The 72,089-nt window shown below is 34.0% G+C and overlaps 4 protein-coding genes and 2 long non-coding RNA genes across 14 annotated transcripts; 3 read left to right on the forward strand and 3 right to left on the reverse strand.

The window, feature by feature from the left end:
- Window positions 1–3,711: 3,711 nt before the first annotated feature.
- Window positions 3,712–7,900, forward strand: LOC114170246 ((-)-germacrene D synthase-like). Its single transcript, XM_028055734.1, has 7 exons — window positions 3,712–3,921; window positions 4,037–4,322; window positions 5,958–6,330; window positions 6,439–6,654; window positions 6,742–6,880; window positions 6,968–7,213; window positions 7,550–7,900. The coding sequence occupies exons 1-7, from the start codon at window positions 3,712–3,714 to the stop codon at window positions 7,841–7,843; spliced, it is 1,764 nt and encodes a 587-aa protein (XP_027911535.1). The 3' UTR covers window positions 7,844–7,900.
- A 2,394-nt stretch (window positions 7,901–10,294) lies between these two features.
- Window positions 10,295–25,023, forward strand: LOC114169220. 7 transcript variants are annotated; one of them, XR_003600854.1, is made up of 6 exons: window positions 10,295–11,097; window positions 11,714–12,471; window positions 13,847–14,030; window positions 14,561–14,643; window positions 14,720–14,838; window positions 24,742–24,828. It is a non-coding gene; the product is annotated as an uncharacterized LOC114169220 (long non-coding RNA). The 7 variants fall into 7 exon arrangements; XR_003600855.1 differs by having other exon boundaries at window positions 14,765–14,838; XR_003600853.1 differs by lacking the exon at window positions 14,720–14,838 and having other exon boundaries at window positions 24,742–25,023.
- LOC114169219 lies at window positions 23,617–27,164 on the reverse strand. Of its 3 annotated transcripts, XR_003600850.1 has the most exons (5): window positions 27,038–27,164; window positions 26,460–26,522; window positions 24,708–26,361; window positions 24,544–24,604; window positions 23,642–23,890 (listed from the first exon to the last, which is right to left on the reverse strand). It is a non-coding gene; the product is annotated as an uncharacterized LOC114169219 (long non-coding RNA). The 3 variants fall into 3 exon arrangements; XR_003600851.1 differs by lacking the exon at window positions 23,642–23,890 and adding an exon at window positions 23,617–23,635 and having other exon boundaries at window positions 24,708–26,522; XR_003600849.1 differs by having other exon boundaries at window positions 24,708–26,522.
- A 9,292-nt stretch (window positions 27,165–36,456) lies between these two features.
- Window positions 36,457–37,534, forward strand: LOC114168441. The gene is made up of 2 exons (XM_028053254.1): window positions 36,457–37,051; window positions 37,175–37,534. The coding sequence occupies exons 1-2, from the start codon at window positions 36,851–36,853 to the stop codon at window positions 37,409–37,411; spliced, it is 438 nt and encodes a 145-aa protein (XP_027909055.1). The 5' UTR covers window positions 36,457–36,850; the 3' UTR covers window positions 37,412–37,534.
- A 9,552-nt stretch (window positions 37,535–47,086) lies between these two features.
- On the reverse strand, window positions 47,087–52,841 carry LOC114170247 ((-)-germacrene D synthase-like). The gene is made up of 7 exons (XM_028055735.1): window positions 52,692–52,841; window positions 52,291–52,576; window positions 48,712–49,087; window positions 48,380–48,595; window positions 48,153–48,291; window positions 47,623–47,868; window positions 47,087–47,380 (listed from the first exon to the last, which is right to left on the reverse strand). The coding sequence occupies exons 1-7, from the start codon at window positions 52,839–52,841 to the stop codon at window positions 47,087–47,089; spliced, it is 1,707 nt and encodes a 568-aa protein (XP_027911536.1).
- Window positions 52,842–58,816: 5,975 nt separating this feature from the next.
- LOC114170668 (zinc protease PQQL-like) lies at window positions 58,817–62,819 on the reverse strand. Its single transcript, XM_028056192.1, has 5 exons — window positions 61,565–62,819; window positions 59,954–60,102; window positions 59,737–59,874; window positions 59,284–59,448; window positions 58,817–59,203 (listed from the first exon to the last, which is right to left on the reverse strand). Exons 2-5 carry the CDS (start codon window positions 59,966–59,968, stop codon window positions 59,069–59,071), a joined length of 453 nt encoding a protein of 150 aa, XP_027911993.1. The 5' UTR covers window positions 59,969–60,102; window positions 61,565–62,819; the 3' UTR covers window positions 58,817–59,068.
- Window positions 62,820–72,089: the final 9,270 nt, after the last annotated feature.

Consider the following 72,089-nt stretch of genomic DNA (forward strand, 5'->3'; position numbering starts at 1 on the left):
TACTCTCTATTTTGTGATCATACAGAAGCGTAGTTATTGAAGATTGATCTTGAATCATTCTTGGAGCTTTTTACTTGGTTTTTAAATTTTGGAGGAAGAGGTTTGGTAGGCTAGGTTGTGCCACTACTCAGGTTTGATCTTTCTCAAGTTTTTGGGTTATTCCTGGTGGTTTTCCAGGTCTGTAAGGGTAGTTTTATCCTTGTAGTGATTCTTGTGTGATTCAAAAGTCATAGGTTGTAGTTTTGCATATTTTGAAAGTGCAAAATCATGCTCAAGTTGCCTTGACAAACTATTTGTAGCTCAGATTTGAGTGAACCAATATAAAACTCTTGTGTTTTGAGCTTGTCTCTAACTCTTCTCACTTGTTTTGCACTTTAAAGCTTAAAGAAATTTGGATTGAACCATCTTTTTGCCATTCTTGAGTTTTCTGGCATGATTTAAAGCTTTGCTTATATTTATATTACTCATTTGAATCAATCTTTCATTATGTTTTTGGTTTAAAACACAAATTTGCATTTCTGTAGTTTTTCCAGTTTTTCAGTTAACTGCTTTTGTGATTTAGTCTGTTGATTTACATAGTACTGTATCTATTTAATCAAATCAATCGATTGTCTATTTTTAATCAATTAAAAGTGTGCAATATAGTAGCTTTGAGTATGTATCACAAAATGTATTCTTGATTGGGTTCTTAAATCACCAACAACACCATTCAGAAGAAGAATTTATCCACCACCATGAGCACACCCATATGAGCTATCAACACAAGCTTGAAACAACCATTTAGAAACACAAGAATAACCAAGGTTAGCTCCCTTACCTAGAACTCCAACACTAAGAAAAATTCTTGGCGACCCTTTTTTTCTCTAGCAATCTTCCTATGAAGCTTCTCTATGCTCAGAAAAGTTATTGAACCTATGCTTCCTCTACCTTAACCATTTTTAGCCGTCAATTAACCTAATTCTCTTCTCATTTTATTTTTTTAGTTCGGTTAATTATAAACAACTAAAATTAAACTAATTAAAAATTAGTTTCTACCCACTTATTCTCTTTTTAATTTCCATCTAATAATAAAAGTGAAATTATAATAAAATTAATTAATTAATTCAGCCGTTAATGTCTAATTAAACTCAAGTAAACACCTGTTTGTATCCAAATTCATTGAACCTACCTTGATTTGTTCGCCTATCTAAAAATGCTTCTAAAGCTAAAAGAAAATTTTATAGTTTTGCTCTAACCAAGGTTCAATCCCACTGTCTCCCAATTCTAAATACACGCTCCTCACCAAACAAGTTATCACATTTTTTCTTATCAAAACATATATAGACACAATAAACATCACAAACAGGCACAAGACACACATATAACATTAACTAAAATCTATAAAATAAAAAACACCAATTACATTAAGAACCTTCCAAACCCAGCAGAAAACTCTAACCAATTGAGCTACACGTTGCTTCCTTGTCCATATCTTCACTCATTAACTTCATATACTTACTTTCCCGCTCCAATTTCTATTCTTTAATTTGTAATTATTAATTTACTTTTTTTGGGTCTCACATTAAGCATACAAAATATATATTTCAAATAATAAAAACTAAAAGTCATATAAAAAATTTAAAACCAATAGCCACAATAGGTAACCAAAAGTTCCAAAACGCGTCACGGTGTCAATGGCACTACTACAACTCCAATGGCAGCACCAAAACACGTCACTTTATTAGAGTTACTTAGAGGCTAAAGTGAAAGAGAGAACGAAGAAAAACGAGAGAGAAGAGAGAAACAAACCTCAACATAATGAGGGAAGAAAAATACTATAAAAAACCTACAAAAAATTTTCATTACCTATGAATTTTTGGCATAGATAATGTACAAAATTATTTTATTTTTGAGTTTCAAAATTCACCTAAGAAAGAACATGAATATTCGGTGCATCTGAAAAAAAAAATATATATATATATATATATATAAACCTAATGGAATCTGTGACGAGGAAATAAAGATCAAATGTGCCTAGAAATTACATATCTAAGCATCATATATATTTCCTTTCATGAACAGTTTTCTGTCAACATTTTTAAAAAAAAAATCTATTTTGAACAGTTTTCTTTATATTTCTCTAATACACTAACACAAAAAAATCTTTTAACGTCCGATATTTTCGACCTTTGACGTCTGTCCAAACACCTACGTCGTATTGGATGACGTCAAAATAACGTCGGAAAATAGAGCTGACGTCACTTAACGTCGGGGCAATAGGGGTCCGATGTTATCCAACGTTAGGGTCAAAAGCAACAGACATCAATTTCGCGCTAAATGGAGCCAAAAAACATAGCAGTTTGACGTGTGGTGGGCTCTGACAGACGTTAAATAACGTCGGCCATGGTAAGCTCAGACATTAAATAACGTCTGTCAGAGCACCACCAGACATCAAACTGCTCTTTTTTTTTTTAATTTGGCTGTTTTTACAAAATTCTCACACTTGAAAATCCGAAAATTCCCAAAACAGTTTTTACGTAACGTCGGGGTACTGTGGGTCAGACGTTTAATTACGTCTGTGTTGGAATGGACAGACTTTAAAAAAGGTCAAATAATTTACAACAATGCCACTGGTCATTTTTAACGTGAGATTTTTCTGGACAGGCGTTATATAAGTGACGTTATAGGTCTTTTTTGTGTTAGTGACATCATATTTTAAAATCTATTTTAAAAACATATATTTTAATTTTTATAACTTTTATTTTAAACTGAATTTCGACATTTTTATATTTTAATCTATAACCTTCACATTAGGTACCACTATTTTCTTATCGATTTTGCAAGAAGGATAATGTCCTCTTATCACCTTTGTTTTTTTCTGGTCTGTCCACACATGCTAATGAGCATCACGTTTCTTATATGCTTTTTGTGTTGTGTATGCATAAGTTGGTGGTGGTGCTTGAAAGGACATCAATGAAGAATAACTTAATTTTATTCAAGTACCGTGAAGTTTTTCATGGCTGTTGTCAAACTTAAATGAATGGGTGTTGGGAGGACAATATCTTTATGAACTTTTTTCAACATTTTTTAAGAATATAAGATTTTATTTTTAACATCTAATTTTTTTTTAATTTCTGTAACATCTTGGTTTTATCTTTTGAATTTTATTTTAAACTGAATTTCGACATTTTGTTAAATCTATAACCTTCAGATTAGCCACCACTATTTTCTTATCGATTTTGCTAGAAGGATAATGATTTCTTATCACCTTTAGGTTTGCTGTCTATTGTAGCATCACGTTTCTTCTATGCTTATTGTGATTTTTATGCTTATTGTGTTGTATTAACGTAGACCCACATGTTAATTAAATTATAGTGGGTCTCACCATTTTCCGCTCAATATTTTATTCTTGTCATGTGAGGCAATGTTTTTTTCTTTACGTTTTGCTTAATTTATTTTTTTCACATAATGGTGGAAAATTTTATATTCTTTTTCAATTTCTAATTTTATGTAAGGGTGAAATTATTCTTTTCAATTTCTAATTTTATGTAAGAATGAAAGTAAAGATATGAATATATGATTGAACATTTTATATTTTTGAAAGCTTTGAAAACATTGATTTTTTATTTATTTATATAATGTCATAATTATGTGATGGACTCAAAAATACATATTCTAAATTTAAAACCTCATGTATATGTGATGTATAAGTGTGTGTCGCGTATCTGATACATGAGAGGGACAGAAACACAGTATTTAAGAAGCGTGTTTGAACTTCATTACGTACATTATATGCATACTCCCCAACAAACCATGTCTAACGGTAGCTTATCACTTCCAACTTCTGTCAGTGGTGAAAAACCTCCCTTCATTCGACCCACTGCAAATTTTCATCCCTCCGTTTGGGGCGATCGCTTTCTTTCCTTTGTTCCTTCTTCCGCTGTATTTACTTTTTCAATCTCTTTAGCTAAGATGTTACATTTTCATGGATTTAACATTTTTATCTGTGTAGATAAAACATTTCATATGATGGCCTTTTCATTACTACTTCATGCAGGAAAGTGATAGCAGTATTGAACAAGCTAAACTACTAAAAGAGGACGTGAGGAAGAGGCTTGTCTCACCGATTGATGATAACAATTTCTCTTTTACATTAAACTTCATTGATTCAGTTCAACGTTTGGGTGTGTCTTACCATTTTGAGCAAGAAATTGACAGTGCTCTATGTCGAATTTATGAGATTTCAACAGAGGACAATAATATCATAGCTCACAATGATAATCTTTACCACACGGCTCTACTCTTTCGGCTGCTTAGACAACATGGATACCGCATTTCTTCAAGTAGGTTTTCGTAAGCATTTAACCATTTTTCCTCAGTAAAATAAGGATGAAGTTAAACTATAGGAAAATAATTTGTTGACTACTAAATTTTGACAACTCTCTCTTATAACATGAGGTGACATCATTTAAGTGGTTTTCCATTCTTCCATTTTTTTATTTTTAATATTTTAAAATCATTTATAAAATGTCACCTCATATTATAAGAGAAAATTATTAAAATTTAGTAGTCAAAATATCATTGTCCTAAACTATATATGGTGGAATAAAATAATGAGTTTCTTCCCTGAAACAAGGATGAAGTTAAATATATATTGAAGTATACGTAACCATGACATGGCTCGCATGTTAATGGTGATAAAGTTTGCCTTGGTTTTATTTTAATTTTAGATAGAAGATGAGAATCATTAGATAAATATCTAAATATCTCAAATCAAACTCGCTACGATGGTATTATTTTAATTTTAGATAGAAGATGAGAATCATTAGATAATCATTAGATGAGCATTAACCAAATTTACTTTTCAAAGAATAATAATTTCTTGTTCAACTCACTACGATGGTATTACTAATAAATAGGTTCAGAAAAGATTACAAATTTTGAGCAAGTTGTGTCCGTCAAAATTCAACAATAAATTTCATAGAAGTCGGAAGTTCCAGAGACGACTTTTGATTTAAATTTTCAGAGTAAAAACCGTGTTCTACATGCAAATTGTTGTGTAAGAGGTTATCCATTTAAGTTGTGAGGAGAGGAAACAAATTTTTAACTTTTTGTTTTAAAATTAGAAGTCGTGTATACCACACATGACTTATTTGTAAAATCTATTCAACTGAAGTTGTGAGAAGGAAAATGATTTGCAATTTTTTTTTTTTGTTTAAATCAGAAGTTCTATATTCCATTTACGACTTTTGTGTAAGGTTTAACATGATATTCTCAGCTTCTGCTTTCGAATATCAGTTGTCTCGTTGATTGGCTTTGGATCATTAGATAGCGCTTAGAACATGCAACAACCACATCAAGTAGAACCTCATCCTCAAAACATTCCTTTTGAGGCTCAGTTCATCAGATTTTACTTATAAGTCGTGCAGTGTATACAAAACTTTTAGTTTAAAACAAGAAATTGAAATTTGTTTGTTTCACTCACAACTTCAGTGGATCACCTCTTACACAGAAGTTGTGCACAGGGTACACTACTTCGGACTTTGAAAATTTAAATCAAAAGTCATCTCTAGAGCTCACGTCTTCTATAAAATTCATTGTTGAAGTTGTGTTGATGAAACACGACTTATTAAAATATTATAATTTTTTATGAAGCTTCCATTCTGGTAAATGTGTACAAAATATTATAATTTTTTATGAAGCTTCCATTCTGGTAATGTGTACAAAAGTACACTATTTTTGTAAGAAGATCAAATATAATTTGACCTAAATAATGTTTATTCTCTTTTAAATTATACAACACCTATTATTTGATCGAAACAATTTTCACTTTTAAGATTAGGTTTATAGGGTAACTCAAACGAACTTATACAAAATGTTTGATTTTAATGTGTAAGTCAATTGTGTGGTGGTATCCCTTGAAATAGTTATACAATTAAATTAATGTCCACCTGTAAATTAATACATATTTTAAACAGGTATATTTTGCAGATTCATAGACCAAACCGGAAATTTTGAGGAAAGCTTAACCAATGATATTGAAGGAATGTTAAGTTTGTATGAAGCAGCCCAACTAAGATGTCATGGAGAAGACGTACTTGAAAAAGCACACAATTTCAGTCGGGAGAAGTTAACAAAGTCTACAACCACCCGATTAAGTTGTTCTCTTGCTGCACGTGTGCATCATAGCTTAAGACAATCACTTCGCCGAGGTTTGCCTAGGTTGGAGGCAACATATTTTATGTCTTTCTACGAAGATCCATCGCACGATGAAAAATTGTTAACATTTGCAAAATTAGATTTTAACAAGCTGCAGGAGCTACATTTGAAAGAAGTTAGCCGTCTAACCAAGTAATATCTTCCTCAAACGTATTACCATTCATGTATAAATCAATAAGCATCACTTAAAAAATTTTATTTTTGTCTTTGAAATCTGAATGTTGTTTTTTTGTGATTCAGATGGTGGGCTAAGGATTTAGATGTCTCAACAAATTTACCTTTTACAAGAGATAGGATCACAGAATGTTGTTTTTGGATTTTGGGGGTGTATTTTGAGCCACAGTATTGTAGATGGATAACAACAAAATTAATAACTCTAGCTTCTATCATTGATGACATGTACGATGCTTATGGAACCATAGAAGAACTTGAGTTATTCACCAATGCAGTTGAGAGGTTAGGCACATAAAAAATGACAAATAGTATATCATTAGCTTAATTCTACCAATATATCATTAAAGATAACTATCTCAATGTTAGCAGGTGGGATATTTGTTGCTTGGTTGATCTCCCAAAATACATGCAATTATGTTATAAAGCAATTTTGGATGTATTTGAAGAAATTGAGCTGGAGATGAGAAAGGAAGGAAAAGTATATTGCATCAAGTATGTTAAAAAAGAGGTAGAATTATAGTTTCATTTATTTTTTCTTATTCATCATTCAAGTAATACAAAGAAGTTAAATCAAATATTCTTTTCTAAGCATTAGATGAAAAGACTAGTCCAAGCTCACATGGCTGAGGCAAGATGGTGCCATTTCAACCACATTCCGACATTGGAAGAGTACATGCAAGTAAGAAGAACGTCCAGTGGTTACACTCTGTTGATTACCACATGTTTCCTAGGCATGAAAAATTTAACAGAGCAGGTCCTTATATGGGCAACGAATGAACCAGTCATTATTATAGCTTCTGCAGTTATATGTAGGATCACGGATGACATTGTTGGAGATGAGGTACACCCTAGACACTAATTAATTTCTACCAATTTAACTAGAACGAGAATGTGACAAAGTTTTATGTGGAACTAATATGTCGAGAAGAATTAATAATAATAGAACTCTGCTTGTCCTAGTACTTTCTATAGGTTGTGTGTGACCCACTGATAAGTACTTTGAGTTTACAAAGAAACATTTTATTTATTTTCTATTACAGTTAGCAATTGTAGAACTCTTAAAATTTTGGAAGAGAAAGACTTGATAATAATTTTTCTAAGACCATTATATATCAACTGTTAAATATTGATTTGTTTGGATTCTGTTTTTTTTTCATTGTTATTTTTGTTTACGAAGTTTGAACAGGATAGACAACATGTTGTTTCAAGCATTCAATGCTATATGAAGGAGCATAAAATCTCAAGGAAACATGCCATTGAAGAACTACTCAAGCTAGTTGAGAATGCTTGGAAGCACATAAACGATGCATGCTTAGCTCCTACTCAAGTACCAATGACATTTCTTATTCGTGCGGTGAACTTTGCACGTGTGATTGATGTGCTTTACAAAGATGAAGATAACTATACAAATGCAGGAGGTATAACGAAAGATCACATTGAAACTTTATTAGTTAAAAAGATGTCTGTATAAACTAGAAGCTTTGGTCTTTTATTATTTTTTTTCAGCAAAGAATGAATAAATTAAAGAAGAACACTTATGGGGTGCTCTAACCCTTTTACAAAAAGCTCAATAACATGTATAAAAACATGCAAAAGCTTGGCATCGAAACCTTTCAAGACATGACAGTCAAAAACTAAAGATCTATCAAAGATTAAAAAGACCTTAAAGAAGATGCACATGGGACTAAAGCAGTAGTCACAAACTTATTCTGCTGCTCCAAAATACACAACCAAAAATAGAGACAGAAAGACCCTACACATGAATAGGTATAGGCACGCGTATAGAATGATGTATTCAAATGTCACCAATACCATGAACCCAACCACGAGCCAAACATAACCTGAAGCAATAAGACATAATCAACATAGCCTGGACAGATTTCCACACCGAATTGAAGAGCTCAAAGTCCTCATCTAAATGGAGAAAAGTTGAGGAACACAGTCTTGAGAGAAAGGCAAGGTTGTGCTTATCCCAAGTATGTTTAGGTTCCACTTAAACAATATATGTCCCTGTTAAAAAAGTCATGCATCTTTCTCACTTGTCAAACTAAGAACACACAGTAGTTATCATATCATAAGGATTTTGAGCATGAGAGAGGTGAAAAAACCCAATCACTATATGAAAAATTTACTGAGGGAATTTTGTGTTTCATCCAACCCCAAGCTGTCACTTGTGCTAAACCAAATATTTCGTCAAGATCAACTTTCTTTTGTTTGAAGATTACCCCATTCCTATATTTCCAGATTTTCTCCACTATCGCTAACCACATGTCTCTCCATATAGAGTTTTGCCTAGTATTAAGATTAATTATAGAAAAGTGCTTAAAATTCTCCCTAGCTTTAAAATAGTGCACAGAGCTCACCCCAACCAGTTATCACATAGGTTCCACACCTTTGATCTTTTATTGATCATTGGTGAACTACATTTTTGTGTAAGGGTCAACTCCATTTTGCTTGCACGTCCCTTTTGGATTATCCGACAAGTTATTCAAAGAATAACGATTTGTTAAAAAAGAGAAATTCTCTCAATTAATAACAATTTCATTTTAGAAATATTAATCATTTTTACTTTGAAGTAAATATTAGAAAGTTAAATGTTATAATTGAGGATGATACTGAATTTCAATTTGCTTTGAAGTTATCTAAACACGACTTTGTAAACACACATTATATCCTTCCATAAAATTCTAACTATGTTGGTGGTATGTTTAAAAGTTTTACGATGATTAAAAGTTAGATTTAAGGATAACTTATCACTACAACAAAATCATTGATAAGTGACCAATTGTAGTGACTAAAAATTTTTAGTCATTATAGTGACTAATTTAGATACTAATTTATAAATTAAAAATCATTAGTCTCTAAATTAATTATTAAAATAATTTCTATTATGAATTGATTTATAATTGGTCACTAACATTAGCTATCAAGATTTTGGTCTATAACTTAGTCTCTAATTATGAAATTGGTTTCTAAATTGGTCTCTAAACATATTTTTTTATCATAAAATTGATCACTATTTGATAGTTTTCTTGTGGTATATATACACATTTATCCTTTACCTCTTAACATATTTATATATTTTTAATATTAAATTATAACAAAACATCGAGTTGCAAATTAGGTAGTATTTCATATCTAATTATTGATCTTAATGAAATTTTTAGGAAAATTGAGATCAGAATATAGTTGTATTGGTGGGAATGAAATGAATAATTGTTATTCGCTGATGCATGTTTAATAAACTAACACTACAAAATATATAGTATTAACTCATGGATATTTATCGACGAATCGTATTCCGTTAGTACCTGTGTGTTATCGATGGACTTATCGACAGGTCATTTCAATTACTTTATGATGAAAGAATTCGTAATACTGTTGATAAATGTACATGTGTAGTGTTCTAAAAATATCCTTCGATAGATAAAGCACATGTGGTAGTACAGATGAAATCTGTTGGTAATGACCAAGTAAAATTGATAAAAAATTTTCTTTTTCTCTCCACTAGGTCTTCGCTCCACCTATCCTCTCAGTCTAGATTTTCCTCTCCTCACAAAGTAGTCAAGTCATTCCCTCCTCACACACTACAAAAAAATTGTTTGTCATTTACGAAAAATTATCTATTAAAATTTTTTTATAAATAATTTTATTTTATCTATAAAAAATATTCAAAAATAAATTAAAAGTCCGTAAGTAACACAAAAATAAATTACATATAAAATTTTCGTGGGTAAAAATTTTACGTATGAAACTTTACCTATAAAATATACAGTAGAAAATAAATATTATAAAAATTATATAAAAAATATATAAAAATTATTTTAAAAGATATTATCTACTAATATTCGTATGTAAATTATATAATTTTTTTATTAAAGTATAATTGAGAAATAACACTTCGTAAATTTTTTGTGTTTAGCAGTGTCACTTAGGTTCAACAAATCCTCCTTCATCCCCAAGCTCAATGAAGTTCGTAGTTTTCTTCCCAACGGTAACAATGTGGTCGACAGTAAATAGTTCATCTGCGGTTCGTCCGAGCTTCGTCTTGTTCGTTCTTCATCTGAGCTCACACTCACCCAGCGACGACTGAGGTTTGTCCCCGATGTTGTCTGCCTCGATCCCTCTCTGTCGCGAGAAAAGCAAATCTCGAGACCTAACTCGTGCGAACGAGGTTCACGAAACAGAATCCTCTTCACAGACTATAAAAAAACGCATATGGAATTGAGTTTTTTTTTTTTTTTCAAAAAAGCGATTAATATAGGGTTTTACATTGATAGTTTTTGAATAGTTTAGGGTCAAGTAAGGAATTGGGCACACACCCTTCTTTTTGAGAATGACAATGCAGGAAGCGGACTGCAAGCAACAAAATACATATTGTCCCCTTATTTTCTTCACTTCAATTTCAGATTTTGCTTCCTTCACTGTAGTGTTGTTTCTCGAGCCCAAAGTTCCCAATTCCTTTCTTCGTTTCGTTTCCTTGAATATTCACGCCGCCGCTTCTTCCCAATCCAGCACTCACCCCAACTGAGGAGGGTTCCGGCTGGGTGTTTTTGTGAGTGAGCTTGCCGACTGCAAAACTCGTCATCGAATCCAAACTGCCAAATGACGAACTCGTGTCCAACAAGGACACAACCTCTAAAGAAAGGTTAAGGTGCGAGGAGGCAATGACGTCAACACCACCAAGCATCTCTGGTTTGGTGCTATTGCTGCTATGATGTCTAGGTATTCTCTTCACATAGTCCATTATTTGTGTTTATAGTTCTCATTTTCATCTTTAGGAGTACTTTTGATGGATAAATGTGGAAGACGACCACTTTTACTGTCAAAATGGTTAAACTTTTTGTTTTCTATTTTAATTTTTAATTTTATTTGTTTCTATGTTCTGATAATTCTCATCTAAATTTTTTGACTCTTACACAACCTTCTGTTACAAGAGCATGTGTAGGAAGCTTCCTCACAACCCTATCATTCTTCTTGAAAGTTATTTTCTTTTGATAAAAGATCTTTGCTTTAATCATTTTTTTTTGAATCATTTGTAAGAACAATTAGCTTGCTTGATACAAGATTTACAGGAATGAAAGTCAATAAGTTCATTTATAGCGCTTGTTGGTGTACTGGTAATGCTTTTCTAACTACACCAACACATGCATCTTTTATCCTTGTCTTTTCATTTTTTCCACTGGTCTTGTATTTGTCTTAGTAAGATCAAATTGAAGTTATGACTTTAATGTTGTTCTAGAAGTTTAAAATCCATGCTGCATATTCCTGCATCTTGCTGCTCCAACAATGGATCCACCAACCTTTATTATTTCTTATTTGTTGTCTGCACAAAATGAAGGGCCTTGTGAGGTTGACGCCTCATCATCCTTGTCGAGCTCGAGCTTCTGCTGGAGGAGGGACTAGAGAGCGGCGACAGCAGAAGGGATTAGGGTTTACACATAGTGGATTGAGCAGAGAGTATATTTAATTTTTTTTTTTATTTCTGATATGCAATAGGCCTTGGTTTGATACAAACCGAGACAGTAACAACTTAATATGCTTTGGGTTCATAACCGAGACATAAAGAACTAGCTTTTTACCTCGGCAGTATATGTCTCGGTTGTTCACCGAAGTCAAAAGGTGAAAATAACCACTTTCATTTTCCTTTCCTATACTAGTGATTAGAGATGGAATTTGTCTTTGTAAGTTATGTTTTTATTCTAGTTAGTTTGATTTGTGCCTTTTACTGGAGTCTTGAAGACATAATTAATGGAAAGTCATTGATGCTTGGTTAAGGATTATTGGTTGTTGTTTCAGTTTGGGTTTTTGTTGATGGTTCTTGGTTCTAATTTGCTAGACAGGATAATATTATGTCTTGGGTTGCCTCATATGTCAAATAAATTATTCTTTGTGCCTCTTACAGGAGTCTTGAAGACCTTGATTTCTATTCTCATTAAGTGACTTTCGGATTTTTATTTTACTTTCAGAGGTTTTAATTACTTTGGTTTACGTGGTTCGGATCCTTGTATTGATCTTTTTGCATGCTTTGCTGCAGGAGGAACTTCAATTTTTTGTACCTACCCGTTGGATCTTGCTCGTACCCAACTTGCCTACCAGGTAGTTATTTGATTCAAAGCAATATGTTCAACTTGATTTGGATAAGTTCCATTGGATAGTTACTTGCATGAGTTTAACAATAGAAAATGTCTAAGATCTGTCTTTTGGTATCTGGTTTTAGGTAATTTCGCTTAGTTTTCTCTCAATTATTTTACATGATAGATATGCAAGCTAAAAACTATTGGAATAAAAATGAAAAAGAATTTGGCAACAAGAGGAATTCAAAATATCATATGCATGATAAGTTACCATTGATTGTGAGTAGCAGCTGCAATTGCATGCATTAATTCAGCCACACCACATTTTGGGGTAATTTCTCATAGTGGGATTTTCATTTTTTATTTAAAATATATGTAATATTTTTTCAAAGAGAATTAGGCATTATTATGTGATGAATTCAATAACTTTATTGATATTAAAGTAGTGAATTAGACAAACGCATACACTTATATATTTACGTGTTGTTACAAATTATATTTATAACACTATTTGTTATCTATTGATTTATTTTTGTATATTTACGTTTTATATATTTACGTGTTGTTACAAATTACAAATTGTTATTTAAATATTGCATGTGATTGTATGCAGGTGTTCTCGAATAGACAACCTTGTCTATTACTTTTTACAATACTAGTGTTGAAAATATTTATTATAGTTTAAAAATAAAAAAAATAAATTATCAAAATATTTATTATAGTTTAAAAATAAAAAAATAAATTATCATATTGATAAGTTTATGCTAAGAGTAGAAACAAATAATTCCTAAATAGATATTCCCCATGTTGTAGTAGCAGCTAGCCGTGAAAGTGAAAGTAACATAAATGATTAAGGCAGCCGTGAAAGTGAAAGTAACATAAATGATTAAGGCAAATGTTGGAACGTGTGGGAATATGATATAACCCACATAGACACTTGTGCGATGAAACAAGATGACTAGTTATGGATGTTGCTTACATGGCTAGCTAGGTGTATTTTTATCCGCAAGGTTCTTGAATTTTGGAAAATAAACAAACCCCATCTCCTCTTTCTCTGCACAGTGAATTAAAAGTGGATCACCATTTGGTAGATTTTAAATGCATTAAAATTGGGTTAGATTAGATCAGGTTGAATTCATTTTTATACGTTTGTCATATTTACTCGTGTGGTTTGTTGGATGAAGCTAAATGTGAAAGGTTGTTATTTACAGAAGTTAAATATGGGTTAGGTTCGATTAGGTTGAATAAATTTTATCAAATTAATGATGATAGATTTCTTTATGTACAGAGTAATTACTTTGAAACCTTTATTGTGAATTTCAACCTTTTTTTTCTTTTTACATTTAATCTAGAATTTTAATGAGTTGCTGCTAAGTTGGTTGCATCCCTTATTTCAGGTGGTCACTGATTGCAGGAAGACTACCAGGAAGGATTACTCATGTGAAAAACTAAAGAAGTAGAAGATAAAGGTGGAAGCAAAGATGTTGAAGTGATTAGGCCTCAGGTTAGGAATATTGGTTCAAGATCAGTGAAATGGAGTGAGGGAGTCTCCAAGAAAGACAACAGTTGAGCAAGAGAGCAGTTGAGTGTACTTGTTTAGTTTACTTTAAATTGTGGAAATGAAAATTCTTTTGTAAATAAATATTTTATTTTTGTGTTAAATTTTTTTCAGATGTTACTGTGAAAATGGTCTGTATAGGAATGTAACCTTTATTTTTTTTTAGAGAGTTGAAAATAAATAGACCTTTTGTTGTATTTATAAAATTATTCTATATATATTTTAATAGGAATTTTAGAATATTTTATTTTTTTTATTTAAGTTATTTAAGAAAAATTTCATAGGTTAGTTATTTATGAGGAATTTCATAAGTACGTTACCTACAAAAACTTTTGTAGGCAAATTATACACGAAATATTTTGTAGGTAATTTAAATAATGGATGATAAATTTTTTGACGAATATTTTCGTAAGTAAATTATCTACGAATTATATTTTCGTAGATAAGTTACCAACTAGCGTAATACCTATGAAATTTGTTTAGTAGGTAAGTCATAGATAAATGTAAATTACCTACGAAATATTGACATAGATAATAATTATATTTCTTATAGTGTCGCCTGAGTCCACATTCTCCCTTCATCTCCTCCGTTCGTGGTTTGCTCCGCTCATCTCGGCTCATCTCCGCCGTTCGAAGGTTAGTATGACATTCTTCCTTCGATAGAAGTTAGGGTTTTGTTTTCAGCTAGGTTTATTTGCTGAATTTTATGCAGGTATTTGATTTAATGTAATGTGTTCTACATATAATTGCGAACCAGAGTCTTATCTTCTTGGCGTGAATTGGGTTGCATAATCGTACATAATTGAAGAAGAAATAATGTGATTAATTGAGGTATTCATAGTTCGAATTGCACTTAATTGGTTGCAGTCTAGCGGATTCAATTTTTGTGCTGCATTTGGTTTTAAAGCATTTTATTTTTTGTATTTCCTAATTTGAGAATAGTATTGAGTTGAATTGTTAGGAAAATCTTGTTTTTTAAATGTAATTTAGGGAAAACCAATGTGTGAAGTTGGCATTATTAAGTTAGTTTTTTATTTATTTGAAGTATAAGCTTCTTTCTAACTAACAACTAGTATTACAATCAATTAGGTAGTTATCTATTCACTCTTGGTCTATGCTTTCTTTTATTATACTCAATTTGCCCTTGACTTTGATAAGAAGTAGATTTCTCTGACTTACACTCTGTTAGACAAGCTTACTATGAGGCTATACCAAATAATGAAAGAATAGTTTACATGTAAAAATCTTTAAACATAAGTTTAAAGAAAAACTTAAAAAGACCAGAAAGTAGAAAGGTATCATCTAATGAAATATATGATAAGAATGTAAAACTTTTAGATGAAAACACAATTTTAACCAAAGCAAATAAGGATTTAACCCAAAAGCTTAAAGAACAAAATTATGAAAAATAATGATCTATGAAAAGAACTACTTTTTATTAAAGAGAGAATTAGTAAAAGGCCCATGGAAATAAAAAAAAAAATAGCGGAGTAATAGAAAATTTAATTTATGAAAATTATTTCCTACACAAAGTCCTACAAACTCCAAGCTCAAACAAATATGAAAGTAAAATCTTTAGACATGTAGTAAACAATTCTAGGAAATCTCATGATAAATCAAGAATAGGATTTGAATAGAAAAATGATTTAAAAACTAATGTTCCATCTAACAAACTTAGCCCAAAGGACCCAAAGAAATATTGATACCTAAGGGAAAACACTAATACCTCTTGTACACTTACTCAACCCAACAAAACAAACCATTGTCAGGCTACTTGGACAATGGATGTTCACGACAAATGACAGGAGAAAGGTCTATATTCCAAGACTTACAAATGAAGAAAGGAGGGAAGGTCATCTTTAAAACCAACATGGAAAATTAATGGGCATTTGTCAAGTAATTTTGAAACCCTTTCTTTACATTAGTAATGTTTTTTAGTAGATGGTATAAATCACAACCTATTAAGCATAAGTGAATTGTGTGACAATGGTTGTGATGTTGTATTTAACAAGAATAAATATATGGTAAACAATAGTGACGAAAGACATCTCTTCACAACTAAAAGATAAGGTAACCTTCATAAATTTGATATGGACGAGTTATCAACTTAAAATGTATCTTTTCTCATAACCATCAAAGAATATCACCAACTATGGCACAAGAAGTGTGGCAATTCAAGTTTGAGATTACTCTCAAATCTAAACAAATATAGTCTCGTAAGAGGCTTGCTAGGAATGTCATTCAAAGGGAATTTTCTTTGCGAATGATGTTTCAAAGGAAGAAAGCTAAAAGGTCTTTCAAAAGCAAAAAACGAAATTTCTACTTAAGGAACCCTTGAGCTTATACACTTAGATATTTTTCCCCAGTAGAAATGACTCCTTATGTCATAAACGATATGGTTTTATGATTGTTGATGATTACATTAGATGGATTTGGGTAACATTCTTAAGCTATAGGAATGAGTCTTTCAAATTCTTTTATAAATTCTTAAGAAAATTTCAAAATGAAAAGGTCTTATCAATTATTTATGTTAGAAGTGATTATGATAGAGAATTTGAAAATGATAGTTTTCGATAACTATCTGGAAATTATGGCATTAATCACATTTTTTCTACTACCAGAACACCACAACAAAAATGCTTTTGTTTGAGGAAAATTTGTGTTTTACAAGAAATTGCTTCAACAATGTTGAATCCCAACTCCATTACAAAATGTTTTTGGGCAGAAGTAATTAATAGAGTCTTTTATTTATAATACAAAATTTATATAAGACCATTGACCAAAATACTCATAATTTCACAAAATCTCATTCTCATAACTTTAAACGAAGAATTAAAAATATCACATCAAACCTCATAAACATCACTCTTGTTAAATTCAAAACACATACATACAAATAAGAAAAAAAAAGGTTAGTTTCCCTTACCTAGATCGAGAATAGAAACTTTTAAAGCTCTCCTTATGTCACATTCTTGAGAATAGAAACTTTTAAAGCTCTCCCTATGTCACATTCTTTGTCACAAAGCGTAACACTCACTCATTCATTCAATATGTATATTTATAGGCTTCACTCTCAATGAAAAAATCAATCCTAAATAGAGATTTTATGTGATCTTTCTAATAACAACAAAAATATCATATATATCTTTTTCTTTCGTCTTTGTTTCTATCTGTTAGAATTATTACTTCTATTGTATCATTAACCCTATGTATAGGGTGTAGAGTGTGGGAAACTATCTACTGTCGTATCTACTGTTTATCTAATTATGCCTAGGATCCTAGAGCAATCTTTTCATATTCCATGTACTTGTTTCATTATAAATAGAAGGGAGGGAGAGTGGTCCTATTGTCCACTACTCATATTTTCAGTCTCAATCTTAAGTTGGTATCAGAGCGGGTCGATCTCGCTTTGGTTTCTGTCTCATCTAGTCCGCCACCATCCGTCACGCCGCTGTCCAAGTTCATTTAACCTCGTTTTAGAACCAGACATTGTCTTTTTGAACTACCCAACACTGTCAAACAACATTTCATCACTGTCTGTGTCAGTCTGCAGTCCTCCATCGTCGTCCGTCGCCGTCCGCCGTCGTAGTTCCGTCCGGAAACCATAGGATCTGGACAGCCTCTCTACGCGACAACCAACCCCGCCAGTGCCGAAAGTAGAGTCGTCACCACGCTCCTCCATACGCGCCATCTCAGTCTGCTGTAGTCAGGCGCGTGCCGCCCACGCGCTACCGTCCAGTCACCGGTTCGTCGTCGCGCCACCTCCATAGCCGTCGTTGGAGCCTCCATAGCCGTCGTCGGAGCCTCCTCTACCCGTTTTGACCTTCAAACCTTTGTTTCGGTGAAGTCCAGTAGCATATCCCTTGTGAAAATCTCCCTAGGGTATTAAAAAAACGTCACTGTTTTTCGAGATCCTTGCTGTTTCTTTATTCTCTTGATCAGATATGGCCACTGGAGGTACTGGGAGTGCTATTTCATTCTCTGGAAGCCCCTGCATTACTTCCGAGAAACTAAATGGCCAAAATTACTTATCTTGGTCCGCTGCCGTCGAGATGTGGTTTCTCGGTCAAGGACATCACGACCACCTTGAGAAAGATGACAGCCACATACCTTCTGAAAACGTTGAACAGTGGAAACAAGTAGATTTTCAACTATGTACTCTATTGTGACAGTCGGTGGAATCACGACTTATGATGTCCCATTCGGGCCTTCAAAACATGCCACTTGTTTTGGAAGAGAACTCAATATCTATGCAAATGATAGCCAGTGCCTCTATGATTCAGCGAATAAGTTGGCATCTCTGAAAATGACTAACCATGATATGATTTCATTCATGAATGACGCTCAAGCTGCTGTGGAAGAACTTCAAATGTTCTTGGAAGTCGACTCTCTAGATGAAATGAAGAAAAAGCTTGACAAGTACTATATGGTGATGATCCTCCGCGCTATACACCCAAACTTTAATCATATCTGAGATCAGCTTTTGACCCCTCATGAGGTTCCTTCCATGGAAACTTTGATCTCCCGCATGATACGTGTTCCAACTCTTCAAACTCCAAAAAATCTTGCTGTAATGGAACCATCTGTCATGGTCGCCACCCGAGGAAGAGGAGGTCGTGGAACTAGAGGAGGTGGACGTGGAGGTCGTGGGCGTCCTTAGTGTACGTATTGTAAAAGGATGGGTCATACCCTGGAAAACTGCTACACTTTACATGGTTTTCCTGCCAAAACAGCCAATGTCTCCCAGGCAGAGACTAATGACTCCAACTTCACTGAGGACGAGTATCAAGAGTACCTACGACTCAAGTCCAACAGCTTGGCACAATCATCTCAAGCTCCAAGTAAATCAACTGCTTGCATCTCTCAATCCATGGAAGGTCACAATTCATGGGTAATTGACTCTGGTGCTTCTGATCACATTTCTGGTAATACCTCCTTGTTCTCAACCATTTCATTCCAAGAAAAATCTCATTTTATAACCCTTGCGAATGGTTCTAAAACATCCTCAAAGGGAGTCGGTCAAGCCATCCTATCTCCCTCCTTAAATCTAAAATTTGTCCTTTTTATCTCTAATTGTCCTTTCAATTTAATTTCCTTAAGTCAGTTAACCAAAATAGTGAATTGCTCTGTAACCTTCGATAACAAATCTTCTGTTATATAGGAGCATGGCTCGGGGAGACAGATTGGAGAAGGATATGAAGCGGGCAGATTATACCATATTAGATCTCGTCCACGAGTGTCATGTGTTGCAGCTCCTAATCCAAAAATGTTATATGATCGGCTTGGTCACCCTCACCTGTCCAAGTTAAAGAAAATGTTTCCTGAACTTAATAGTCTCCAGACTTTAGAATGTGAGTCATGTCAACTAGGAAAACATGTTAGATCTACCTTTCCTAAAAGGTCTCAATCAAAGTGTACTTCTAGTTTTTCTGTCATCCATTCCGATATCTAGGGACCTAGTCATGTCTCATCTTTTAGCTTTAGGTATTTTGTTACTTTCATTGATGAATATTCGAGATGTACTTGGGTTTATCTTATGAAAGATCGTTCTGAATTGTTATCCATCTTCACATCCTTTTTTAATGAAATCAAGAATCAATTTAGTAAAGTAATCAAAATCTTAAGAAGTGACAATGCCAAAGAGTACTTTTTGTTTTCTTTTTCTAATGTTTTGAGTTCCCATGGTATCCTGCATCAGTCTACTTGTCCTCATATGCCACAACAATGGTATAGCAGAAAGAAAAAATAGACACTTAGTTGAAACTGCTCGTACCCTTTTTGCTTAGTGCCAACGTTCCTGTCCATCACTAGGGAGATGTCATCTTAACTGCAGGTTTTCTTATTAATCAGATGCCATCTTCCTCTCTCAATCATAAGGTCCCTTTCTCCATTCTGTTTCCAGATAATCCTCTCTTTCACACTTCTCCTAGAGTTTTTGGTTGTGTATGTTTTGTTCATGACATGTCTCCCGAGTTAGACAAGCTTTCTGCTCGCTCTCTCAAATGTGTTTTCTTGGGCTATTCACGACTTCAAAAAGGGTATCGATGTTACTCTCCTAAAACCAAGAAATATTACATGTCTGCCAATGTTACATTTTTTGAACAGACCCCTTACTTCTCTCCATTTGTTCAAGATGGTCATGCCATACAGCATGTCCTTCCTATTCCCGAGGTTAAGTACAATATTTCCAATGTCCATGTCACTCCGAGTCTCGACCAAAGTCCTCCTGAGCCATCATCTCCACCTACTGATTCTCTCCAACACAAGACGCCGACGAATAGTCCAGTTGTTCAAGAACATGGTGAATCCCCTACTTCAGATTCTTCTCCCTCGTCTCTTGATCCCACGACTCCTGGTGAAGGTGATTTAGTTTAGCCCATTGCTCTAAGAAAAGGTACTCATTCCTCTTGAAATCCACATCCCATTTATAATTTTCTTAGCTATCACAGATTATTGCCTTCCTATTGTTCCCTTTTATCCTCAGTGTCTTTTGTTGTTATTCCCAAAAATGTGAATGAAGCACTTGATCATCCTGGATGGCGACAAACCATGATTGCAGAGATGTAGGCTCTTGAAAGCAATCATACTTGGGAGCTCGTGCCCCTTCCTTCGGGCAAGAAGGCTGTTGGTTGCTGATTGGTGTATGCAATTAAAGTTGGCCCTGATGGTCAGGTTGATCGACTCAAAGCCCGATTGGTTGCAAAAGGGTACAATATTTCCAATGGCAACAATTCGTCACTGGTTGCTTCATCAATTGGATATCAAAAATGCCTTCCTTCATGGTGATCTTGTGGAGGAAGTTTACATGGAGCAACCTCTTGGGTTTGTTGCTCAGGGGGAGTCTGGTATGGTATGCAAATTGCATCGCTCTTTATATGGCCTCAAACAATCACCACGAGCTTGGTTTGGAAAATTCAGCTCCATTGTTCAGAAATTTGGGTTAAGACGCAGTGAGGCAGATCACTCAGTCTTTTACAAACATACCTCTCCTAGGAAATGTGTCTACCTAATAGTATATGTTGATGATATTGTTATTACAGGAAATGATACTGCTGGAATATCTCACCTACAGGAGCACTTGTGTAGACATTTTCAAACCAAGGATTTCGGAAGCCTCAAATACTTCTTGGGCACTGAAGTAGCTCAGTCAAAAGATGGAGTTGTAATCTCTCAAAGGAAATATGCTCTTGATATATTACAAAAAACATGTATGATTGACTGCAGACCAGTAGACAGTCCAATGGACCCAAATCAGAAGTTAACAATAGAAGAAGGTGAATTATTCTTCGATCCAGAGAGATATAGGAGGCTTGTTGGAAAGTTAATTTATCTCACTATTACGAGGCCTGATCTATCTTTTCACCAGTACAGCAATGGCTTTTGGCTCCGGTTATTTTTGTAATTCTGCCTCGGTTCTAAAACTGAGGCATATTGGGGTGAGACCAAAAAATTTGTTCAAACAACTTCTGAAATATTAATCTTGTTGTAGTTGTTAGCAGCACTTGTGTTGCCTTTGCTAACTCGGATCCTTCAATATTTCAAACCAATCAATTCTTTCCTAGCACTTTAAGAAACCTTAATATCCCTTTCACTTAAGACTTCATAACAACAATCTCAAATGTTAAACTTTCTATAGAATACATTTACCATGTCGGAATACTCATTACCAGTTATTTTAAGGAATGTTTGAAGACGTTGATGTTGGAGGAACTTTCTCAACCCTTTGAACTTGTCTTCTTTCAACCAAGAAAACATAAGAACCTTAGGAAAATTCACTTGTTTTCTACTCAATTGCTAAAGAAACACAATTTCTTGATCACTACCAAAGCTATTTATAATGATCGTTTCTGGGATAAGGAGAGGAAAAGGAGGATGTTGGTATTGAAGGTTTACCAGGAAGCGGAGTTCCTTTTCCAATTGAGTCAACTGATTTGGTTCCTTTTTAGGTGCATTAGTGCTAAAAATGTTTTCAAAATCGCCTAAGAGACTTCGGTTTCAAAACTATAGGCGCCGTGACATTTTAAAATTTTTTGCACAACTAGACTTTGGTTCTTTAAGGAACCAAAACCTAAAGTCATCCTAAAATTAAAAAACGTCATTATTATTTTTGCACTTCATCTTTGTGTCAAAGAATAGGCTTTAGGTTTAGAACGAACAGAAGTCTATTCCTGTGCTAGGGTTAAGTTTTCATATATTTAGAACCCCACTAAAGTCATTTGTTTCATTGCATCGCCAAGAACTTCTTTGTTTTCCTCTGCAACTAGGAGACGTCAACACCACTGCCAGTTCTCCATTGTCACTGCGAACAAGAACGTCGCTCCCTTTCTTCCCCTCTGCTACACTTGTGAGATGCCATTTTCGCCATTGTTGGCTCACTCATTTGTTCTCCCTTCCCTCACTTTTTTTTTTATGTTTTGTTAAGGCTCGTTATTTTTCCCTTAACATACACATTTTTATGATGTCCAGACTTTGTATTCAGGTGGCATTGTTGTAGCTCGTGATTCTTTGCTTCCAAAAAGCATTTTTGCATTGTTATGGTACCTAGCTTTTGCACTTCTAGGTTCTTAAAATGTTAATTTTTTTTATATGTTGTTAATGTATTTTTATATTTTTAATATATCTTGTTTGTGTCTGGATGTTTCTGATTATTTTTTTTTCCTAAGTTCATAATGTAGGTAGAAAAAAAAAAAGATTAACAAAAATTCTAGAATAGGATTTGGTTATAGTAAAAATCGAAGAGTATAGTGAAGATAGGTTTCCATTGTCCAAGAAACTGAAACATATAGTTGAATAGGTCTTCGTTGTTTTTAGAATTGAAGCATATTTTGTGCTTCAAGTTCTATTTTTTTATTTTCCAATTTTTTTTAATTGCTTTTGATTTGGTGGTGTAGACAAGTGAATCCTATTCTGGAAGTATAGACTTCTACTAGAAACCAACACTACTACATATTTATTCTTTAGTAACATTTAAAAAATTATACTACATGTTACGTGTATATCCTATGTTATTAATAAATATGAGTGACATTTTTACATATTAATTGAGACATTTATAAAAATTGTTACTAAATACCTTTAGTAACATTTATTTAATAAAAATGTAACATTATAAAAAAAATGTTACTAAATTCTTTGTTATAAATTTTTTATAAATGAGTGACATTATAAAAATGTTACTAAAAATCATTAGTAACATTTTTTTTAAAATAAAAAAACATTTTAAAATTGTTACTAAAAAATTTTAGTGATATTTTTTTAAGGTAACATTATAAAAATGTCATAATATAAATAGTCACACAACATTTCTTTTGACCAATTGATCTCTTGTAGTCAAAAAAATTTAATTTTAATTTTTACAGATCAATTCTTTTTATAGTCACACCTATCTTTCAAACATTTATAACAAGCTCTTTCTATCGATAAGATTAATTACGTTTTTAATTTGTAAAATTAAAATTTGTCCTTTTTCTAAATTAATTCCTATATGTATAAAGAGGCAAATATCATCTTCTATAACGGAAAAAATCTTTTACTATATTTCAACATAATAGATAAACAAGAATTAAGAGCATGTGAAAAAAGTGTTCAAATTTTGTCCGAGTTTTAAGATTCTCAACATCATCCTGTTCTGCATTAAAAATAAAAGTAAATACATCAAAGAATATACCTCAACTGAAACCATCAACATAAAATATGATCTCAATAACCATCAACATAAATTGAACTGTATCAGTAATATATATGTTACTAATGCATGAATTTTTATTTTGATAGTTCAGAATTTCTTGGAGATATGGTAGTGAATTAGCTTTAATTTCAATCTTATTCTTCATCATCTTCCTCATTCAGAATCTTTTGATGCTGAACTTCCAACTATCATTACCTGTTAAAGACTTAAAATCAGTGGGCACTGAAAGCAAGAGAATTTTCCAGAGAGCACTGAAATCAGTTTTCAATAACTTTTATCATGAACATGGTCTCATTCATGCATGATGCATGCAAAATGAAAGCTATGGTTGGTATCACAGTATCATCATATATACGAATATATGATCATATTTTGAAGAGAATTGGTGATATTGGTTTAATAAATAATAATAAGTGGAACTGTTTAAGATATTTGGCTGCTCTGCCTACTCAATAGAAACTGTGATAAGTACTAATGGCCTACTAGGGTTAATGTGCACCCTTGTAACAATATACTTCAATTTACACATTATGCACCAGAGAACTTTGATGGATATGAAAGAAAAAATCATATTAATTTGAAAGCTTCACACACAAAACAAACAAGTAAAGCAATTTCAGTTATTGCAATTAATATTATTATTTATCCACTAGTTTAATTACTAAAAGTGGGGAATATATTTCAATGAGATAATAAAAGTAATGACAAAAAGACAAGGTTGGCGAGGAAGAGTTGGTTCATTTTTATCCAACACTGTAATTTGTTTCTTCCTATTTCAGATCTAGTAGCTATTTGTAAAAAATAGAATCCTGTGACAATTTATTGTATCCAATAGAAAACATTCACACCTTATTCAAGCCGCTTCTTCAGCTCATTTGCATGTAACAATGTATGTGCATTATTTAGCAACTGTATATAAAGATAATTAAAATTGATAAATTAGTAACAAATACATAAATGTTTTTAATCAAACTATTACTATCATTTACTAAAAGACTTAGAGGAAACTTACACTTGTGAGATTTCTCTTGTTTCAATTTTTTCAGGTCGGTCCCGTCAAAATGAATTTTGGGTTTCCGCTCTCTTTTTCCTATTTCTTTTCCTTGAACAACACTACTTAGATAAAATGGAAGCTAGGAATGATGGAGGGATGTTAATCCTGAAACTGGTTTGAGCATTTTTCCATTGCTCAGAAGCTAGGAATGATGGGCAGTGGCTATGTATGGATTGCAACAATTACTTTTGGCATGATGTTCAAGAGGATAATAAGAACATCTTATGGCATGATATTCAAGAATGTTAACAACACTAAAGCTATGAAGAAGAAGAAGACCCTTTCCTTTAATGTACTCAAATGAAATAAATAAACCTTTATGAGAGATGTTGTCATCATTATCCATCATCTTCAATGTCCACCTCCTCTTTATTCAAATTTGAAACCATTATTTCTGGAGCACAACTTGGGATTTGAGTAAAAGCGATTTTGAAGTTGTTTAGAAGCTCAACTTTCATGGCTTCTAGTTGCTCTTTTAGTTTGGTTTCCACTTGCTCCTTCACTTGCTCTTTTAGCTTTATTTTCATTTCCTCTTGCATTCTGTTTTTCATGCTTTGTAGTTCAACCTGAGCATTCCTTTGAACTTCATCAATTAATTTTTGTATTCCAACTTCGAAGTTAGATCCCCATAGATTGGAAGGTGAAACCCCTTTTCCATATGTGCGCACATAACCATGTCGATCTTTTCCAAAGACTTGGGAAAATACACTTTAACATTCTTGGCCAGCAAGGATGGTTTTTCTTTCTCACCACTAGCCATAAATCTACTTGACTTTGAAATTCATTCACAGCTATGGCATTATGTCCATACATCAAAGGTGAGCATATTCAGCTCATCAACTTGCAAGCATAACATTTTAATGTACTGTATTAATGCAATGTATAGTCAAGCATGTAAATAAATAATGTTTAACATTTTTGTTTCCCTTAAAAGTTTCGTGCTTCAGCCTTAAAAACAGTGCTAAATAATGAACATGTTCTACAAGATTACAAGCATCCTAACTGTAACAATATAATCATTAACAAAGTTTCAATATAGAAGTGCCTCTGCAAAATACATTGAATATATCTTTACAGTTTTATCCATACTCTTCTCTGATATTTTGGCACATTGGTTCAATTAGACAATTTATGCTATAGTATGGACATTCAATTTTACAAACCAGAGAAACAAATACGAAAAGAAAAAGATCATGAACATTTTATGGAAATGTAGTTATTGAATTGAATTAAATTTTCTTTAACTTCACACAAAAAGAGTACCAATTTTTGTTCACTTGGAGTTCCTATCATTCTTACTATTTACTAAAATGAAAGTGAAATATGTTTGTCACTATTAAGGCATGGCATGCAGAGAAAAAGAGAACACTAGATATATTCTAATATTAACTTAAATAACAATAAAATTCAAAGTTATTAAACCAAACTACTTCCATTAATTCCAAAATTTCCACACACAACCTGATATAAAAAAAACACATTTGAGAAACGAGTTTGGTTAACTAAAAGTACAACAAATTAAGTAGTAATGCTTATCCAAGATGAACAGGTAATTAAGAATTGATGAGAGTGCAAGCTATGAGAAGTAGTGGCACAAATGGGCAAATAAAACCTGAAAAAGAATAATTATTGAGTTATCTCTCTTAAACTGAATAGAATTATATATGTGTATTCTATAGTGCACCAACATGGGAGAAGAACAGCTCACACCTGATGGAAGATGGCTATATATGGAGAAAGTATGGACAGAAAATCAACCCCATCTTGCTTCAACTGGATGCAGATATTCATGGGAAGGCACATGTCAACAAAATCAGATAGTCGCAGTCAAATCTCATAGTTTCATAATCAATGTACATCAGAACCATTAACCTTAATTTTCCAAATTCAGACAGAAATACAAAAAAAAATAAAAAATACTACACGCAAGTGATATCCAGAATTTTTTGAAAACTAAAGAGGTGGTGTCAAGTGTTAATTTATTTTGCCAAATCTATCAAGCAAATAGAATAGCATAATTCGGTGCGAGCTAAGATGCACAGTCTATTAAACACAAATACGAAAGAAAGTTTTGAAAATAAAACGATTCGATTTCTTCGTTGAGCATAAGGCAGGAAATGCGAAAGCTAAGATCTCCGCAATTAAGAAAAACCTAACTGATTTTCTAATTGAAAATGAGAAATTGTTTTACTTGCAACAGATCCAGAACTTGAACAAAAGGTAATCAGATCGAGAGCAAGCGAGAGGCAAAAACGAATCGGTCACAGTCCAAAAGAGAAGAATCTTACAGAGAGAGGACTTAAGAGTTGTAGAAGAAACAGACGGTGGTGGTGAGGGTAGATCCAAGAAGAAGCTCCCTCCAAATCGAATCCAGACGGTGGTGGTGAAGGGGAATGATGCTTCTTGCGTTTAATATTATTGAGTTATTTTAGTACCTAAAATTATTATTTAATATAATAATAAAAGAGAAATGTTATTCTATTTTATATACTCTTTAATACACTAGTTAATTATACATGGTGCTATACCGAACGATTACATTATAATTATAATACATTTTAATTAAATTTATTTCTTGTAAATATAAATCTTAAAAATCATTCATCAAATATATGTCAGCAAAATATTTGTACAATAAAGATTAAAAAAATCAATTTTTTAATAATACAATAATTAAAAACTAAAAGTTAGTTTCTATTTTGATTATTTTTACTGATTAAAATTTAGTTTCTAAAATAAATTCAAAATGACTAGAAAATAATTTTTAATTACTTCTTAACGATGCATGCGATATTATTATTTTATATTTAATTAATTTCTGATAATACTGATATTATACAATATATTTATTTATTTATAGTAACATTTTTAAAACATATCGCAATATTAGGATGTATATAGTAACATTTTTAGTAGATGTGATTATGCAAATGTTAGTGAAAATAGAAAAAAGTGTAATATGTACAGTGACATTTTTAAAAAGTGTTACAATATTAATATTAATATTCTTTATAGTAACAAGTTTAAGAAAATGTAACTATATTATATCAATAGTAACATTTTTAATCAATGTAGCTAGGTAAATGTTGCAGTAGCTACTAAATGTTGAAGTCAAAAGTCTCCTTTTACTATGCTTTGATTGATTGGGGAACAACAGTATAATGTTGAAAAAACTGATGTCAAGACTTTTCGCTGCACTAGTGATGGAGTAGTGGAGGAGGACACGGTGGTGAAGAAGTTTGATACAAGGAAACACTGTATGCACAATATAATCAGAGTAATGAGGCACATTAGAATCAAGATTAGTGGTAAAGAAATTAGGGCACAGAGACACATCTGTTTTCAATTCAAGTAAATTTTAACGTCATTTTTCTTAAGGGCGGTTTTACTAAAATGCCTCAATAGTAAATTACAAAATATTTGAAGTCGGTTTGAAAACCGACGGAGTATGGTAACTCAATTTTTTTTTATCGTTATATTTTAGTAACTGATAGATAGATGAGCTTTGTGTTCTTCGTAGATAGAGAAGATTCCTTTTTTCGGTAAGCCATCTTCTCTAATGTCATCTTCTCTTTTTCTTTTAAATCCATATCCTCTCTGCTGGAACATTCTTGTAAATCATCTTCTTCTCATGCAATTTTCGCAATTTTATTCTTGTAGGTATTTTTCCCCATTTTTTCTCTTTCTGTAGTTTATTTTTCTCTTCAAATTTGTTTCCTTTTCAAATTTCAACTTCTCATGAATCCTAATTTTAATCCCTATATGTGTTTTTGAATTGATTTTAAGGCAAAGCTCAATCCAGGTGTACTCTAATATATGTCAATTAATGATCTATTAAGATAATTAATATTCTGAAGAATAACTTTTACATTAGCCAAAGTCTCCAAAGGATGCTTTCTAAACATCTACAATCATGCCACCTTTTAACGTGGTAGAGATTCTTGATGACGAAGAATTTGGCACTAATACAAAAAAGGCCTTCAACGTCACCTGTTTAACGTCTGCTCAAAAGAACACCCACGTAAAAAATGACCGGTGGCAGTTTTGTAAATAACTGGACAAATTTAACATCTGTCCATTAGCGCCCCGACGTCAAGTAACGTCGGCCCACAAGCGCCCCGACGTCATCTTCAAAAGAACGTCGGCCCCATCTACCCCCGACGTCAAGTGACGTCGGCCCCATCTATCCCCGATGTTAAGTTACGTCGGCCCATTTATCCCCGACGTCAAATTACGTCGGCCTGGCACAGCACAGACGTTAATTTTTTCCTAAAACCAGCGCGAACCCCTCTCCTCCCCTCTGTTACGTTGCGCGTTCTTCTCCTCCGTGCCGGCGACAACGAGAGCCGCCATTGCAGGTCAGTTTCTTCGTTTTCCACCACTGAAAATTGTTGGGTTTTGATTTGTGGATTGATTTAGGAGTTTTGAACCGAATATTTTTCGTTTTCGTCCCCGTTTTGCAGTGTTTTCCTTCGTCTCCGTGGTGTGTGAAACGGAATATTGGCCTCGCACATTCTCCCCTCCGTGCCGGCGACGACGCCATTGCAGGTATAGTTTTTCATTTTCCACTACTGAAAGTTGTTGGATTTTGCTCAGTGGATTGGTTTTGAGTTTTGAGCCCAATATTTATCGTTTTCGTTCTCATTTGGTAGTGTTTTTCTTTCCCATATTTGGCCAACCATTAGCACGTTCGGCCCCTAAGACCACTCTCCTCCAACTTCGATTTTGGTTTTGCAACAAGAGGTTAGCTTTACTTATCTTTCTTTTTGCATTTTGTAAGTGTGTTCATATTGTATGTATAAAATTGAATTTTTTTTTACCGTTGTAGTTTAACATTTTTTTTGGGTCTACTTTTTTATTTTGAATTTTTGTATTTATATTTACATAATTTTGAAAGAAATTTATGTTTATTGTTAGATTTCTTTTATTTAAAATATTTTCAATTTTATTTGATTTTTTAATACTATGGTTGCATTGTTGTTTTATATATGAAGATTTATTATAATTTTAATCAAATACTAAGTGAACCTTAGTTCCCGTTTAAGATTTAGTACAAATGATTAAATTTTTAATCGTTTGTATTAAATCTTGAATTGTCCGATCGGACAGTTTGGAAGAATTATTTTTCATCATTTGTTATAATGCATACATTGAGGTTTATGCATAAATTTCACAAAATTTCGATTGAGGCTAATTTGTGTCGTTCTCTGGATGCATACTTGATTGTGATCATGATTAATCACTTTCATTTCGTGTACTTCAGAGACCAATGCGAAATGCTGTCGAAATTTTGTGAAATTTATGATATTTGACTTATTTGTATGTGTTAGAAAATTATGAAAAATAATTTTTTCGAATGGGTAGGGCCTCACCTTGTGAGAGTTAAAAGTTTGAGATTGATTGAGTTTTTTACGAACATAGTATGGATCGAAGCTGGATGAATGAGCGTCGCATAAGTGAAAAGTATGAGAAGGGGGTTTCTGAGTTTTTGCAATATGTTCAAGAACACGCAATCTCAAATAACGGGACATATTTTTGTCCTTGTGTTCGTTGTCTTAATCAAATACGTCATGACTTGGGAACAATGCGTGATCATCTATTTTCCATTAAAGAAGATGCAAAAAACCTGAAATGGCATGTTGATGGAAGAAAGTGTGATAATCTTCTTCGACACCCAGCTGATTCTCCACAATGGAAGAAGATTGATGAAACATTTCCAGAATTTGGTGCTGAGCCAAGAAACTTAAGACTTGGACTTGCTACAGATGGTATGAATCCTTATGGGAACTTAAGTAGCAAACATAGTTCATGGCCAGTTTTGCTGATGATTTACAATTTATCTCCTTTGTTGTGCATGAAGAGGAAATATATGATGTTGTCTATGATGATATCGGGTCCCAGACAACCTGGAAATGACATTGATGTGTACCTAAAGCCGTTGATCGATGATTTGAAACTGTTATGGGAAGAAGGTGTCGATGTGTATGACTCATATTCTCAAGAATTGTTTTGTTTGCGTGCAATGTTGTTTTGCACCATAAATGATTTTCCAGCATATGGAAACTTGAGCGGTTACAGTGTTAAAGGTCATTTTGCATGTCCCATTTGTGAAAAAAACACGAGTTATATTCAATTGAAGCACGGTCAGAAAACTGTGTATACAAGACATCGAAAGTTCCTTCCTCGAAATCATCCTTATCGTAGAATGAAAAAAGCATTTAATGGAAGTCATGAGGATGAAGTTGTAGCGAGACCCCGCAATGGTGAAGAAATATACAACCAAGTCGAAAACATTGACATTGTGTTTGGGAAACATCCAAAGAAAAAGACCACGGAGAAAAGCATTTGGAAGAAACGATCAATCTTCTTTAATCTTCCATATTGGTGTAAACTTGATGTACGACATTGTATAGACGTCATGCACGTTGAAAAAAATGTATGTGATAGCGTCATCGGGACTTTACTAAATGTAAAAGGAAAGACTAAAGATGGAGTTAAAGCACGACAAGATTTGGCTGAAATGGGCATCCGTTCTGAGTTACATGCACAATCAATTGGAAGACGAACCTACCTACCTCCAGCTTGTCACACTCTTTCTAGAAAAGAGAAGCAAATTTTTTGTGAGTGTTTAAGAAGTGTGAAGGTTCCCCAAGGTTACTCTTCAAATATTAGTAGCCTTGTTTCTATGCAAGATTTAAAGTTAGTCGGTTTAAAGTCTCATGATTGTCATGTGTTGATGCAACAACTTTTACCAGTAGCTTTTCGAGCCATCTTACCTACTTCTGTTAGAGGTATTCTAACACGCTTGTGTATGTTCTTCAATGCCATATGCAAGAAAGTTATTGACCCTCGAGTGTTAGATGATTTGGAAAATGAGGCCATTAGACTATTGTGTCAATTGGAAATGTATTTTCCACCTTCATTTTTCGATATCATGGTTCATTTGATAGTTCATCTTGTGAGGGAAATTCGATTATGTGGGCCAGTTTTCTTGAGATGGATGTACCCAGTGGAAAGATACATGAAGATCTTAAAGGGATATGTCAAGAATCAGTATCGACCAGAAGCTTCAATTATAGAGCGGTACATTGCAGAAGAAGCCATTGAATTCTGCTCAAGTTATATGCCAAGTTGTGAACCAATTGGAGTTCCTAAGACTAGACATGAAGGCAAATGTGAAGGTAAGGGTGTGCGTGGAGTGAAGATTCAAAGTGTTAGTAGAAAATTAGTTGATCAAGCCCATTTGTACATCTTAAACAACACTGTAGAGGTCATTCCTTACATTACGCAACACATTGATGAAACGAAATCAGCAAATCCACGAATGAGTGAAAAATGGGCACTTAATGAACATAACAAAACATTCTTATCATGGTTTAAGAAAAAGGTTTATGCGACTCCAAATGTTTCTGAAACTCTATTGAGGCTAGCTCGTGGACCGAACAATGATGTTATTACATATGGCGGGTACTACATAAACAATCATTGTTTCTATTCAAAGATGGAAGATGACAAAAGTAGAGTTCAAAATAGTGGGGTTACACTTCAAGCTGAATCTGTACATTTTGCCAGTTCTAAGGACAAGAATCCAATTACAGCCTCCATGAGTTACTTTGGAATAATACACGAAATATGGGAAGTTGATTATGTGACTTTTAGAGTGCCAGTTTTCAAGTGTAAATGGGTTGATAGTAATTCGGGTGTTGGCACAGATGACTTTGGCTTTACTTTGGTGGATCTTAACAAGATGAGTGATACAAATGAACCATTTATTATGGCTAGTCAAGCAAGACAAATTTTTTATGTCAGTGATCCAGCCAATCAGAAATTGTCAGTTGTATTAGAAGGAAGAAACATGCACATAAATGATGATGAAGATTGTCTAGACATACTTGAGACAACGTCTTTCTCATCAAGAACCATTCAAGACAAAGTTGATGATGTAATTGATGACATCCATGCTATTCGAAGTGATCACAATGAAGGCATATGGGAGAACACAATTTCTTGATAGGTGTTTATTTAATATTGTCACATTTACAATTTTTTATTTTTCTTGCTGTTTTAATATAATAGTCGTTAATTGAGTATATTTTCATTGTTAACATTTCCCAATGATATGTTTCAGGTATGACAAGCTCTGGATCAGACCAGGAGGGACCTGGTAGATCTGTGACTCGGTTGCCGGATGTCACAAACCGACGAGAGAGGATGCCGGTCCACATTGATCCTCGATCGGGTGAACCTAGTGGGCCTTGGGAAAAAAAGTACCGTAGCTACATAGGAATGTTGGCCAAAACGAAAGTTTCTATTGCAATTGCATGTTGGGATGACGTCGCGGAGGTCGAGAAGAACCTCCTATGGCAGGATCTTGTGGTATGTTTACTTAAACCAACTATAGTATTTTTTTTGTTACTGTTAACTTAACATATTTTATGTTTCAAACAGCACAAATTTGAGATTACTCCAAACACTGAGCGAATTAGAAAGAAAGTCTTATCTCACATAGCCACCAGATGGAGGGACTTCAAGGCAAGGCTCACACGTTTATATGTGTTTGGAGATAGACAACATGACACTCCTTGTGAGAAGTACAAAATCTCTGAGGAGGAGTGGATGCAATTTCGTGCATGTAGAGAGTCTGGAGACTGCCAGGTTTGTTTGTTAAATTTGTTTATAGTGACACTAGTCATACATTTGTGTATTAAAACTATTAAATAATGTTATGTGTGACAGGAAAAAAGGACAGCAGCCCAACAAAGACAAAAGCTGAATGATACACCACACGTACTCTCTCGAGGTGGTTATGCATTATTGGAGAAAAAATTGAAAAAGTCTCGTGCACAGTCTTTGGGACTTGAGTCCCCTGACCTAGTGGATGCAATTCCTAGGTACGAGATGTGGAAGGCTGCTCGGACTAAGTCCGATGGGCAAATGACATCACAATCTGCTCAAATCATATCTCAAAAAATAGTAAGTACAAACCTTATTTGACTATCATAGTTCCTATGTTTCTCCTTTTGATTAAACTTTCTTTTGTGTTGTAGGATGAATTAATTGAGCAAGAGACTCAGGGTTCATTTGTTGGCCATGGTCGGGACGATATACTCACAACGGCAATTGGAAGGCCAGAGCACCCAGGACGTGTGCGTGGTGTTGGAGGTGCCATTGGTCTTCGAGATTACTTTGGTCCTCCACAAAGAAGTAATGAATCGTTGAGTCAAGAGGCCTTGAGGAAGATGGAGCAACAAATGGAGGAAAGATTCAACCAACGCATGAGAATTATGGAGCAACGTTTTATGGAACAACTTCAACAACAACAACAAATACAAAGAACACTTGAAGAAAAGCTTCAGTCCATGCAGCAACAAAACATGGAATTACCCACTCAAGCTCCAACAGGACAACGTGTGAGTACAAAAGGCTCATGCTCTGGTGTAGATCATACTGACTACACAAGTCAGTATGAGCTATTGGTTGATGAAGACCCCCCGCGCGTAGTGGCCGTAGGACGACAACTTCAGGGTGGGGAGACTATCCATGGTGTTCCTCTATTGCCCCAGTATGCGCGTGTGATGATTGATGAAGTTCGAGATCCCCATGCTCAAGTGCCTGTGCCAACTTCAGAAATCCAATTTGTTGGGGAAGCTTTAGGCACATTTATGGCTTGGCCTAAAGCACTGATCATGCCATACTTTAGCCCACCAAAGGTATTATGACATCATGTTTTTAGTAGTTCAAGCTTACAATTTATAAAACTTTTAACGTCAAACCTTTCTAAATCTGTATTTCAGTCCACTCGTCCTGAAAAACAGCCGGTCCGACGTCCACGTGTTATACGTGAAGATGATGAAATGGCAGAAGCAGAAGATGATCCTCTAGGAAAGCTGCTTCTGAAATTACACAAGTTGAAAAGAGGACCGGTAGAGCTAGAGTGGGAGTTAAGAGTATTTGGCCTCCATTGTCATGTCCCATTGTACATAACCCTGAATGATGCACTAGAGATCATTACAGGAGACAAGATGTTAAATATTTCAGTCATACAACTATGGTGCATGTAAGATTTTTTTTTCATTGTATTTCATATTTAAAGCAAGGAATTGGTACCTTTTAATATTATACCTAATTGTCTTCTTGTAGGTACATGGACAAAGTCATTGTGGACCAAGGTCGATCTTCCGTCTATGGATTCATTGAACCTCAAACAATTCAACCTTCGGGAAACTCACCTGACCACATCAAACTTTATTTGCAAACATGGATGGTTGAGTCAAATAGAGAGATCTACTTTGCACCATACATTGATTCGTAAGTGTTTTTGCTAATAATATTTTGTGAAGTATTATTAATTATTTTGGCTAAGTACTTGTGATTGATGGTAGGTATCATTGGCAACTTTGTCTCATCATTCCAAGACAATGCCTAGTTGTATGGTTTTGTTCATGCCATAGGAAGATTCCACCAGCTTTTAAAAACATGTTACAAGAGTAAGTATTATTTTTTTTTCAATCCTAACCTATGTATCTACTTGGTTATAAAAACTTATATATGTTTTATGTTTCCAAAATTTCATTAGAATTGTGGGTAAACCTAGAGGCCAACAACTTAAAGTCATATATCCAAAGGTTAGAACTCATTCATTTTAAAGTTATTAATTTCTGTATGTCAACTTATGACTTTGATGTGTTTATTTTATTTGTAATGTTTAGTGTAACAAGCAAGAAGATTCATGGGAATGTGGATATTATGTCATGTCTTGGATAAGAACAATCATTCGAGCTGCAGTTAAAGATGAATGGATAGAGGTAATTATATATATCTTTCACATATTATAAATCATATCAAACTTTAAAGAATGATATTCATATATAATGAAATTGTATTACTTTTTCAGCGCTTCAAGAATCCATCACCTCTGCCAGATGACATTATCCACACACTAAGACAGGAATGGGCAGCATATCTATTGGAGAGATGGAGTTGATAACAAATGAATTAGAACTCGTCTTAAAAACTTTATTGTACAAGAATTTCATGTTGAAACTTTTAGTTTGTTGTTACTTATATTAGTTTAGAATATATGTTGAAACTTTAGTTCTATTATATATAATTGTAACTCTAAAATTGTGCTAAAAGTATTATGAAACTGTTCTGGGAATTTTCTGATTTTCAGGTGTGTGGATATTGTAAAAACAGTCAAATTTTTAAAAAAAAAATAGAGCAGTTTGACGTCTGTCAGACACTGACAGACGTTATTTAACGTCGGACCGTACCAGGGCCGACGTTATTTAACGTCTGACAGTGTCTGACAGACGTTAAGCTGCTCAGGTTTTTCCCTCCCTCTGGCGCGAAAATTGACGTCTGCTGGTGATGGCCCCGACGTTGGATAACGTCGGACTCCTAAAGGACCGACGTCAAGTGACGTCTGCTGTTTTTCCGACGTTATTTTGACGTCACCCGATACAACGTCGGTGTTTGGGCAGACGTCAAATGTCGAAAATATCGGACGTTAAAAGGCTTTTTTGTGTTAGTGCTACTAGTTTGGAGTATGATGAGAATGTTGTTAAGTTTTGTGCAGAACTAGAGCTCTTGATTAGTAGTCATATCAAATATAATAAATTATGCAAGTATTATACTGCTGAAACAGATAAAATAATTCCCAGATGATATTTTGACAGGAGCAGAGTGAGCAACATAAGATGTTCTTATTTCAACTTCTTAAAAATATGCCTTTTAACAAGAGGAGTGATAAGGAGGAGCAGATTGGTAAAACAACAGTACCTAAAAAGGCTGGTGCTTTAGAAGAGTTGCCAAGCGGAAATATGGATAAAATGCAGGTGTACAAGAGTGGAGCAACCAAACTCAAACTAGGAGAAGCTCTTCCTTAAATTAGTCATCTTTCACAATTTGATACATGTGTTTTTATCAAATAACGCACTTCCTTAATTTACTCATCTGTTCACAATTTGGTAATAACTTTGAATTTGAAAACTTACAGTGATGTAAAAAACACACCAAGAAGGAATCTATTGGCGTTTATCTAGTTACAAGTATTGATCCAATACCTTTGGAGGCCTTCACTCTTCAAGGGAGCATGTCTAATGTTATTGTCTAATTCGTTTTGTCATACATTTTTTCTTATTTTTTCTCTTTCAGGAGACAACAGACAAGCTGAGGAAGAAAGTGAGAAGCAAGTGATTGCAAAGAAACAGAAGATAGAGGAGGTTGTTCAGAAACAAAAGAAGGAAACAAAGCTGCAAAAGAAGAAGGAAAGCAATTCTGACGATTCTTCTTCTAATGAGGTATTGCACAAGTCTATTCATGGTTTAAAATTACTAAAAATGCTTAAAATTTACGTTAGTTGAAATATAACTCATTGGTATTTTTATGGGCTTTCTCATGATTTTTTCTTTTTTTGGTTTCAGAAACCAGGTGCCAAGAATGGATTTGTAGCTGCAGCTTCAAGCTCTTCTGATTCATTTGGGGAGTCCTCTGACGAGAATGATGTGAGTAACACATTTCATCATATCTCAACTGGTGAAAGCCAACTCAAATTATTTGGTATTTTTTGTTTGTTGAAATATTTACCATTCCTCTTTTCTGGATATTGTTTTATGGTTCCAAAAACCAAGGTGTGGTCCCTGCTGCAAGGAAAAATATAACATCTTCTAACAAGAAAACTTAGCTTAGTGGAAGTTCTGATCAGGACGATGTAGGTTTTAAACCCAGTGTCACACCAAATTGTTGTATATTTTATTTGGAATTAAAAGAAGAAATTATATCAAGTTGATTGTTCAGTGTGTTTATATTGGGACAATCTTCAGGTGAGCTTGGAGTTTGACTTTGCAAAAGCAACTAAGTCGTTACGCTCCTATTTTCCTTAATGCAGAGGTTAACTGCCTTAGTTAATAATATTTAAAGCTTAACAATGGTGATTTATCATCATCCTTCTAGAAACCACGTGTTAACTTGTATTTGATAAAAACAAGCATCTAACTCATGAAATATCAAGCATATAATTTTTGTAATTGCCTTGGTTACACTAATGAAATATCAAGCGTATATAGTTTTGTTCTCAATTTATATAAAATTTCTTCGTTTTCTCTCTTATTAGTTTTATTTTGGTTAGATTTTAGATTTACTTTAATTTCAAAATAAAATTAATTTTGCTAGTAGTTATAATCACCGCTAAATATGAAATAATTTTATTTTTTTAAGGTTATGATTTTATTGATGATTACAACTGTCACTATATATTAAATAATTATTTAAAGAAAATAGGATTTTGTTCTTTCTTATTAGTTTTATTTTGGTTAGATTTTATATTTACTTTAATTTCAAAATAAAATTAATTTTGCTAGTAGTTATAATCGCTGCTAAATATGAAATAATTTTATTTTTTTAGGGTTATGATTTTGTTGATGATTACAACTGTCACTATATATTAAATAATTATTTAAAAAAATAGGATTTTGTTGGTGGTTATAATTGTTATTAAATATTAAATAATTATTTTTTTATAAAATAACATTTTGTTGACGATTCTAATTGTAACTAAATATTAGATGATTTTTTTTTATTTATAGACATTTTTTTTTTTAAATTTAGATATTGTTAAAACTTACTTTAATAATTTTATTGGTGATTATTACAACGGTTATAATAAACTGATACTATTATACTTTTGTAACTCTAAATTCTGTGTTGATTTATTAATTGATGGAAATAGTTATAGTGGCGATTTTAATTGTCACTAAATCACACACTAAGTTGAAGTTAAATTTCAAAATTTTACACCACAAAAAAGACAGGGATTATTGATGATTCAAATCCTTCGGAAACAACAAATATTTGTTCGTAAACATGTGTCCCCGACGGATTAGCGATGGAGGCGTATCCGTCGGTGAAAGCGTCGTCAGTAATATTTATCGACGAAAAATGCTTTTCAGTAATTATCAATAGACAAATCCTTCGATAGTTACCGACAGACAAATTTGTCGGTAATTACCGAATGACATTTTCCGTTTGTAAACACCTGCGTCAGGTGGTGAACTTTTCGGTGGATGTGGTGACGGATTATTTCGTCGATATTTTAAATACAATTTTAGGGTGCATTCTACAGTTCTAGCTTTCGCAATTTCAGATAACCAATATGAGACCTTCAATCTCACAAATATTTACAATCAGACCTGCCAATTGCATAATTATCCTAGCCAGGTAATTTTAGGAGAAATATCTTACAATATATGTCTGCATATACCACACAATATCAATGTTCTAAATGTCTGCATATATAAAAGTAAAAACAATATAAACAAACATCAATCACAGTGTCATAGTATTGTGTGTTCTCCAAATAATGTATCCAAAAATAATAAGTAACAAAGGTAATATAAAGAGAAGTCCTAATAATCTACATAATCATCCAAATGATTTTCTTCTTCTTCATGGTCTTGTAGCTGCTGGGAATGTGGTTGGACTGGAGTGGACTAGATTGTAGTGGGCTGGACTAGAGTGGGCTGGACTGGAGTGGGCTGGACTGTAGTGAGTTGTTATTGGGGCGGTGTTGGGCTGGACTGGTGTTATTGAAGACGAGTGTGGGCATCAAGAGGCAGAAAGTGTAACATCCCGTCTAGATATTACTAATTTAAAATAAACAAATATTGAAGAAAAAAAATCGCATTTATTTAAACTATCTTTCCCAAAACGCAGGAAAATTAAAACTTTATTATGCGCAAAAGTCAATACATAAGTTCAACTCCAAGGTTTACATCTCAACAAAACTAAATATAAAAACGAGTTACAAAACTAGTAGAAATAAGCAGTAACATAAAATCCTAATGTTGCTTTACTCCGATGTTATGCCTCACCAGAACCACTTGCAATATCATCTACTCCCGTGTAACGAATTACACAATCATCGCTAAACACAAGAAGATAGTGTGAGCTAACATTTATATATATATATATATATATATATATATATATATATATATATATATATATATATATATATATATATATACAAACATCACAACTCAAATATCCACACACTCTTTAAAGAAACTCGATCCTCTGGCTCCAAAAAACATGGCCACCACCATGCTTATCCACGTTTTACATCTTTAGATGTTAACCTTAAGATATCCTTTGCTGCCACCATCTACAAGCCACAACTTGTAGAAACACGTGAGGGAATATTATGCCATGGACCACACTCTGCAACGCCAGATGGAGTTCCTAATACGAATCACAATTCGTACTCTCGACATATGATTAGCCCATCATTGGCCATAACTTGTGATTGCTCAATCAAGTGGAGACCCTTTGTACGAGCCACCACTCAGACACTCACGGGTAACACTCACCATTCCGAGGCACAACTTAAGGAATGCTTGTATTCATCCTCCATCTCGAGCCACAACTCAAGGAATGTCATTTTGACCCGTTGCAGACCGCTTGGCGGAAGTCACAAGCCGTCTGGCACCACGCCACATGCATTAGTGCCCACTGCCTTCCAACTATTGCCTGGCGGGTCTATCCGTGTCGCTAAGTGCTAAGCGCTCCAATAAGTTTCTGGATTTGTAACTATCGCCTAGCGGTCCAAACCTCACCACCAGGCGCTACACCAATACAATGAGTTGTACTGAATTTTCACTACAGCCTAATGTCCAAATCGTCTACGCACCACAATATACATACTAGACATTGCTTAGTGACACACGAATTATCCATTAACAGTTGGAGTTTGCCCCACACATGCCTTATAACAGGTTATAACCCAATATATTCATATACCTTTACTAGGCCAATTCATTGAACAAGTTAATCATAGCCTTTGATTCCAGCACCCTTACCGCAGTCACCCAACCTATTTCTAGTTGCAACAATGACTCGAAATACTACTACAGTTCCATTAAACCTCTGATTTAAGTGTTGGACTTTACCTTGGTATTCTCCCTAGGAATAAACCCCATGCTTATGACCAACCTACCTATCAATTATTGCACATGTTATAAATCAGGCCATACCATCTTATTCCCAATTTGTAACCACAATATAATATCCCTTCCAAACCTTAAACTCAACCCATCATGATTCACTTCTCTAACACTCTCATTCCAATTTATTTATCTACCTCTTTTACCTTATTGACTATTATTCCATCATTCTTTGATAAATTTACATAACCACCCTTAGAACTCCAGTCACGCACTCCTCACATGGAAACCATTCTTTGCCATCAAATTCTAGAAAAATACCCAGGTTCTTCCTACTTGTCTGAACCCCAAAAATCCCCAACTTTCGTTTCCTTTTTACCAATCCTCATTCAATAAACCAATATAATTCTTTGTCATCATAATTTAAATTCAGATTTTAGTGCTCATTATCAACATAAATGCACCAACAATCCTTAACCTCACATAATCATCAAAACACAGCTAGAATCATAATTTTAAAGCATCCATTCATTCAGAAACCCTCAGAATAATTTTCTCCCAAGTCATAATCCCTCTAGAACGTATAAAACACTAAAACAAGTCAATTTGGCTCACGTCACCTGGTAGGTGTTAATCGCCGCCAGGCAGTTCAACCCAAAACCCAGAAACTGGGTCAGAAAAGTTGCGTCACCTACTAGGAACCCAAAAATACATATAAATATTATGAGTCGCCTAGCAGCTATGGAAGGCCCGCCAGGCAGTTTTTGGAAAATTTCCAGAAATCCAGAAATTCAAGCTTTTCATAAAGGGATTATACAACAATCACACCACATATCACAATTAATTAAATTAACCTAATATTACGAGGTTCAACTCCCCTAACCTGGATTCCTTGCTCAACATTTATGAATTTAGAGTTTCTTCCTTAATCAACAATGGCCTCCTTTCCTCTTCCTTATTTTAGCTCTCCATCTCACTCACTAATCACAGTTCTTGCTCTATAATTGGCCACTTAATTGGTAGCCTCCAAACCACTCTCTCACCCTTAATTGGCCACTTAACTAAGCTTTAATTTGTGGTTAATGGCAAAAAACGAAAATACGGTAAAATGGGTTTAATTGCCATTCAAAAAGCATAACGAAATGGTTTTCCAGCCCTCCCACGCACTCCTTAAGATAGCTAGGGTTTTTTACTCTTCACATTCGTGCCAAAAAGAAAATTGGCAGAAAGGACATCCTTACACATCTAGGATTATATTATCATTGATCATGATCAAGCACATTATTGAAAATAATAAACTTCTAAATTAATACATAATTGACATACACACGACTTGAACCCAAGTTCTTCCAACATGACCAATTACTCTCAACCACTTGAGCTAGTACTACTCCACATCATAAACCCCAACATTAAATGCCATAAAGGTTCTCACTACCCATATTTATTAAATAACTATTTATTTAATTATGTAAATTTCTCGGGTCTTACAAAAAGGCCATCACTAGATTTTTTAGGCTTTGAAAATCCCTGCTCAAATTTTCATAAGTTTGATCACGTTCTTCTAGTTGTTGCATGAGTCGGTTCATGGACTCCTCTGCACTACTAGAAGAGGATGGTTGTTGTTTATGGATACCTCTTCTAGTAGTGTAACTTTTGCCAAGTTCTCCAATCCCATAAAGTCTTCCTTTATTTCTTTCACCGACAATGTCAACCCAGCATTGTGTCCTAATGATGTCATCCTGATCAACATCATCATTATGCTCTAACACATCAACACGTGACCCTTACTCAGATCTGACCTGTGAGAGTGTACTTGAAAATTCTTCATTTTAAAGAAAATAATGAGAAATTAGTTAGAATATGGTATGATATTTAAGTTTAAAGGAAATAATAGTAGAAGTCTCTTATTACATGTGTTTTCCGAGACCTTTCATCAACAAACTGGTCAGATCCCTTGTCTAGATGAGTTTAGTAAAATACCTCATCAATATACGCCTCCTGCCCCAACTATTTTTCCTTTAACAAAATAAAGTGTTATATATATACATCAGTTTTAAAAAACGTAATTTATATCATAATATGTAAATAAAAAGAATTAAGGTTTATACCATACGAAGGGCATGCTCATGAGTGGTAATAGAACTACCTTTGTGTAGGGTCCCACCCTTTTCTGAAGCTATATTCCTTTGGGTTGTAGCACATTTTGTGATAATTGGCTGAATTCCAATATTCTAGCAATAGATTCCAAATATTTTCCCCAATCCAATAAGGCACTATCTTGCATTGCTAACATCTTTAAAAATCTTGGATAGTCTATGAGATGCTCTGCTATAGAAGTTTTTTCTAATTTGAGCTTCGTGCTCAAGTCTCCACTGAACCTTCGTTTGTAAAAATAAATATAGTACAAATCATCTTGACAACATAATATGCATGTTATTTAAAGTCTAATAGTAGTGAAAATCTATTTTGCATTTGACTTAAATACATTAATAAGGAATGAAAATAAGTTACATGATATTTTACGTTAAATCACTGCCAAAACGGTTCTTTGTCTTCTGGAGGTATTACTCCCCATGATGACCAAGGCGAAAGGAATTGTTGTTTAATAGATCTTGTGATGGCCTGAGAAGCAACTCTAGAAGGAACAAACCTCAATATAAATGAATAAAAGTCATAAAAAAGAAGCCAAGGCAAACTACAAATCATCTAATACAAATTAGTTTTTAAGATAATTGGATATTACCCTCGATTAAAAGGCTAAATCATCGGTCGATTAAGGAAAGGAGGGTCAAGATCATGAGATACTGAATTAGCAGCATATGATGTATTAGCAATATCAGGAGTGGGATTTGAGGATGAAGAAGGACTAGAAGTAGCGTGAACCACAATAAGGGATGGTCTTGTATGGGAAGGTTGTGGTGTGGGAACCACAATAGGGTGTGGTGTGGGTACCATAGTAGTGTGTGGTATGGGTACCACAATAGTGTGTGTTGTGGGAACCATAGTGGGGGATGTGGTGTGGTAGCCACAATAGGGTGTGGTATGGGTACCACAACTGGTAGCATCTGCTGGTTTGCCAGAGGTGTTAAAGGTCAGGTTGGGGGTTCAATTCCCACTGGTAACAACCCACCCAGTATGAATGGACAGAGAAGGGTGACAGGTTGGGGTGCATCGGGCTGTAGTAACCTGACATGGTCTGGGCGAGCCAAAGATGTTACAGAGAAGGTTTTGGAAGAAAAGAAAGATAGGAAACATAAACCCTAAACAGAAGAAGGAGAAGGGAGGAGGGGGAAGAAGATGAACCTATGGGCGCTATTTATAAATGAATTTTTGGATCGACAATTATTGACAAACTTTTATGTCAATAATTATCGATAGATTTTGTAGTCGGTAATTACCGACTGATTTTATTGATAGAACTTTCCATCGATAATTATTGACGAAACAAGATTTTTATTGATGATTATCTGTGACGCCAAGTGGAGTTCCCTAATACGAACCACAGTCCGTATTTCTCCAAAGACTACCAAACTCGTAGGATATAACCGAGGAGGGAAATGTTCCGGAACCCATCCGTATGAGCAACGATCTCGCACACTCCACTTGACTTCCAAAACCACCAGGCTACAATCTCGAGTGGCCATGTCTTACTCCAATACAAGTTACACTCATAATTGGGGCCCCAACAAAGAATTACATCAAAACCTTCATCCAAAGCTGTGTAGAACCCTCCACGTAGTCCAACTCTGCACTTGGAACAGCCAGGCACCACACATCGCGTTGTTAGGGGCACCCATGCTCCAGGCCGCCTGGCGGGCACCTTACGCCGCTAGGCGCCACGCGCCTTCCAAGACCTTTGTTAGTTTGCCTCCACCTGGCGAGACGACCCCCTTCCGCTAGGTGCCACACCTCCAAAGCTTCCCTATTTTTCCCTTTGTCGTCTAGCTTCTCATCTCGTGCCGCTAGGCGCCACACCAGTAGTGTCACTGATATTGGTTTTTGACAATTTGGGACTGGTTCCAAGGAACGCTAAGCATGCAATACAATTCATAACACACTTACGGTTATCCAGTCAAATCCCTATGACTAATTTATAATACAACACATTCATAGTTTCACAATTAAGGTCATACCTTTATTCAAATATAATGTAATCCATTATATCCTCATTCCTTTACTAAATAAAACATGCCACATTCAAGGGAAATCAACATCAAAATTGATACGTAATGGTAGTTGCAACACACACTGACCAACATCACAATTAAAACAAAATATTGTGTTTACATGCATATCATCCCAATTACTATCTTTTCAAATATATAATTAATTATCTTACATGCAAGGTTTCCTTCCCACACTTTATGTTCAATTACCTAAAATCTTGCACGAATTTTCCATATAACCCACCAAGGACACCTAACATGAATCAAAAACCAAATGCTCATTGCATTGTTGAGTCGCCTAGCGGAAGTTCCTGTACCACCAAGCGGTGCAATCAAAATTTGGGAAAATCCCATATTTTCCAACACCTACGCGCACCCGAAACCCTAAGCATTCATTCAACACAAGTTTTGGTACATCTATAGGGTCCCATCTAAATAGTAGGGTTCATATTCGTTCCAATTAACAACATTTTCATGAAAATAAGGTGTCAATCATAAGGACAAATCAGGTTTATTGATCCCCAATCCCAACATGAACCCTAATCCCCCAATCCTGCCAAATTCATGTAATTTTCACCAAATAGACAATTGCGGATAATAATTCATCATGCCAATCATATACGTACATGTAGAAATCCAATCCAAACATCACAACACTACTGAAACACCAAAAACTAGGGAATTTGGGCAAGCCAGTTCATAGCGCTTGGCAGTTAGTACATAGCCGCCAAGCGGTGCATAAAAAAACCAAAAAAAAGGTTCTGGAGGCATGAGTCGCCTGGCGGGCCTTCAACGTCACTAGGCGGTTTCTAGAAAATTCTAGAAACACAAGCAGTTTATAGATTTTTGACAGAATCAGGTCCATTCATGCATTTCGTATATCACATACTCATATAATTAAACGCAAAATCACGAGTGGAACTCCCCTAACTTGGATCCTTGCTAAGTTTAATAAATCCTTGAGTTCCCCCTTGATCAACACTAGCCTCCTTTTCTCTTCCAGTACTTCCACACTTCCTCCCACTCACTAACCAGCTACTACCCTCAATTTTCGCTCCTCACAGTGCACCCCAATGCCTCCAAACACCCTTTCTCTCACCCTTAATTGGTTCCTTAATCATGTCTTAATTAGGGTTAATGGCCATAAAACGAAAATGGATATTTACTGAGCATAATAATCATTAAAATGCTATTTTGGCACAACTTTCCCAGCCTTCCTAGTTGCCCACTAATGGCTAGGGTTACATTCATGCCAAAAAGAAATTTGGAAAGAAAAAAAAAAGAACTTAGTTCGCACAAACCACTCCTCAAACATATTATAAAAATTCCACAATTAAAATAGCACACAAATTGGCATACATAGGACTTGAACCCAAGTCCTTTTAACACAAAGAAGTACTCTTAACCATTTGAGCTAGTATTTTTTCACATTATAAAAGTTAGCATTTAATGTCATAAAGGCTTCCATTATCTGCATTTATTAAATAATTATTTATTTAATTATTTAAATTCTTCGGGTCTTACAACGATAAATTTTTTACCGTCGATAATCCGTCAATAATTTTGATTTACCTACGGATTTTAAACATTACTAACAAATTTTGACTATCAGTAATATCATTTTTTCTTGTAGTGAGTTAAGATTAATCCCATTTAAATATTCCCAATAGGGTTTATATCAATATTAATATTAGTTTTTCTTATACTGAATTCCCATACTAAAACATGTCACTTAGTATGAGTGAAGTAGAATCCTTCTCTCTATATCCATAAACAACAAAACAACAAAAATATCTATACGAGATAAAAAGATAAAGGTGTATATATAAGTTATCATAACCTCAACCTCTAGTCATTCTAAAACTTTTCAATATATCACCATAGTATGTTATGAAAATATATAATATTTATTTAGAAAGTCGTATTTAGATAACTTCAAAGCAAATTAAAAACTAATAGCATCCCCAATTATAACATTTAACTTGTTAATATTTACTTCAGTTGTTATATATCTTAAAGAAAAATGCATTTTCATTGTCCAAAAGTGATCTTCAATATCTCTAAAAGGAAGTGATTATTAATTGACAGTTTTTTTTTGGCAAATCTTTATTTTTTACCAACTTGTCAAACAATTCAAAAGGTGATATGCAAGCAACCTGGAGTTTCAAGCCTATCATTACACAAAATGTAGATCACAAATAATTAATAAAAGAACAAAGCTTTTAGTTTATACAGACATCTTTTTAACTAATAAGGTTTCAATATGATCTTTCATTATCCCTCCTGCATTTGTATAGATATCTTCATCTTTGTAAAGCACGTCGATTACACGTGCAAAGTTGACCGCACGCATAAGAATTTTCATTGGTACTTGAGTAGGAGCTAAGCATGCATCGTTTATGTCCTTCCAAGCATTCTCAACTAACTTGAATAGTTCTTCGATGGCACATTTCCTTGAGATTTTATGATCCTTCATATAGCATTGAATGCTTGAAACAACATGTTGTCTCTCCTGTTCAATCTTCAAAAACAAAAATAGCAACAAAAACAAAAAACAAAATCCAAAAAAAAATCAATATTAATAGCTAATATATAACGGTCTTAGCAATTATTATCAAGTCTTTCTCTCCCAAAATTTTAAGAGTTTTGCAATTGCCAACTCTTAATATAAGATAAAGAAAATGTTTCTTAAAAAATCAAATTACTTATAAGTGGATCATACACAACCTAGTTGATAGAAATTAATTAGAGTCAAGGGTGCACCTCATCTCCAACAATGTCATCCGAGATCCTAGCCACAACTGCAGAAGCTGCAATAATTACTGGCTCATTTGTTGCCCATATAAGATCTTGCTCTGTTGAATCTTCCATGCCTAGGAAAGATGCGGTAATCAACAAAGGGTAACCGCCAGACGTTCTTCTTACTTGCATGTATTCCTCCAATGTTGGAGTGTGGTTGGAATGGCACCATCTTGCCTCAGCCATGTGAGATTGGACTAGTCTTTTCATCTAGAATTAAAGTACAAATATATAATATTGAGAAATATATTCCATACTATTCATTTGATAAAAGAAAAACATGGTCAACTTACAAAGTTACCTTCAATGTCTCTGCAACTATCTAACTTCTAATAAAATAGTAATGTTTGAATTATTCTATTTATCTTAATTTAAGAAAAAAATATTCAGTTTATATTTAAGAGATTAAAAAAAATAGAAAAGAATATTTGATTTATCTTCTTTGTATTACTTGAATACAGAATAAGGAAAAATTAATGAAACTATAATTCTACCTCTTTCTTGACATACTTGATGCAATACACTTTTCCTTCCTTTCTCATCTCCAGCTCAATTTCTTCAAATACATCCAAAATTGCTTTATAACATAATTGCATGTATTTTGGGAGATCAACCAAGCAACAAATATCCCACCTGCTAACATTGAGATAGTTATCTTTAATGATATATTGGTAGAATTAAGCTAATGATATACTATTTGTCATTTTTTTATGTGCCTAACCTCTCAACTGCATTGGTGAATAGCTCAAGTTCTTCTATGGTTCCATAAGCATCGTATATATCATCAATGATGGAAGCTAGAGCTGTTAATTTTGTTGTTATCCATCTACAATATTGTGGCTCAAAGTACACTCCTATATTCCAAAAACAACATTCTGTGATCCTATCTCTTGTAAAAGGTAAATTGGTTGAGACATCTAAATCCTTTGCCCACCATCTGAATCACAAACAAATAACATTCAGGTTTCAAAGACAAAAAAAGAAAAAATAAATATTTAAGTGATACTTATTGATCTATACAATGAAAGGTAATATGTTTGAGGAAGATATTACTTGGTTAGACTGCTAACTTCTTCCAAATGTATCTCCTGTAGCTTGTTAAAATCTAATTTTGCAAATGTTAACAACTTTTCATCGTGAGATGGATCTTCTTCATAGAAAGACATATAATATGTTGCTTCCAACCTAGGCAAACCTCGACGAAGTGATTGTCTTAAGCTATGTTCAACTCGTGCCGCAAGAGAAGAACTTAATTGAGTGGTTACAGACTTAGTTAACTGCTCTAGACTGAACTTGTGTGCTTCTTCAAGTACGTCTTCTCCATGACATCTTAGTTGGGTTGCTTCATACAGGCTTAACATTCCTTCAATGTCATCGGTTAAGCTTCCCTTAAACTTTCCGGTTTGGTCTTCGAATTTGCAAAATATACCTGTTTAATCTATAAACATGTGTTAATTTACAGGTGTACATTTAACTGTATAACTATTACAAGGGATACTACCACATTATTGACTTACACATTCAAATCAAACATTTTGTATAAGTTGGTTTGAGTTAACCTGTAAATCCAATCTTAAAAGTGAAAATTATATTTGATAGTTTTACAAAATATTTTACTTTTGTAGACAAGTTACCAGTATGGGAAGCTTCATAAAAAATTATAATATTTTGATAAGTTGTACTCCATCAACACAACTTCAACAATGAATTTTGTAGAAGTTGTGCGCGCCAGAGACGACATTTGATTTAAATTTTCAAAGTCTGTAGTCGTGTACCTTATACGCAATTTTTGTGTAAGAGGTGATCCTAGAAGTCGTGAGGGAAAGAACAAATTTCAATTTTTTGTTTTAAATTGAAAGTTGTGTACACAATGCACGACTTGTAGGAAAAAACTGATGAACTGAACCTTAAAAGGAATGTTTTGGGGATGAGGTTCTCGTTGATGTAGTAATTGCATGCGATAAGAGTTATGGAAGGATTCCAAAGCCAATAAACGACACAACTAATCAACGGAAGCAGAAGCTGGGGATATCTTACCGAACCTTACACAAAAGTCGTACGTAGCATACAAGACTTTTGATTAAGAAAAAAAAAAGATTGCAAATCATTTTCCTTACTACAATTTCCGTTTATTAGATTTTATAAATAAGTCATGTGTTGTATACAAGACCTCTAATTTCAAACAAAAAATTAAAATTTTTTCTCTCTCCTCATACCTTCAATGGATCACCTCTTACACAAAATTTGTGCATAGGGTACACGGTTTATGACTCCGAAAATTTAAATAAAAAGTCATCTCTGGAACTCACGACTTCTATGAAATTCATTTTTGAAGTCGTATGTTAATGGGACACAACTTGCTCAAAAGTTGTAATTTTTTTCTGAACCTATCTATTAGTAACTTGTCTATAAAAAGAAACCATTTCAGAAAAAAAAAATTATTTATCTGAGGCAGAGGTTGTTAAGTTTAGATGACTCGGAAATTTGTTCCGACACAAACATGTATGTGTTTTGCGTGTCATTGATTTGAGATATTCATTTTACATATTTAGCTAATGATTCTCATTCTTTATCCCAAAATAAATTCAGGTGTCAATTTGGCCCAGCCCACAAGGCTTGGCCCTGGCCCATGTGGGTTAGGGTTAAAAATGCCCACATTAAAAAAAAGTCCCATTAAAGAAGCTCACAGGGCCAAAAATCCTATAAAAGCCCTGTGGGTCAGGGCTAACCCATGGGCTTTCATCTTCAAAATGAAAAATATATTATTTTTTAAAATATATTATTATATGTGGGACAAGACCAACGACTCGGACAAGCACGAAGACCCGAATAGGCCCAATTACCTAGACCTGCCCGACGACCCCGAAAAGCTCGACGACCCAGACGGGTCCAACGATCCGAACGGGCTTGACAATCTAGATAGGCCTGACGGGCCCGATGACCTGGACGAGCCCGATGACCTGAACAAGCCCGATGCCTCGGACGAGACCGACTATCTGGACAGGACCGACGACCCAGACGAGCCCGTCGACCCAGAGTTGCCCGACGATCCGGACGGGCCCGACGACCTAGACTAACCCGATGACCCGGACGAGCCCGACTACCTGGATGGAACTAACGACTCGAAGGGGGCCTACAACCCGGACAGGCCCGTCGAGCCGAACAGGCCCGACGATCCAGACAAGCCCGACGACCCAGACGGGCCCGACGATCTAGATGGGCCGGTCGACTCGAATGGGCCCGACGACCTGAACGGGATCGATGACCTGGACAGACCCGAGGACCTGCACAGGCCCGACGACCCGAACGAGCCCGAAGATCTAGACAAGCCTGACGAGCATGACTTGCCCGATGACCAAGACAAGCCCGAAGACTCGAATTGACCTGACAATTTGGACAAGCCCAATGACCAGGACTGCAGATTACCTAGACAGGATCGACGACCCGGACGGGCCCGTCGTCAGGCTGGTCCGGGTTGTCGGGTTCATCTGTGTCGTTGATCCTGTTCGGGTCGTCCAGCTCGCTCGGATTGGCAGGACCATCCAGGTTGTCGTGCCCGTCCGGCTCGTTGGGTCCGTTCGAGTTTTCGGGCTCATCCGTTTTGTTGGGTTGTCCGGATCGTCGATGTATTCTACATTGTCGTGCTCGTCCATGTCATCGTGATTGTCCAAGTCGTCGGGCCCGTCCCAATCGCCAAGCCTCTCGGTGTTATTAGGCATCTCTAGGTCTTCAGACTTGTCTAATTTGTTGTCCCGATTTGGGTCTTCGAGCTTTAGGGCCCGTCCGGGTTGTCAAGCCCGTCTGGAGCTTCAAACTTGTCCGGGTGATTAGACATGTTTGGCTTGTTGGGCCTGTTTGGGTCTTCAAACCTGTCCGGGTCGCTCGATTTGATCTTTGACTCTGGCTTAATGTAGTATTATTTGGGGGACCTAACCCACCTTAGCCCTAGTCCTAACCCACTAGAGAGGGGACTTTGGGGGCTGGGACTTTTTTTTAGGCCTTCATTTGGAGGCCCCTAAAAGGAAGCTTTATAAAAAGTGGGTCAGGACTGACCCATAAGCTAGGAACCAAATTGACGCCTCTAATCAAACCAAGGCAAACTTTATCACCACTAATATGCGAAAGCCATGTCATGGTCACATATACATCAATATACATTTATGTCGTTGTCTACTTTTGTCTTTCTCTTACATATATATTTAACTTCATCCTCATTATTTTATTCCACTAGTTTGTCTGATCCCAGACCACGTTTTTTCAATAGTTAAATTTGTAGTCAAAATTATTATAATTTATAACTTTTTTTCTATTTTTCTTTTTATTTATTTGAAAAAAAATTCAGACATGCATCCTACCTATGTCTGTTTCAAACCAACTTGGACTTGATTAACTCATTTCTTATTCATCTATGCAACAAAAGTGTCAAAATTTTATTCAAACAAAGTATTTAAATTTGCCTAGACAGATTTTTCCCATAGTTGACTCGACTACACTCATATGGAGAAACAAAGACATCTCTGAAGTAGACTAATGAGTAAACTCAAACAAAAAATTTAATACCATCGTAGTGAGTTGAACAAGAAATTATTATTCTTTGAAAAGTAAATTTGGTTAATGGTCATGAAAACATACTCGGAGAAATTCGGTATCCATGTTGTCTAAGCAGCCGAAAGAGTAGAGCCGTGTGGTAAAGATCATCATTGTTAGCTATGATATCATTGTCCTTTGTTGAAATCTCATAAATTCGACATAGAGCACTGTCAATTTCTTGCTCAAAATGGTAAGACACACCCAAACGTTGGACTGAATCAATGAAGTTTAATTTAAAAGAGAAATTGTTATCATCAATCGGTGAGACAAGCCTCTTCCTCACGTCCTCTTTTAGTAGTTTAGCTTGTTCAATACTGCTATCACTTTCCTGCATGAAGTAGTAATGAAAAGGCCATCATATGAAATGTTTTATCTACACAGATAAAAATGTTAAATCCATGAACATGTAACATCTTAGCTAAAGAGGTTGAAAAAGTAAATACAGCGGAAGAAGGAACATAGGAAAGAAAGCGATCGCCCCAAACGGAGGGATGAAAATTTGCAGTGGGTCGAGTGAAGGGAGGTTTTTCACCACTGACAGAAGTTGGAAGTGATAAGCCACCGTTAGACATGGTTTGTTGGGGAGTATGCATATAATGTACGTAATGAAGTTCAAACACGCTTCTTAAATAGTGTTTTTGTGCCTCTCATGTATCATATACGAGACACACACTTATACATCACATATACATGAGGTTTTAAATTTAGAATATGTATTTTTTATTCCATCACATAATTATGACATTATATAAATAAATAAATAAATCAATGTTTTCAAAGCTTTCAAAAATATAAAATGTTCAATCATCTATTCATATCTTTAATTTCATTCTTACATAAAATTAGAAATTGAAAAAGTATAATTTCACCATTACATAAAATTAGAAATTGAAAAAGAATATAAAATTTTCCACCATTATGTGAAAAAAAAAAATCAAGCAAAACGTAAAGAAAAAAACATTGCCTCACATGCCAAGAATAAAATATTAAGTGGAAAATGGTGAGACCCACTATAATTTAATTAATATGTGGGTCTACGTTAATACAACACAATAAGCATAGAAAAAACGTGATGCTACAATAGACAGCAAACCTAAAGGCGATAAGAAAATAGTGGTGGCTAATCTGAAGGTTATAGATTTAACAAAATGTCGAAATTCAGTTTAAAATAAAATTCAAAAGATAAAACCAAGATGTTACAGAAATATAAAAAATGATAATTAGATGTTAAAAATAAAATCTTATATTCTTAAAAGATGTTGAAAAAAAATCATAAAGATATTGTTCTCCCAAGTACTCTTCATTGATAATTGAGTAGGATTAAGGTATTCTTCATTAATGTCCTTCCAAGTACTCTCTACCAACTTATGCATATACAACACAAAAAGCATATAAGAAACGTGATGCTACATTAGCATGTATGGACGGACCCGAGAAAAACAAAGGTGATAAGAGGATCATTATCCTTCTTGCAAAATCGATAAGAAAATAGTGGTAGCTATAATGTGAAGGTTATAGTTTACAATATCAAAATATAGAAATTCAGTTTAAAATAAAAGTAAAAAGATAAAACCAAGATGTTACAGAAATATAAAAGAAGAAATGTTTTTTTCTTTTAAAAAGTTGAAAAAACAGCTCATAAAAATATTTTTCAAGAATAAATCTAAAAATGCGCAAAAAGACATATAATAAGGAGAAGGTGTTAAATTGAAAGGCAATATATGATGCTTAGAGATATATTTGGTACATTTGATCTTTATTTACTCGTCATAAATTCCATTAGGTTTATATTTAATTTTTTAATCGCTTGATTAAAATTTGTTAATAATGTTAATCGTATTCAATTGGAATATTAAACTCGTTACCCTTTGTATACTTTATATTTCTTTATATATATATATATATATATATATATATATATATATATATATATATATTTTGAGATGCATAAGCTATTCTTTTTCGTTATATTAATGTCAACAGTAAAAAAAAAAAGGTTGTTTTAATAATCACTTGTTTAAGTCGCTAAACAGATAAAATTTTATCGAAAATAGAAAATGAATAGAAATAATAACAAAAATTCTAATTGTAAATTAATTAAAGACCGATTTAAAAATCGATGAGTAACTACGGATATTTTGATCGCCATAAGAATTATTAACATTTTATTCTTGTAGACCAATTTAGTAAAAAAAATTCAATAACCAATTCAGGGGCTAGTATAAAAAAGTTTAAAGACTTTTTTTAAGCGCTAACGGAGAATATATATATATATATATATATATATATATATATATATATATATATATATATATATATATATATATATAATAACTTTATAAATACAATTCGTAAATATAGAATCATATAAAATTAAAAGACTTGCCAACTATATTATTCCTCCTACACCAATGCAAATTTTTCAAAAGCTATCTTTTATTTCCCTGTCCTACATCATCTATCATGAAATAAAGACTGTTATCAGCATAAAATCAATGACTAGCGGAATGTATCAGAGTATCCTAATACATGGGAAATTTACAGTAGAATAATTTTTATATATATTTTTATAATATTTATTTTTTACATTCAATTTCGTAGGTAATACTTCGTATAAAAAAAATTTATATATATTTTTATGATATTTATTGTTTACTCACGAAATTTTTTGTGTAATTTATCTTTTTATACCCATAAACTTTAATGTTATTTATGAACTTCTTTTGTAGATGAAACGAATTTCTACAATAAAAATTTTATAGATAATGTTTTGTTAGATAGTAAGCAATTTTCTTGTCCTACTTTTACTCCCTTATTGCGTTGAGTTTTGTTTCTCTCTTCTCTCTCGTTTTTCTTCGTTTTCTCTTTCATTTTAGCCTCTAAGTAACCCAAAAAAAGTGATGTGTTTTGGTGTTGCCATTTCAGTCCAAGTACGTTGTAGTACCGTCATTGACACAATGATGTATTTTGGAAGTTTTGGGTTACCTATCATGGCTATTGGTTTTAAATTTTTTATATCATGTTTATTTTATTATTTGAAATATATATATTTTGTATGCTTAATATGTTGAATTATATATATTTTTTAAAATAGGTTAATTGTAAGTTTAAATTTAGTTTAATTGAAATTGTTGTTATAGTTTCTCGTTTGAGATTGAATAAAAAATTATATATTTTATAACACCCTAATTTTTCGTTTTCTAAGATTTAAACTAACACAAATTTTATATTTAAATAAAACATTTATTCCTTTTTTATTGAAATTCTTAATAAAAAAAAATCACAGTTTTACAATCATAAACCTTATTAAAAAGAAAAATATAAGACTAAAAGATTGTCCCAAACATATATCGACCACTTTCACTAGTGTTGTGTATCTTCCTCAACACTTATTCTGTAACATTCCAATTTTAGCAGCTTAAAACTAATAAAAGGGTGTTTCATCATAATTTCCAAACAGATAATCCAATGTACAAAATATATTAATACAATCTTACAAAACATATGACTATAAAAATTGTACTACACCTAGGCGGCCTAACCTGACTACAGCCATGAGATCCATGAGATCCGCTTACACAGCCCTTAAGGACGCAAACTATGATAATATATGTCGAACAATCAATAGTAAGCGGCCTAAGCCACCTACTCGAGCAAATGGAACGAGAACTTGCTAAACCTAAAACACTACGAACTAGGATCCTAGGGCCCTCAATAACCAAAACTATGGGACCTGGGCTTGGCCCAGGCCCAGCTACGGCCTAGTCAAATGCCCAGCCCATGACGTGGCTAGACATAATTAATAATCTATAAATACACATGGATCCCACGAATTAAAGGTACGCATTCATTAATTTCCTAATCATGAGATTTAACTTTTTGAGAATCCTTAACTGACTTGAGCGTCGGAGTCTCTTCCGCAGGTAACCCCTCCCGGGTCCAAATCGATCCAAACCGAGACACCAGCAGATAGCGCATACATACCAAAAGAAAGCTTGCTAGGGAGATTGCGAATTGAGGTAAGGTGATACTCGTGTCTGACATCTCTTATTTGTTCTCCGTAGGAACAAAAATATATCACTTATACACTTAAACTAAACTAATAAGATCTATACTTAAAACTGACCACTACTAAAGCTCCCACTGAAACCTCCTCCTCAACCTAAACGATGGTTCCTCATCCTCTAGAGGTATCTCAGATACTGCAACCACATCTACAACTGCTCCCACCGAATAAGTGATCATCGCAAAAGGAATACAAACAACACAAGATAGAAACACATAAGAAGGATAAGCTAATTTACAATAGAGATATTCATATATATATATATATATATATATATAAATACTTAAATCATGCAGAATACTTACATACATGTTATAAAACATATTTTTGATCTAAAATCACTCAAGTAGTTAATACTAAACTCAATTATTCGGATACAAGCATTGATGTCGATTTCTGGTAAGTTAAGCACTTGTGGCGGCATCTAATGCTCTACAGAGCCGTAGACATTACAACCCACAGGGTAAGTCCGTTAACACCTTTGGTCAAGGTAAAACCCTTAGGCTGAGACCTCTTATTTCTCTCACCACATGCCTCATCTTCGCTACTTGAGAAATTGATGGTCACTAGAGCATCAAGATAACTTTCAACCTGAACTCCTACATCAATGCTTACACTATAATTACCCCCATTTATTCCCCTCGAATTAGTATGCTCATATACTCATTCCTTAATCAATAATTTAAATAACAACCACAACAATTCAAATCATACTCAATTGACCACATAATGAGTAATTCAGATTCTGACCTGCTCGACCAGCGAGTAAAACTTGCCCAGCCACTGGCCCATGCTCGCCCAACGAGTAGCCTTCGCCCAACCACTAGGCTAGCTTTGGAAGTTCCTGACTTGGGAATTCAGCCAACGAGTAAGGACACGCCCAACGAATTTGCGAATCTACATAATTCTACAAATCAGCTCACTCGCCCAGTGAGTAATACTCACCCAACATGTAAGCAACGCTGCAAAATTATACAAAAACTTCTCTAACCCATTTTATACATCTTCAACCAATCCATACTACTAAAAAACTAGTGCATAGATCATTCAATTATCAAACATCAATCTATCAAATTATTCATACCAATTGAATGCAAAACACATCTAAACCCACAATTATTCTCAAATAATAGGACAAAACACATATCTTCATAGTTTTCAACATCACAAACAATCATGCATATCAGATACATCAATCAATCCTAAATTAAACATACAATGTATATTTCTAACAGATCCGAGTACTATGATTAACAAATTAGCCTCCCTTACCTGATATCCTACTTAAACAGTTCCATGAATGTCAAACACCTTTAACTCGACAGGATGATGTATCTACATTTAGAAATATCATAAGGACGATCAAGGCATATTGTTATGATCACTGATCAGCGGAGACTCATACTGATGAATAAAATGACGCATGCAAGCAAAAGAGAACTCACATGCAACAAAAAACAAAAATAGACCAAAAGAGAGCGAAAACTCACCTTACGTTAATGAAGAAACTAATTGATCCAACTTGAAGAGCTCGCTGAGATTTTCCCACATAAATGCCTTGGCTTGTAGAGCTACCTTCCCAAATGAATGTAGTCGTCTAGTGAACCAACCACTCTAGAGCCCAAACCTCCACAAATCAACACAAGCTCAAAGAGTTACATGTATAGAGGAATTCAACGTCCTTCAAACTAACGACTGTATAAGAACCTAACATTCACACACTACAAAAATTTATATATTAGCTACGGAAAATTTCATAGCTGATCCGTAGCTAATCCATAGCTAAACCATTTTGCGACAGATTAACTATCAAATTGCTAGGGAATTTTTCGTAGCTAAATACAGGTAGCTAATTAGAGAGGGATAAAATCCGTAGCTAATCTGTAGCTAATTCATAGCTAATCTGTAGCTAATTCATAGCTAATCCTTCTCTATTCCCTCTCTAATTGAAGTAAAAAGGTTTTACAATTTCTAGCTAATTCATAGCTAATTCCTCTCTATTCCATCTTTAATTGAAGTGAAAAAATTTTAAAATTTCTAGCTAATCCGTAGCTAATTTGTCGCAATTATATTGTCGCTAATTTGTGGCTAAACTGTCGCAATTCTGTTCTCAATAATCTGTAGCTAATCTGTCGCAATTTTTCCCCGCTAATTTGTAGCTAATCTATCATAATTTTTCCCTCGCTAATCCGTAGCTAATCTATAACTAATTTGTTGTAATTTTTTTCTCGCTAATCCGAAGCTAATTTGTCGCAATTCTTTATCACTAATTTGTATCACAATTGATTAGTTAATTTATTGCAATTCTATTATTCTCCTACAAATATTATTTTGTTAATTGCAATTACTTAATTGTTATTCACTCTTTATTATGAGTCATGTCCATAAACCTATGCCCATAATAAAAAAAGAAGACAAAGAAAATAAATTATTCACAAAAAGTGTCTAAATACCTCCAATATTTGCAATACCTATTTAAAAAGGATAGATAATCAATCCTACAATTATCAAAGTATATCCATCCAACAGTACAAAACAACATAAAAGTTTCCACCAATGTATAATAGTTTTAGGACACAAAAGCATTGGAGGGTATCAATAAAAAGTAATGCATTAACACAATTAAAAGACAAACAAAGTTTTGGATTCTTTTTCATTCTTGTTTCTTCAAAACAGACAACAATTCTCTCTTAAAAGATTGCATTTGCTCTTGCATCTGTTGTTGCATAAATGCTTGCATTTCTGCTTGTGCCTTCATAAGTTTTGGGTTCTTGGATCAATGTTTCCAACAATCACAATAGTAAAAGTTGATGGATCTTTGAAACATGTACCGAAGAATTCACAAGCTTTCCGTGGATCAACCTTTTGTAGGTCACTTTTTCTAATAGGCTGCAAAACAAAGAATATGCTGAAAGTCAAAAGTAGATCATTTAGTCAATGGTTTAATTGTTGTCAGAAAGTAGCCATACCCGGAAAAAATAAGAGTTGCCATAGTGAAGCTCTTTTACACGGTTTGTAAAAGCAGTGTATGGATCCCTATCTTGAGCAGATACTGCTTCTTCAGCCATCTGCATAACTATTTTGATATCTTCTTCACCTGGTGTTAAATTTGTTGTAAACAGTTGATAGACAAGCTGGAATATGTAAGAAATAAACAAATATCATCAGAATAGGTAGAAAGAAGATTAGCGTGCGTAACATATAATAGTGGAATCGGGGTATGAGTTAGTAATACAGAATAGAAAAGAAAAGAAATATTAAGGTCTGCTTACTTGTTATTTAATTTTACTTTTTCATTATTAATAACAAAACCGTAAAATTTTTCAAAGAATTCTCTTCCTAGGGTTCTTGTTTTGAAAAAGTTCTTCTAAACAGCACAGTTACTTTACCAAACAAAAATCAAATGTGAATAAATAAAGCACCTGCGTATCAGATAAATCTCCAACTGCAATTATTGCCATATTGCATAAATGGTAACACTTCTTGTAAAAATGCTTCACAGTCTCTGAAGAAACCGTTCGAATCACTTTCTCTAGGCCAATTGCCAGTCGTTCAGCATACTGCAATACATTCAACACTTCACGAAATAACACCAATCAATATAAAACAATTCCCCAAACTGCAATCACATGTTCTAACCATTTTAATCAACATTGGCTAATAATATAGCAAGTAGCAAGTGTTATCCAATGAACATCCTACAGCCGCCCCCTGGCATTTCTGCTTCCCCTGTACTCTTCCAAGACAGCTCCTCTCTCTTTCGCCAAGTTATCCTTCGAAACTCGAATCTACAAACACAGAACAATCCATATACTATTTTTCAAGATGATCTTTTGAAAAATGCATTCTAACTAATTATATTTTTTTTCTTAAAAAAGAATTGTAAAGAAGAGTCTTAATAACATTTCACTGCTTCTGAATTGATTCAAAACAACCTGATAAAAAAGTCTACAATTAGAAAAAATCCCGCACATTTCACTAACAATAAATGTTACTTGAAATATACTTATTATATTCATGGATATTGAAACCAATCACTAATATAAAATAATAGCATCCAGAATATTGCTGAACTTGGGATTTTAGAATATAACAAAGGTTGAAAGAATATAACTGAACTTCTCAAGTATATATGAAAAGCACTGTAACAATTCAAGTCAAGACATGCAAATTGACCATTTATTCAAATAATATGATCTTAAAGCTTAGCTTGGCCAGTTTTAAAAATATAAAAGCTAGAATTGTTTACTTGTTCATGGTTTGATAATTATATTTCAATATAATTAATTTAGTATTTTGTGACATCATTTTACAAGAAATAAAAAAAATAAAGATTACAAATAAACTTTTTATGTATTTTATAATCTATCATAAAATATTCAAAAAATATGCCATTAAAAGAATTAATTCTAGAATAAGTTCAATGCTCTCTGAAATTTGAATTAATGGACATAGAAACAAACCGGTGAACTATCACCATTCACTTCATATTACACACACAAGATATTTGTAACCACTGGACAAGCTTAAAAAAATGAGTTTAGCTCACTTTATATTATCAAGCCTAAGTACAAGCTTGAGCTTGTTCGTTAAGTTAAAAGACAAGCTTGATCAATTGCTTAACAAGTTGAGCCCGAACGATGGCTTAACTCTTTTATGTCCATTGGCACAGGTATAGGCTAAGCTTTGAAATTCTCCAACTCATGATAGAAAATCAGGAGGTACATGCAACAGTTAGGACAAAAGTATGATGAAGCATATAATACTTGTAGTACAATACTACCTACTAGTTTCACACATATTAACAGTTTTCTTCATCACAATTAAAATGATTTCTAACATAGTCATTATCTTCACCATTAACTTCCTAATTTATTAACATTTTTCTTACCCACTAAATTTGTACAGAAGAGTTCCTAACCACAGACTGGATTCATTCTTGCTTAAATGAGTTAAAGTATTATGATATCATTTTAACACATTATTTTTAATGTTTTATTAGAATTTTGAAATACAATTCCCACACACTAACCAATTATACCCATACGATCCATATTCACAATTCCCTTAGCTGCAACACATACTATAAAATTAAGAAAATCATAAGCATCATTCCTCAAGAGGGAAAAAAAATGCATCTATCAATTTAAACACATCGACATAATACATTAAATACACAATTCACTAAAACCTTACATAAGAAATAACAAAAACAACGCCAACCAAAGAAACAAGCTCTCTGAAACTAACCTTCAAAGCACTAGAGACGAGACCAGAAGAGTCAGGCAGACTGCCTTCCTTAGCAATTACTAAACCAACAATACCTAAAACACAAAAACTTTAAGCGAAAAGAGAATGTGTTATAAGAAAATTACTTGAATATTTGCGCTTTGATTTCACATCCACTAAGCAAACTCGAATTCTTTTTCCTCCCTAGGAATTCCTATAATTGGTTTTCATCCTTATTAAAATAGACACACACAAATATTATCAGAACTAGAATCACATTGAAGCAAAAGTTAGTGGTCAATAATGGATATCAACACATGGACGCCAAAACATTTAAGCATATTAATCTTATTCAAAAGTAGTGCCATCAATTGCGGATCCACCACATCAAATTCCTAATTGACAAGTTGGTGCCTCGAGTCCCCCAATTTAGAAACCCTATTGCTCTTTTGAGTTTGTCTCGACACTTTTACTATGGCAAAGTCCAAGAAGCATCCTTCCCATGATGATTCCCAAATCTAAAATGCTAAGTGACTCCCTGAACTCGTCATTTACCAAAGGAGTGGAGGCAGGCCATGGAGTATGCATCGCGCCACACTAGCATCTCAAAGGGATTTCGTAAATGCTAATTAGAAATGATGATAAAAGAAAACAAAAGTAAAACAGACCTTACGTCACCACATCAAATTCCCTCGAAACTGCCCCTAACCCATATAAACCCTAATAACACACGCATCAAATCCATTACAACATGATTTCTGCTTCCTTCCCCCATACTAGGGTTTGCATGCACTTCTTTTTGATTTGTGAAGGGGCCCACTTCCACCAGAATTGTGTCGTCGGCAGAGGTCACAGCGTTCTAACAAGCCCCGAATTCGGCTCCAATACTCTCGAGGAATTTTACGATGTCGTGATTGGTGTATTTCTTGGTGGCACTGAACGCGAGGTATTTAACAATGTGAGCAATTCCGCGTTCATCCTCTTGTTCGAGAACTGATTTGCCGTAACCGATTTCACAATCAGCGATTCAGCATTGAATGATTCATAATACACGGCATATATGAATGGATAATTAGGTTAGGTTAGGTTATCGGCTACCCAGCCCTGACGACGAGAGCGAGAGCGGCTCTCATGCGAGGCTTGGAATTGCAACGAACGTAGTAGCGAAGGCCATTGTCGAGAGTAAGTTATCGATTAGGAGGAAGTGAACCCACAGTGAACAACAATGAGATTCAGATCCAAAATGAGAAAATGGCGAAAGAAGAAAAAGTTGGGAGTAGAAGAAACAATGTATGAGCGAATTTAAATGGAGAAAATTTGAATCGAAAATTGCTGATTCCACGAATTATCCCATACTTCTTTTTTTTATTATATTTGAAAAGCCTAAAGCCAGAGAATACTGTTGTTGATGTTAGTGTACGAATTACAACTTTTCTTATATTTCTAATTTTTAATTTCTAAAAATATTGTATTAGGTAAATGTTATTTTTCATTTTAAAAAATGATATTTATAAATAAAAATTAACTTATATATAATAAAATATATCTTGATAATATGTTAGTATATTAGTTTTTTATTGTTTTTCGAAAATTTATTTTCCTCATAATAATATTTTAAATATAATTTCTATTTGTTAGTTATGGATTAATGACAAAATTATTTTTTGTTATTTTATTATATATTTTAATTAATTTATTAATATTTATATTTATCATTTACATTTTAAGATATAATAATATATATTTTAAAAAATAATTTTAAAATATTTAAATTAAAAGTAATTCAAAATATTTAAATTAAAAATAATTTATAATAATTAAATTAAAAATAATTTTGCAATATTTAAGTTAGAAGTCATTTTAAAATATTTAAATTTAAAATAATTTTTAAACGTTCAAATTTAAAATAACTTTTAAATACTTAATTTAAAAATAATTAAAAATATTTAAACTAAAAATAATTTTTAATATTTAAATTTAAAATTATATTTTTATACTAAAATTTAAAATAATTTTAATTGAGAAAGATTAGCTACAAACATATTTTCTAGTAAATTTGTAGCTATTTTTCTACCAACTAACTACAATTTTATTTCTTTGCTATTTCATCACAAATTAGTGAGGAATTGGTTACAAATAGATGTTTAGGTGAATTTGTAGCTATTTTGCTACAGACACGCTACAGTTTTTCTTTTTCGTTATTTCCTTGCAAATTAATGAGGAATTAGTTATAAATAGATGTTTAGGTGAATTTGTAGCTATTTTGCTACAGACACGCTACATTTTTTTTTTCATTATTTCCTTGCAAATTAGAGAGGGAGTAGCTACTAATATTTTTTCTCACTAATTTCTATAGCTAAATAGAATTTTTCTTGTGACATTCAAACCCAAACACTATTCAAAGAGTTCTTACACAGAGGGATTTAGTCATCCTTTAACTTCGACACTCTAAGAAACCTCCACTCAATCCAGCTACCTACCACGAGGGATTCATTTAGAGATTTGTTATGAAGAAAGCCTAAACAACGCCAATAAAAAGCCAAAGAGTATCATACTCATGACTCTTTACTAAATTCCACACACATACAACACATTATTCATACACTACAAAAAAAATGCTTATTATCGACGATCAGAATTCGTCGGTAATAGCCCGAATTCGTCGGTACTTATCTTTTACTGATGGACTTTCAACGACAAAAAATCCATCAGTAAACGTATCGTTTGTAATACTTTATCAACGAATTTTAAAAGTTCGTACGTAATTACCGACGGACACATCCGTCGGTTATTATCGAAGGATATGTTTGTCGGTAATTATCGAAGGATCTGTCTGTCAGTAATGGCAGTGGCTGCTCGAATGTATTATTTGTCAGAAACTTTTGAAATTTGGTTTAGGTTTATTTGTTTGTTTAACAATCCAAAATACCTGCATATAGAAAATTCCAACATAGACAAATCCAACATTCCATTATATCAAATATTGTATCATTATCAAACTCTATCACAATATATATCACATGACACACTGATCTGTTTATAAAACATAAACTAATAGGAAGCATAGGAATGTTTGTCAAATATTACATAAGCATGATCAAGACCAAGTAACAATAATAGTACACAAGTTTATTAAGTACATGGTGAAGAAAGTTTTTCTGAAGGACATGAATAGCTAATAATCTTCATAATCAGGAGAAGATTCTTCATTTAGATTATCGTCCTCTTCATTATTTTGTTACTCAAATCTCAATTGCTCATTTTCCTCTATGCTGCGTGAAAGTTGCTGCCTAATATTAGTGAGGTTCTTAATATTAATAGAGGAGGAAAATGTTAGTTGGTTCTGGCTTTCATTTGAACCCATATATTTTGAAACAAGTTGGCCAAGCCCACAAAGTCTTCCTTTCTTCTTTCCTCCAACAGTCTTAATCCAACACCTAGTCCTTATATTCTCGTCCTATGTAGGATCAATAGAGGATTGCTTTGGTGTTCCATCAGTAGCACATGATGATAACTCAAATCTGACTTGGGAAAGCTTACTCTGGAATTCTTCCTATAAGTAAAAAATGAACAATTATTATTATTTGGTTGTATTATATATTAAGTTTAAGAGTAAATAATATTAAACACTAAAAGATGCCTACATTTGTCTTCCTAGACCTCTCATCCACATACTCACCAGTACCCTTCCGGATATGTGTCTACTGAAAGACTTCATCAAGAAACACATGTCGTCCCAACTCACGTGCCTGCAATGAAATATTTTATAAATTAAATTTGATATTGTGTCAAACTTTAAAAATGTAGTTCAAATTGAAGATATTAGAAATAGTTAATGTGTATACCATACGAAGTGCATGCTCATGGTTGGTAATGGATCCACTTGTGTGTAGGGCCCCACCCGTTTCAGAAGCCCTATTATTTTTTGCTGCAAGACATTTGCTACGATAGCTTAGAGAATTCCAATGTTATAACAGTCTAGTCCACACATCATTAGGGATCCATTTTGGCCTTTCTCTACCCATTATGGTAGCTCTAAACAGTTCAGATAGATGATGAGAAGCTTTAGTGTTAAAATTTCTCTTAATTTCATTTTCATGCTTTGGTGCCCATTGAACTCTCCTTTATAACAACAAAAATAAAACATTTAAAACATTATAAGTATACTAAGAAGTGAATAATAGTTAACAACTTAATTTACATGTACAATAAGTAACAACACGTTACCTTAAAACATTGGTAGAAATGGTCCTTGCCTTTCTTAGGTATTGCTCCCCATGATGGCCAAGAATTAAGAAATTGTTGCTTGATTGTCTTCGTGATAGCCTGTGATACAACTCTAAATGGAACAAACCTAAAAGACATGGAAAATTGTCATAAGATGAAAGAAGTTATATAATACAAACAATTAGAATAACTAAATCAAAATATTACCCTCGACCGATAGGTTCAATCATCGGGTGCTCATGTAGAGGAGGGTTCTGATATGCATCATTAGGATCACCTGTAGATGCTGGTGCAATTATATCACCTGACATTGGGGATGGTGTACCGTGCTCACCAACAGTAGGAGATGGGCCACCAATCGAGGCTGGGGATGGTATAGGATGAGGTGAAGGGGATGTTGTAATGTTTATAGAAGGGGTATGTATCCTTGTGTGTGGAGTTGAGGAAGATGAGGAAGGTATATGTGAGGGTGGTACAAAAGGGGGTTTGGGAGCAATAGTAGGGGTATGTAACCTTGTGGGTGGAGGTTGAGAAGATGAAGACGGCATATGAATTACCAGGATATAAGTAGGGTTATGTAACTCTGTGGATGAAGTTGGGAAAGATAAGGATGACAAATGTAAGCCCGACATGGGTGTGGTGGGTCTGAGTGGAATCCGAGGGACATAATTATGACGTCTCTTTCTTAGTTTTACTATACCTTTCCCCTTGTCAACTGGGGGGTCGAGGTGGATCTCCCGATGACATCACGTATGGAGTTTAGGATCTAAGTGGCAAATATTTAAGATGGTATATGATAACAAATAAATATAACAACAACTTAATAAACTATTCATTAGATATAACATGTGAAAATATACCAATACAAATTATATTTATCAAGTTCGAATGAAATGAAACAAAAAAAAATGGACATTATCAATAAGTTCAATAATTGTCATTCCTCCACTTCTTCTTCAGTTTTATCTTCATCTTCATCTTCATCTAGCTCTTATTCTTCCTCTTCTTCTTGGTCGTCGTCGTCCTCCTCTTTTTCTTGTTCCAACTCTTCATCATGACCTTCTATATGATGAAATCTAGATACACGTTCTACTTCAATCACTTCATTGGCATGTGACATTTCATCAACTTAGTAAGGGAAATCGGCTTCCACCTCATTTGATTCGATGCGACCTCTCGGCTTGATTTTAATTACAACACACCAACCACGGTTGTCTTTTCGAGATGGTGGATATTGTACATAATATACTTGTTTAACATTATATGCCAAAATAAATGGATCAAATGGTTGGTACCTTGAAGTCATATGAATGTCCACAATGTTATATTTAGGATCCAGTCTTGTACCTTTTCTGGAGGGATCAAACCATTCACAATAAAAAAGTACAACTTTCTTCGGTTTAATAGAAATATTGTACTCTAGTTCATATATTCTATGAATGATCCCATAAAAATCATCTTCACCTCCTTCGGTAAGGCCCTTGACATGAACACCACTATTTATAGTCTTTTTCCCTTTGCTTCATGCGTTAGTATGGAACTTGTACCCATTCACAAAGTACGTGTGTCATTCTTTGACACATTTCATGGGCCAATTTGACAAATCCCTTATGTCTTGGTTCCTAACACTTAATGGCTTGTTATAAACTTATGAATATAGAAAGATAAATGTAAAATTAAGATACATTAAAATCCATTTGTTGTATAATTAATGATATAATACATAGTTGATATTGGAACCATTCAGGAAACTCTGAATGAATACGAACATAAGCACTGCTTTCAGGTATTTGATAGCACATAAGGAATGAACTAACAAAAATAACTTCCAATGTTAAATTTTTAGAGTCTTACATATCATTGACCACAAAGTTGTTCACACAGGAGGTAGTTACATACTCAAGATATTGTTTGACTTCAATACAATTGATCAACACATGAACATGAGCAGATTTGAACTCTGCATAAGTTAATCAATGAATCGATTCTCTCCATGCATGACGACCTTGTTGTTCAAAAACAGACAACATTGACACATCTTTTTGACATTCAACTTCATTTCTCCAATTGTGTGATGACAACATGAAGTTGTTGAAGTAATGGGAACAAAAGTATGTTGTCTCACGGTGTAAATACGATGCACAAATAGAACCTTCAACTCTGGCTTTATTTTTTATTGATCATTTGGAATCACCCATGAATGTATACAAATAAAATAATACATCTTGATAAAAAAAAATGGTGACAAAATTAATTATAAATATGAATAGGGAAGTCATTTAGTACCTTTCAAATGGATACATCCACTTGTATTGCATTGGTCCACCAAGCAATGCTTCATGGGGGAGATGAATAGGGAGATGTTCCATGGAATCAAACATTCCATGAGGGAATATTCTTTCTAATTTACAGAGAATAATTGGAATATTTTCCTCCATTCTTCTTGGGGATTCCTCTTTTAATGTTATAGAGCACAAATCTTTGAAAAAATGGCTAATTTCAATAAGAGGATTTAAAACATGAATGGACAAAGCATTAAACGCAATAAGAAGTAATGTCTCCATGAATACATGGCAATCATGACTTTTCATCCCATGAATTCTTCCCTTTTCAACATCAGCACTTCTAGCCAAGTTGGAACTATAACCATCTAGCATCTTAAGTTCTTTTATCCACCGACAAACTGATTTAGCTTCATATGTGGTTAAAGTATAATTTGTTTTAGGCTTTAATATTTTACCATTATCTTGAACCTTCAACTCCAAGTCTTTTCGCTTGCAATACAATCCTAAATCCGTTCTTGGCTTCTCATCGTCCTTTGTCTTTCCCGTCACATTCATAACAGTATTGAATATGTTCTCAAAGAAATTTTTTTCTATGTGCATTACATCAAGATTATGCCTTAACAAATTATCTTTCCAATATGGAAGATCCCAAAAAATGCTTCTTTTTGTCTAATTACGCCACTCTCCATATCCATCTATCCTTATTACACCACTTTTAGTGACTTTTTGAAAATGTTTCACTTTCCTCTAAACTTGTAATGGTGTCAACCTAGGAGGTGGCCCATCTGTTTCAACTTGTCCTTTTCGAAAGGTTTTAATATTTCTCCTAAAGTGATGGTCACTAGGTACGAACCTACGATGTGAGTCAAACCAATAACTTTTGTGATCATAATTTAACGTGAATGACTTATTGTGCTCCATGCAATGTGAACAAGCTAATCTACCATGTGTGACCCAACCAGATGACATCCCATAAGTAGGGAAGTCATTAATAGTCCACATCAAACATGGCCTCATCATAAATTTTTGTTTCATTGAAACATCATAGGTCAAGATACTAACCCATAACTTCTATAAATCACCAATTAAGGCTCCAAGTAAACATCAATAGAGGCCTTTTGATTGGATGACCCTAGTATAAGACAACTCAAAAACATATAAGGTTTTGAAATGCACATTTCAGAAGGAAGATTATATAGAGTAACAATCACGAGCCAACAAGAATATGGTGAAGATGAAGCCTTAATGTAAGGGTTAAATCCATTTGAACATAGACCAAGTCGCACATTGCTTGGATCAGATGCAAAGGTAGGATGTTTACGATCAAAGTGCTTCCAAGCTTCACCATCATATAGGTGGCATAACTTTCCTTGGCTTTGGTTTTCATGATGCCAAGTCATATGTGGCACCGTTTGCATAAAAGCAAACATTCTTTATAATCTTGGGATTATAGGAAATAGAACATTGACTTAATTGCAATTGTTTTTTTTCGCCTTGATCCCTGATGAATTGGGTGATATCTTGGTTTGTGACAAAATTTACATTCAAGCAATGTTGCATCTTTTTTTCCACTATCATTGTCATAAAAGAGCATACAACCACTCACACAGCAATCAATCTTCTTAGCCTTGAACCCCAACTTTGATACTAACCTCTAAGCATCATAATAACTTTTTGGCAAGCTCATATTTGGTGGTGTGAGACCTAACAAAAGTTTGGTGAAAGCCTCTAAGCCTTGGTTGGGAATATTCCAATTAGACTTATAAGATAGAAGTGTAACACATACTGACAATTTAGAGTCTCTTGCCCCTTCAAATAAAGGTTGATTTGCCTCCGCCAACAAATTATAAAACCTTTGTGTGGATTCATTAGGACACTCTTCTAAGTTAGTTTCGTTGGGTTATTGGTTTGATTAAAATTGACACAAAGCGTTATTAACCATCTCTTCCTTGTCACACAATTGCTCCATTTCAGCAGTATGTACACCATCTCTAAGGACAAAATTATCACCTTCATTTAAATCAACAATTGGCATATATTCACCGTGTAATGTCCAAATCCAGTAATTTGGTATGAACCCTTTTTTATAAAGGTGAACTTTGACAATCTCATCTGTCAAAATCCTTGTATAGTCACATTTAATGCAAGGGCATATAATCTCACCTTCAAGTGCAAAATATCTAGACTATGTTGCTACTCGAATAAACACTTCAACGCCTAAGACAAAAGACTCCTTCAATCCCCTTCTAGCACTATAACAATGATCATACATCCATGCACGATTCAAAGGAGGTTCACCCATGTTCTATACCACAATAAATGGTTTAAATTAGAATGTAATGGGGAGAATTGAAATAAAGTGGAGACATATATGTCCCCATGTATTGCTTAAGATAATGACATTGTGGGGATATATCTCACTGATTAAGTAAGATATCTAAATACTAACCAAATTACAATGTCCTAGTTGGAATGCAAGTCCCATGACTATGCAGACCATTTTAGTTGAAATTTTCTTTCTTGTTGTCTTTAGTAGTCTATTTTCATATTTTAGAGTCAAATTTTGATTTCTTTGTTTTTTTGAGTAATTGACTTTATTTTAAGCTTCTTTTTACCATTTAAAACTTTGTTAGACACTTCACCAGTGCAGGAAGGGCCTTTGGCAGCGGTTGTTTTTAATATTCTGCACCGGTTCGGGAATCGAAGCATATTGGGGCGAGGCCAAAAGGTCATAGCTTTTGGCCTCGGTTAAGAACCGAAGCCATAGAGGGCGCTTCTGCCTCGATTTTCCAGCACCCGAGGCCATAGACCCTGCCTTTTGCCTCGGTTTTGGCTGCACCCGAGGCCATATGGGCTCTTTTTGGCCTCGGTTTTGGCTGCACCTGAGGCCATATGGTGTTTTTTTTTTTTTTAAATTCGATACCCTTTTGGCCTCGGTTTTGGCTGCACCCGAGGCCATATGGGCTCTTTTTGGCCTCGGTTTTTGTTGCACCCGAGGCCATATGGTGTTTTTTTTTTTTTTTTTAAATTCGATACCCTTTTGGCCTCGGTTTTGGCTGCACCCGAGGCCAAAAGCACACTTTTTGCTTCGTTTGTGGTATGAACTGAGGCCTAATACTCTGTTTTTTTTTTTTAAATGCAGTTTCTGTTTTGGTGTTATTCCCACATTTAAACCTGCAAATTTTGTTCAGCACAGACCAGAATAGACCAGAACAAAATATTTTAAAACACATCCACAATTCAAATTCATTTAAAAGACAATTACAAATCATTTACAATCAAGATACATGTTCTAATCAATAGTATTGTACATTTCAATTATATATTTGGCACATGCTATCCTACCAAACTTGATGGACTTTGCGGGAATTGCTGCAGGACTCTTGAATGTCTACAAAATAATAGATTAAGTTAAGTTAGTATATAAAAAGGAAATATTGCAAAGTATTCATTTTAATTCAAATATATATTACCAATTCCCAATTTGTTGTAATACGAGCACGCACAGTGGTTGTCATGCATTGCATTATATAGTAACCGCACTCATATGAGCCGGTTTGTCTATTACACTACATTATATTAACAACGTTACAATTAATTAATGAAGAAAATCAAGCAAACAATCATGAAGATATGGATAGAAATATCAAACCTGGAGAGAACACCATACAAGACCTTTTGCCTTAGCCGTTGATCTCCCTAACAACATGTTATGTGCAGCAATTGAACTATGATATAGGGAATAAGTTAGGATATTTTTATATAACATGTCATATTCATAAGATTGATATTGAGGTTCTTACCAATCTATCACTTGTCTAAGATGGTTGGGGGGAGGGCGATGCAAAGAGCAAAACCACACAGCAAGGTTCTCCCTTAGGGAAACCACAAGTAACTGCCAATGACGCCTGATAAGAAAATAAATTCATTGTTATGCATTAAAATGACTTATTATATTCATAAGTTAACAAAAATGACTTACCCAGCAAGATAAGGGACAAAATAAATTTCTTTTCCACGTTGAAAGCATTTGG

This window comes from Vigna unguiculata, chromosome 11 (genome assembly GCF_004118075.2).
Source record: "Vigna unguiculata cultivar IT97K-499-35 chromosome 11, ASM411807v1, whole genome shotgun sequence".
In the NCBI taxonomy this organism is placed as follows: Eukaryota; Viridiplantae; Streptophyta; class Magnoliopsida; order Fabales; family Fabaceae; genus Vigna; species Vigna unguiculata.

Excerpts from the sequence above, each read along its gene's own strand:
- LOC114168441 (XM_028053254.1), top strand. The coding sequence starts at position 36,851 with ATGTTATTGTCTAATTCGTTTTGTCATACATTTTTTCTTATTTTTTCT. Across the intron at positions 37,052-37,174 it reads ACGATTCTTCTTCTAATGAG|AAACCAGGTGCCAAGAATGG; the intron begins GTATTGCACAAG and ends TTTTGGTTTCAG.
- LOC114170246 (XM_028055734.1), top strand. The coding sequence starts at position 3,712 with ATGAGAGGGACAGAAACACAGTATTTAAGAAGCGTGTTTGAACTTCAT. Across the intron at positions 3,922-4,036 it reads CCTTTGTTCCTTCTTCCGCT|GAAAGTGATAGCAGTATTGA; the intron begins GTATTTACTTTT and ends TACTTCATGCAG. Across the intron at positions 6,881-6,967 it reads TCAAGTATGTTAAAAAAGAG|ATGAAAAGACTAGTCCAAGC; the intron begins GTAGAATTATAG and ends TCTAAGCATTAG.
- LOC114170247 (XM_028055735.1), bottom strand. The coding sequence starts at position 52,841 with ATGCATACTCCCCAACAAACCATGTCTAACGGTGGCTTATCACTTCCA. Across the intron at positions 52,577-52,691 it reads CCTATGTTCCTTCTTCCGCT|GAAAGTGATAGCAGTATTGA; the intron begins GTATTTACTTTT and ends TACTTCATGCAG. Across the intron at positions 47,381-47,622 it reads ATGACATTGTTGGAGATGAG|ATTGAACAGGAGAGACAACA; the intron begins GTGCACCCTTGA and ends TTGTTTTTGAAG.
- LOC114170668 (XM_028056192.1), bottom strand. Across the intron at positions 59,449-59,736 it reads GAGATTTATCTGATACGCAG|CTTGTCTATCAACTGTTTAC; the intron begins GTGCTTTATTTA and ends TACATATTCCAG. Across the intron at positions 59,204-59,283 it reads GCAACTCTTATTTTTTCCGG|CCTATTAGAAAAAGTGACCT; the intron begins GTATGGCTACTT and ends TTTGTTTTGCAG.